Raw genomic sequence first — 71580 nt, 5'->3', positions numbered from 1 at the left:
TAAATCAATATTAAAATAGGTTGCATAGAATTAAACACTTTTGAAAGTGTGTGATTAAGTCCCTTCAGAAACTACTGTAATGTTGTATGATGCAGTATCCTGTTTTAAGGCTGTTCAAGCAATTCCCATGAGCTTTTCTTGAGATTTATATCAAGGATTTATCTTTTATTGAACTGAGGATTTTGATTAGGTACAGCACCATGTGACTGAGAGTGGCTGGAGGGCAAAAATAAATGAATGTTCACAGAAACTCAGAGCTCTCTCATTGTTTTTTTTTCTTCTAATAGTAACAGCCTGTGTGATTCAGGTCAAATATACAGTATGCCATTAGCAACTGTCATCATCATTCAAAATGCCCAATACAACAGTTTCTGGTACTTATTACACTGTTATTTATTTTAAGTACAATTAGAGTAAGAAAATTGTGCTTTTTATATAATTAATATTTATTTACATTCGACGCATCAATGCAGTTCACAAACCAAACATCAAAGACCGATCAATATAAAGCCACTGTGACAACAGAAAAAGTAATACACTTTTACAGCTATTAAATCCACCCATTGATTTAATACTATGTGTAAACGTCCTCTCCTTCCACCCCCACCTACCCCCCATGCATGCACCCACATAAAAACATAGCATACCCTAAAACAGACAAATAAAAAGGATATGACAAAGACAAACAGACACACACAGAACAAATAGGACAATTCGCAAATGCATCATTTGTACATGGATTTGTTTGTGTACATCATTTCTAGCTGCAAGTAAAGTCTCAAAATCTACTGATGTGGGAAGATGGTTTGAGAGGAGATTGCCAAGCGTGGTGGTATAATAAATTACAATGACATGCTAACCCTTTTCAGTTAGCCCACACAGCCATTCTGTACATATTATGACACGTCATGTTTATGACTGCATTAATCAAACCAAATATTTGGTTTCCATCAAACTGTAATCTCATTTTATCTCCAAATGTGAGGCAATAATTGAACAATGCTGGTACATTTTTATTTTAAATTATGTATTTACTGTACTGTAAAAAAAAAAAAGTGTCTACTGTAAAAAAGAAAAGAAAAAAAACCATATTGCTGTGACCTGAAAGGGTTCGGTTTCATGGTTACTTCGAACTGGGATAATGGTGTTAATCCAATGAGCAAATATATATGATAGCCCGCCCTAGGTCCTCGTTTGTGATTTGTTAACAATATTTGCAGTACCCAAGGTACTTTGGGCAGCGGGCGAGGCTGCTGGGGCTATTGAGTTACACCGTTATGGATGTCTGATATGAACACCGTCGCTGTTAATGGGAGGCTTGACCTTGTGTCCTGCCGTTTGTCCAAAACACAATCACCACGTCACATTTCTGATGCGATATCAAGGCTGCCGTACAGGAAATGACAAAAGAGATGGGATTAACGGAAGTGGGTCAGATTCGATTGCAATCTTCCCTCTCCCTGTGCCTTATTATTACTGCCTTAAGTTGCCTGTGACCATCAACGAAAAGCAAGCAGGTGGGCTAGGCCACTCCTTGCATTCCCATTGGCTGTTTGCTGTCATACTATACCGACCTTTCCTCTTGCAGGAATGCAGATGCAATATGTAAAATATGACTCCTTTTTATCTCTCTGCACACATCACACTTTTTCTCTTGTACCTGCTATTTGCGGTTTTAGGTCACCTGATGGTCACACTGGTGACAGGGATTCTCTTGCATGACTGCCCCCACAGGGGCAGTGCACACATTGCAGACGCAGCAGGAGATTGGGTGGAGCAGATGTCAATCACAGCTGGAGCCAAGGAGACGGTCACAGCTCACGACACAGCCATCTGACAAGGAATCCGTGGGTGAACAGTACGTCCAATAGCGTTCCAGGGATTTCAAAGAATGCAGGAAATGAAAGGACATCTCAGAAGGGAAAGGAACGGCGATTTACAAATGTGTTCAACTGTCACCTCTCCATCCCCCCCTGGTGGTCAGTGTTTTCTCTGCCACACGTGTGAAAAGTAAAATAAAAAAAAACCTATTTCCCCTGATTGCAGGTAGAAATGCATTATCATTTTATGGCACCATTCTTCCAGGGCAATGCTTAGACTTTTATGGAATCTCATGATGACATTAGTAGGCACTGATACGGATGAAATGAAGTGTAGTTGCGAAAGAGAATTTATGACATGGAGGATGGTGTAAATCCACACATCCGTTTCCCAGGAGGCACCGTAAGCTCCAGCTCCCACTGTTTCTGTGACCATCTGTCAATGTGGTCCCCTATACGGGCACCAAAGGAAGGGCTTTATCACACACTGTAACACAGACTGGCAAGAAACCAAGGAAGATGGAAGTCCTTTATTTTTCATATGAGCATAAAGCATGGATCATATTATTTCAGTGTACGTTGTCAAGAACTGACCAGGAAGCTAGAATATTAGATGCAATGTAAGATCAGTCTATTGGTGCACAATCTCAAGAACAATATATTATACTATGCTAAAACCTGCATTAGAAAGGGACATTCAATAAAAATAAACGAAATAATGTTTCTGAATACATTTTCACTGGAACATGTTTTGTCACCCAAAACACTTGAAAATGCCCAGTCCCTTATTGTTACAATTATACAAGCAATTATTGTTACTTCTGTGTAAAAGTGCCCACCAAAATTATTCACACCCATGATAAAGATATTAATAAACAACACAATAAATGTATATTTTTATTTCCAAACATTCAATTCTGATAACAATACAGTGGAAGCAACAAAAAAATGTGATTTTATTTCCCCAAAGAAATGCCACACACATTCACACCCTGTTTCAGTGCTTTGTGACACGTGGTGTTTCACAATAATATAAGGGGAAATCGCTGATTGTAAGGCACGTTCAGGTGCCATCAATTTTAAGTTAATTTGAGATTTATAGATCACAGGTGCATGAGTTACAAATGAGATTCATAGAACCTGCGTAAGCAATGTATTTTATGCTCAGTATCTTTTATGAGTCGAACATAAGCACACAGGCGGAAATGATCTTAAGACTAAGTTCAAGTATAAATCTAAGAACATTTTTATAAACGAGGCCCCTGTTTTCTGCTATCTTTTAGAATTTATGTCAGGATTCTGTTACTTTTAAGGCACAATGTGGGCTAGGCTGTCTATATCTTTTTTAAGTTAACTTCCACGGAATAACTGCTTAAACGTCTCAAGGATATCAAGCTTTTTATAGTTACAGCTTTTTAGTTATAGCTCCAAGACTCGAGAACAGTCGTTTTGAAGAAATCAGAGCAGCCATGCCCCCGTCTTCTTTGAACAACTCACCGTTCTCAACTTGCTTTTAATTAAGCGCAACATATTTTAAGTTATACCTATATCCTTTTATAGTCATTAAGTTGTATTCTTTATTAAAATAATTTTATTTTATTCATATTCTCATTTGGTCTCTGCTTTATTATTATTATAATTATTATTATTATTATTATTATTATTATTATTATTATTATTATTAGTAGTTGTTGTACAATGGTGGATGATGTACTGCATTTACAAAGAAGACCAATTGTCTAGGAGTGTACACAACATGTTCATTAGCTACTGCGGTGGCAGCAATGCATGGAATGAATTAAGATGAAGAAATAATACGGTTTAACTGGAAACGGTCAGATCAAAGGGGCCGTGGCCTCTTCGCCGTTCCTCGGTACTCACATTAATATTTTAGTTCGGTCACGCACAGCGGTCCACCTGTGATTATAAAAGCTTTCAGCGCACTTTAACTGGAGAGTGCACGTGTTTGTGCGGCTTACGGTGTGTTCTGGAAGCAAAATGCTCACCGATAAAAAGTTATTATTACTTACAAGAGAACTTCTGTTTTGTGTGCACAGATAAGGATCTGGGCTGCCAGAAATGAGAAAGTTTGACAACTTGAAAATACCATGTACTGCGATACTAAGCCCGGAGAAGCATAAATCCTGCTTCATCTCACTTCAGACATAATCCCTCCAAATGACTGACTTTGATCACTGGTTGTTGAATACTTAACCATCTCTGGGGAATTCTGCCAATTTGAAAAGCTATCCTAGTCTACAAATGGCCTAGCGTGTAAAAGCAAATACTACAGACGTCTTTGGACTGTGGGAGGAAAACGGAGTACCCAGAACAAACCCACACAGTACGGAGAGAACATGCAAACTCCACACAGAAAGGTCCCGGCTGGGATTTGAACCCAGGACTTTCTTGCTGTGAGGCAACAATTCTATTGATTTGTTGCTGTTGTTACAGCAGGCATACAGTACATAGACAAATGGAAACAGGCTTGTTATTTTGTCCTTGTCATATTGCCAAGATGTCTTTAAAACAACAACAGGCAGCTAACATATCTTACCATGGATGACCGATAAAAATTAAGTTCAAGAATGGGAATAATCGCTTCCATAATGAAAGACCACCTAAAACAATGATCTAAAATAAGAACATCCTCTCTGAATAATAAATGGCATGATGAATACTAATGTTATCTATAATGTGGATATTTATATTTAATAAGACTGTTCTCACTGAAAAAAATGCCCTCCACAAATGCACACACATACACACGCATACACACACACAAGCAGGCACACAGGACAATTTACTGCCTTTATACTTCCAAGCACTCTGCGAGTTTACTGGTTCAAAAACAACAATTGATGCTCCGTACAGCCCTTGCATTTCTTCCGTTGCCTCCCCCTGCTCTGAGGCATGAATCTTCTCAATCTTTCATTAGCTATCGACAGAATCGCCCGGTCGTCTGACTCTCCTCTAGAGGTTGTTTTCCCCCTTGCCAAAGCTATTACTTGAACTCCAGTATGGAAAACAGCCAATAAGACCTCATAGTCATCTTTCTCTCCAGAGAAAGAAGACTTAAGTTAATGAAATATGACTGGACTTCTCCACCCTTAACTTCACAGAATACATTGGAAGTAGATATATTACTGGGTAGAGAAAGATTTGGTTGCCGTGCCAATGGCCGTCCATGAGCCGCTCAGTTTAAAGGTCACATAGTTTATAGTTTATGGACACAATTATGCATTAATCCAGTAGAGTGTGCAGACTCAGCAGTTTATTACTGTATCTGTATTGTGGGCTCACATGAATAATTTGACAAACCGATCTCTCTTGTTCATAATATTTACATTATCACAAAATGTAACTCCTGACCATTATTTTATCTTTATTTATTTTTGGTTACATCTACAAAGTGTTAGAAATTATTTTGTTCCATTGGAATTTATTTGTTTGTTTATTTATTTATGGGGTATCTCCACCTGAATTACACCTACTGTAACTCATCCATCAGAATGTCATGGCAGAGGGCAAGCCAACAAGAATCACTCAAGCAATGAAAAATAGGTGAAGCAATACCAATTGTGCGCCACCTCAGCAGGGCTACCAGCCATAGTCGGCACACTGGCATGAGCTGGATTCACTCACTCATGGCATTTTTGCCACTTTATTATTTATAATAATAATAATAACGATAATAATAATAATAATAATAATAATAAGAAAAAGAATCCTCTGATACATGTTCTTTTTTCTTGCCTTTTGTTACAAAATACATACAGCGATTTTGTGAAAGTACAGATGAAAAAGTAGTTATTGTTTCTGCCAGAAGAGGGCAGAGTAATACACGTTTTGTGCAGGAGCCTCGTGAATCTGTAAAATTAAAATCACTCAAGGTCAGCGAGCCAAACACAACAATTTTGCATTTCAATATTGCGGTTCAATTACTTATGCTAATTGTATGACCGTGCTTATTCATACAGACATGGCTTTCCTACAGTCATTCAAACACATTTAATTAAAAATCAACGGGTGCCATAATTATTTATCCACAATGCACAGAGCAGAGTGGCTAATCAATTCTCAGCTGGCTGTGGCAAAGCCAAGGTCAACCAGTTTTCTGCATGAGCAATAGGATTCATTTGACTGGCTAACACAAAGACTTCATTATATCTATACCGTGATTTAGAGATTCACTATAATAAATAAAAAGATAAATCACATGGAAGTTGGCCAAGCTCCCAGTCACTGTAAGTGGTCGGGAAAACGAGCAGCACATCAGCAGTTGCAATCTTCTCTGACAGTGGCTCCTTAACATAAGCGATCTTATTGCATGCACACACGCAATAGGACACACACACACACACACACAGGTAAGCACATATACATCCATGCACACAAATACACACATGCATTGAAGCACATGCGCACACACACAAAAACAGGCATGCACGTGTACATACACGCATGCACACATAAAACACAAATTCATGTGTGAGGGTGTGTGTGTGTGTGTGTTTCTGCATTTGCAAGCTTTTCAATACAAAGTGATTCTTCACAGTGGCTTACTTAGTGAATCATGTCATACATGTACATCGGATGCTCCCTTTAACAGCAGGTCAATGGCCATTAATGGACAGTGATACCGCAATGATGGTTTGAAACTTTAGAATCACACCTTTCCCATAGGCACAGTATGATTATAGCACTCTGCGCATCACACTTTTTGCAACTTCAATAACAAGAGGGTCCCATGTTAGTTAGCTTCCAATGCTAAAGCCTTACAACAAATTCTATTTTCATACCAGTGAGGTTTAAACAAGCCGATGTATAGTATCAGCATATATGCTGAGTCTGTTTTTATATATAATTTAATACTAATGATGGCTTTGGGCAAAATCCATATTTGGCGTTCATAGGTGCTGAGACATGTCGTACATTTGTTCTTCCACCTCAGAGATGACTAGTTTGTGCATAAATTAGAATAATAGCACAATACGTTAGCATCGTTTAGCGCAAATATACGATAATTAGGTTGCGCTGAGAAGGGTTATGTGCTTTTTAATTAGAAAATTTTACCATTTGGCATTATCCTCAACGGAACATTAAGTTCAAGGTCAAGATTACAATTGCCACGGGATCGATTGTACGTACTGGTGTGAACACTCGCGATTTATCTGGTGCTACTCGACATTTTTACCTGTAGGCTGATTGCTGTTTGCAACCTACTCAACCTTTCAGCGTGTGTAAGCATCTTGAGAAAAAAAAAAATAAATAAAAAAAAAGACATGCATGTTCATTGTGTGGATGATGCTAATGGATAGAAGTTAATCAAATGTGATTCGTTGCCATGGACAGCAAGGCCAGGGACCGAGCACGGGCTCCCATTCAGAGCAAATTTACTTTCCCCAATATGGAAGGGTGACCATTTCCACCTCTCTTTATTTTATTTTTGAATAAAGAAGTCCTCTCTCACCTCCAAACACAAATTACTTTTGCTACCACTGCAGCTCCACAACAATTATCCAACTACTCAAACCCCCTCCCCCAAAAGCAACAAATAAAACACAAAGGCAACTACTAATTTCTGACTTTCCCATAAACCACAGTTGCCTCTACGATCGATTACATGATAAAAAATGTCAGTTAAACATCACTGTATACCCCCTTGCTGATGTCAAAACAGGTCACTTAGACAGTTATCAATACTGCAGTCTTGTTTCACATTCTAATGAGAATATACGATAATTGTCCGACATTCTCTCCTTGAATGAACCGTAACACCACAACATCACCTTTGTCTACTGCAGGGAATTTTATGTTTATCATGTACAAAGACCGGCTGCATTGATTGTTGAGGACACAGAAACAGAGAACCTGAACAGAAATCTCCTTTTAATAGTAAACGTTGCATTTCGCGAGCAGTTGTTAAAGAAATATATACAGTAAACATAGTGTAGGTCTGATGCTGTAAGTTGTAAGACTCATTCAATGAGATGCAAACTAATGCCCACATTTGGTGTTTTTATTTTTTTCTGTTAATGCACCCTGCACATTGTGACATGTCAAAACATATTGGCATTCTGCTCTTCGTATTCAGATTTCATATTTGACCTATTCTCTGGGGACATGCAAAATCACTGTGATGTGCCACATCACAGAACAGATTGACAACCTCCACATCGCTCACAACTGGATTTGATGTCAGCGTGCTGTCAGGGCCTGCCAAACATTGTGTTAGACAGGGACAATGTGTGCGGTTGGTTATTTGACCAGAGGGGTGGTTCAACTCATTGACAGAAAAGTCAATACGGGGTGTGTAAATTGTGACACGATGACATGATGTGGTTCTCAAACTTGTTCCTGGGGGACCCCTGTGTACGCAGGCTTTCGTTCCAGCCAATCTCTTGTCCGTTAAGGTCGTTGAATTCATGTCCTTAAGCACTTTGATAATTTTATCCTTAAACGTGTTAACACACGGGAAGTCTGACTCATTATAATTAGCTTTGTCTTAGAATGATTAATTATCCGCAAAATGGTTTGTATAAGTGGCCATGTTTCCACACTTTCACCAATTAAGAGCCTACTGAGTCACCTCAGTCTTTAATTTGATCAGTTAAAATGTTTTACCTCTCTTTATGTAATAGTTTGCAATATAGCACAATGTGAATATAAAACCTTTTCTACATGGCATGCACAGCTATTTTTACTTAATGGGCCCTAGGAGGGTAAATAAGCCCTCAAAATATTAAGGGTAATTATGAAAAATGTACACCTTATTAAAATGTTGGGCTTGCAGTTGTGGCCCGAACAAAAACCAGCATGCACATGGTTTGAAAACCACTGATGTAAATAATCAGTCAACAGACTGGTTGAAAGCAGTGGGCACAGGACAATGTATGGCTCAGTTTTTTAGTCCTGCTTTGTTCTCTCCCCACATTGTTGTGTTCTGTTTTTACCACAGAAGTTAATATTTTGACCCCCATTGGCAAGGTGATGGGACTACTCTGTTACGTTGTGGGCAGTTCCAAATTCCAACTGCCAAATTTCATCCACTCCACTTATATTTATTGTACACAATAAATGATTTGAACAAGCATTTAAATGGTATGAAATTGAATTGCCGTCACTTTCATCCTGATATGTGCAGACATATCTGGATGTATTTATAGTGCTTGGGATTGGTATTTAGATAGAGATTTCTGAAGCTGAATAATTGCTCAGGAACACAGAGCCCCTTTGATCTGCCACAGCTAAATGCATCTCACAGCAGGAAGTCTATCTCAGGGAAAAAAAATAAAAATAATGTAAGGCTCTCGTTTATGATAAATTATAACGCGTGACAGAGATCTAGTGGTGTTTAAGACCCCGAGCACACTCCAAACGCATTAATAAGTGAGAGGATGTGCCAGCGTTGCCCCCGGCCTGTTCCTGTCCCAGGAGAACTGTACTCAAAATGGCATCCACCTCGCAGGCTTACCTGCCATCCAGGCTGGCGACGCAACTGACAGCCTCGCCCGCTAACGAGAACGACAGAGCAGCTCGTGTCCGTTTCCAGTCCAGGGACCGCCGCTTCAGGGCTCGGGCGGAGCTATGGAGGGGGGCCGTGTCACGTTACAAAAAAACAAAGAGCAAAAGCGGTCCATGGACGAAGCAGAATAGCCGGGAGAGGCATGACAATCGCGCACAGAGACGCGTGAATATTCAGAAGCTACCTGCGGGTCTTAAAGGTGACGAACGCCGCGAGGGACGATATGAGCTGACACAGAGCATCTCGTGAGATCACGTCAAGCTGTCAATTAATGACTCGTGCACACTCATACTCATTCGTTTTGGTGAACCCCAACTGTGGCAGCACAATACCCTTCCAATGACTTGTTCGCATTTCCTTGTCTCTATTTTCCCAGTTCTTCTTCCCTCACTGGAACAGGTTAAGAAAATAAGTCGTATACAGAGCCTTGGAAAGAGAATTGAAACAGCTGAATATAAATATTCTGCACTGTTAAGCTGATGATATCTCATAAATGTGGACTGAATTTGTTTTGTATTTCCTAGTATGTAATTATGGATGTAAAAAATACATATACAAAGAGACACTCAAAAGGACTGACACAAACACAAACAGTACACTGGAGATTTTAAAAAATAAATCAATAAATAAATAAAAAATACAGTATTCATATGAAATTGTTCTACCAGTAACCTAGAGCACCAGTGCATGTTAACTATGCTAACCAAAGAAGAGCTCTAGGCTTCTGAAAGTACCAGAGCTATGTGTGAGCCATCTCTGAGCCACAGACTCCAAATTACATACACAGGAAACTTTTGCAAGCTTTCTTGTGCATGAATTAATGATGCAATTAGACATTTAAAAGGGATGTCATTCATGCCAGGATCATCCAATATAATTGTACATACCCTTAAATTAAAGTTGACAGTCTACACTTTATCATGATATTCAGTGTTTTATTTCACATCTAACGTGCTGGAACACAAAGTGAAAACAACACAAAATTGTCATTTAAAAAAATTCCATTTAACTGCATATATAAGAGGAGTTGTGGCTTATTTTGTGACAGGCCCAGAAGGCATGGATGATTTGCCTGCTTCAGGAGGTGCAGGATGCACTGCCTCAGCATTGCAACCACATTAACATGAAAAGGTTCTTGTAGACCTACTATATTCACAGATCCACAGGCTGGTGCACTGCTGAGTTGAAGGCCATGCTACAAAATGGATGTCCATGAATCTTTCATGGCTTTGCCTAAATCACATTCCCACAATCCTGAAGAATATGCAGGTCTTGAAGCAAGGACCATTAGTTATCTGATTAAATCTGTGGTATGACCTTTCGTGTGGCTGAGGTCGTAACTTTGTTCACTGATAATAGAACCCTAAACAAACCTTAACTCTAACAGAACTGTCCCCCAGAAGTACACAGGAGCTCCTATACAGTCTCTGCAGATTAGGATGGGCAGAGAGGTGTGGTTTTCTTTGAAGGTCAGTGTGACTGTTTCTTCCTGGCCTTTGTGTAGGAAGGGGAGGAGTCAGTCTCAGGGTTGACAGATACCTGACTCAACACTAATACAGTGTTTAGATGGCCATACTGAACTGCTGCTCTCTTTAATGGATTTATCAAAAATCTCAACCCACATGCCGATGACAAATTACAGTCCCTTTCAAGGTCGTATCCCAGCATATCACACCACGATCCAGTGGGACAGAACCAGGTTGCAGAGGAACGGAAATGTGATTCACAATATCTGTCCTAAAGCATGTTCAGCTCGGACTGCTGTCTTTGAACAATGTCATCAATTTCTGGCAATCATTTGAAATCCCATATGTAGTGTTGTTAAAAGTTTACATATTTATTTGTACAAAACTGCTGAATTTTGAGATAGAGAAAGCCACTGAGCTTATTTTTATTTTCACTGGCTTATCCAACATTTAATGTATCCACCTCACCTCTGGTTCAATTGAGGTCAGTTATGTGGAAGTGTATATATATTTTTGCATGTGTTCTGTGTGCATGTGTGTGTTTAAATGAAATCCTTAGTCATGTTACTAAGTTAATTGTTATTATGTTCTTGATGTGTCTTTTTTTACATTGAAAAAATTGAACTAAACAGAGAGTAATAATGACTAAAAAGAATGATATTCATACAGATTGAGAAAGCCCATATACCTTCCATTCTAAACAAGGTTGAAAGTCTCACTGACATCATCAGTAGTTTGCCTAACTTTTAGGAGCACTTCTGAAACTTCTGAAGAATATTACATTTTAGTAACCTGGGTGTTTTTAAATTAATTTCAGATAATAAAAACATTACATTTTGGGTGAATTTTGGGGAAAGGCAACACATTGCAGTGTCAGGGATATTTACTGTAAGCATGTAATCCAGTACTCTCATACTGTATATATAGTTCAAAAACCACCACAACTTAACCTGTACACACAGTTTATTATGCAGATGAAACAACAGTTCAGTTTGTCAGCGCCTGTATAAAATCAATGTACAATAAGTTTCACAATAAACATTTTCTACAAATTATGGAGATGCTACACAGTTTTTTTTTAACATTCAAATTTCCAGTTGGCAACACTACATTGTCACAGAGGACAGAGACTTGGTCCTCTCAAAATGGAGCTCCACACAGCCAAATGGAGACAGAATGTAATACATCTGCCAAATGATTTTCTTCTTAAAAACCAGGAAGGAAGTGATGCCAACTAATTATTCACATTCCTCTTCCATTAACATAATTTGTTTGGCACACATCATATAGACCTTGAAGCAATGCATGGATGGAGAAAGTGTTGTTCTTTTTTTGTGTGAATATAGGCAAAACAAAGGATGTTTTAAAGTCAAGCTGGCTCTAGTATAGGTACCTGAGTGTTAAGGTCCTGTAGACAAACAGCCTGATCAAAGTACTTTTTCCACAAACTCCAAATTGACAACATTCCAACAGCCATCAGAATTTTTCCAGTATTTCTTCCCAGGTTTGAAATGCCCAATCACAGCTTGCCGTATTATAATGGCATCTGTCAATTCAGGAGTGAGCACACAAGCATGAAATGTGTGCAGCCAGTTGACTTTTCTTATGTTGATGCCGGGCTATGAGGATTGACCAATGACGCAGCCAGCACAGGCAGGTTGTGGCTTGAACCAATCAGCTATGAGAGTTGACAATGAGCGATGAGGTGGGCAACACTCCCCTAGCATAGCCCCTCCCTCCCTCCCTACGAAACCCTATAGCAAGTGATGCGCTGTCTTATGGAACTTTAAGTCAGAGCGTAGGTCAGATAACTGCACAAAGAGTAAGTCCCTCAATGGGAATTTTCCACTCAGGAGGCCCCCAACATTAATTATTTGTGGAAAAAAAGGCCACATCAAGTTACCATGGGCCCCAGTCTGTTACAGTAGTGATTTTTTACCCACATATTCAGAACAATGCCTCGACATCAGCAACCATGATGAGAAGGATGCTCGAATTCAAGGTCTAGCAGGAACTGAAAATGCAATCAATACTTCAGCCTAAGACTCCTGCCTACACCACAATCTAAACAGCCCCTGTTAGTTACACAGTGAAACTTTCAGTGTTAAATCAACCCTTACAGAGTAAATATGGTCAGTGCACTCTGTTAGTGTCAATTTAACACTGGGAATTTTACTGTGTCCACACCACCAGCCTTACACACAGTTATCTTCTCAGTTAACGGTTATTCCTGAACAAATAAATACGTTAAAAATGCCTCAAAATGTCTCCTCAATTTACAAGTGGTAAAAAAAAATTGTGCACACCAAACTCCTGCAGCTAACAGTTCCTGCATTTATCTCCAAACGAACAATGATGAGGCAGCAAAAAAAGTCAAATAAAATAAAATACTAAATGCAATAATGCCAGCTCTAGTTTTAACCATGTTTTGTTGCTCCATCAGCACATTTGGATCAGTTCGGGGACTTCACAAACTGTATTACCTAATTAAAACAGCATTGATGTTTTGCCACCGCACAGCATCTGTGTATTTATTGTGGCCAATATGCTGTGGACAGCTTTGCACCGCATGACCTCCACCCCCCGTTCCACCTCTTACATAGAAGATTGACAGATGTACAGATGTTTTGCAATCCATCTTGGCACCCTCATAATGACTCCATGTACAACACTGTGGCCCAAGAGTATCCACACCTCATTTTCATGTAAATGTGGCGCTTGCTAACATTAATTGAGATGGCCCTCCGCCGACAATCTTGAGAGAAAAAGTCGCAATTCAGAGCTGTGCAGTTTTAGTTAGTGAGCCCCCTGCTGGCTGGGGTGCATATAGCACATACAAGCGCCCTGCCCTTCCCTGGCTCCCAGCCCACCCTGGAGCTGCTGTGCCTGGGGAGAGATACCTCACTCCTCACCTCTTCCAAGCTTTTACCTCAACATTGCCTTCCATCAGGCCCCTTTCTGTCATGTTCTTATTAAAGTCCATCTGAAGAAACAGCCTGCTCATTCTATGGGCTTCCTAATACAATTGTTTCCCTGTGTGGAGGACAGGAGCTAATAGATGGCTCTCTCTCTTTCACTCTGTTCTTCTGTTTTCTTCCATCCATCTTACTCTGTTCTGTCTCCAGTGAAAAACAAAAGGAAGTTTCTGGGGAATTTAAAGTATGTACTGTAGGCAAGCCCAGGCATACAAAAACAAAGCTCTGCTTCACTTTTTAGGTCACAGACATGTCCTGGAAGGAGAAAAAAAAAATAGTGACAATTGAAAAAACGATTCCAGTTCTGCCTCCAGTCTGGCTACTGTTATCCTGGCTGTGACCAAACTGGCTGTGGACAAAATGAATGGCAGGAAAATTGAATTACATTTAAGCAGAGATGGAAAATCCAGATTCAGAAAATAAAAGTCCTCCCCAGTATTTTGTTCCAATCACCTGGATTTTACTAATTAGCACAATTCTTCAGCCAGGGGGGAGAACTAACTAGTGAAATCAGCTGGCTGAGTTCATGGGTGGAAGAAAGTCATCGAAGGACGTTTACTTTCTGACCCCTAGTCTTTCCAGCTCTGCATTTATAATACTTTCAGGGGGAACGGTTTGACATTTAAACGTCATAGTTTCGACCCAGCTGGTTAAAGCAGTGAGGAGGGAGACACGGAAACTTTACAAGCGAACGACCCCCCATCCGCCATGCCAATGGAGACGAGAGGAAGGACTGAAGCAGGGCCTCCGCTCGGCTCAAACTCAAAATCAGTTCAACCAAACTCCACAGGAGCAAAGTCCTCATCGTTTGGGGAGTAGATGACAGGGCCTCGTGTCTGGAAAAAAAACTTCCGTCTTCCGTGTAGGTAAGTTTTTTGGAGAACGGCGGCGAAGTCACATTAAAGTAACCGTGGAGACGGCCCGCGGCGGGCTGTCACAGTTTAACCGCCACCACGCAGGCCCCCGCCCTCCCCAGACACAGGGGCGCTACCTGGAGGAGAACAAAGAACACCTCATATGAGTCCATGGAGTTCAAACTGCATGCAGAAGCTGCATAGAGCATCACTAAAATGAAGAGAAATTAGTACAAAAGGTACTCTCTTTGAAGGAAAAAGTATTGTTAAATAATAAAAAATAGGCAAGTCATTTCACATGCCCAGAAGTATTATTTGATGACATATTTATCAGCTGGTGAAAACCGCTAATGCTTAAATTATATTTCTCAAGAACCACAAATCCTTTGTGACATGAATATTTCAGCCTGAAAATATCGTAAGAAGTAAATTAAATTGATATTCATTTGCTGCAGGAATATTGACAAAAAGATGTTATTATTCTTTCACGTTAGCGACTTTATGCAATGGGATTTACAAAAAAGAACTTGAATAATGAGACTTAATTAACTTTTATAGTAATGTAATAATGAATCTATATCTTGTCCAATATAATATTAGCAGCTGTGTCACTGACAGCAATATGTTGATAACATTAACGCACATACATTACATGCTCTGTACTTTCACAATTTGCTATCTGTAACATAAATGGTGGAACCTGTCAAATGGCGTAGGTCCACACAGCACTCATATGCTTTGCATTGTTGTAAAGATCGGTCCACAGCGCTTCCTTGTAAGCTCCTGACAGACCGTCCGAGACAGATCCGTTCTTCACGTGCGACGGCACGCTTCCTCCCCGCGTTTTTCGCACATTTGCCTCGACACCCTGAGATTAGTTTACAATAACCGAGCCGAGAGTCAGGGGGGTGACACTACCAACGATGTTCCTCTTTCTCACACCCGAAGCGGTGGTGTAATGCGAAAGCCCTTAGGGGGTGTGGTACTTTTTTGTTTCCAATGCTCATTTCTCCTGATAAATGGTACAAAAGGCGGGAAATATGGAGCGTATGCGAGGGAAGAATTAATGTGAGGAAATACAATGGTACAATATGGAATAATTACTGAGGAACATAGACGGTACACTATGGAGGAATTACTATGAGGAACATAGAGGGTACACTATGAAGGAATTACTGTGAGGAACATAGAGGGTACACTATGGAGGAATTACTATGAGGAACATAGAGGGTACATTATGGAATAATTACTCTGAGGAACACAGACGGTACACTATGGAGGAATTAATGTGAGGAACATAGACGGTACACTATGGAGGAATTACTGTGAGGAACATAGAAGGTATACTATGGAGGAATTACTGTGAGGAACATAGAAGGTATACTATGGAGGAATTACTGTGAGGAACATAGAAGGTATACTATGGAGGAATTACTGTGAGGAACACAGAAGGTATCTTATATAAAAATTACTGTGAGGAAATACAAATGATACCATATGTGAGGAAACTGAGATGGTAGAGGTCTATGCGAGACTGTTTTCTTAACCCTTCCTCTGCATGGTTTCATAATGCTGCCACCTACAATTCTGCAGTGTTATAACAATAAGGATCTACTAGGAATAATCTGATGATCACTGGTAAACACAAGCTTTCTTTTTTCTTTTATTTTTTTACAAAAAAATGATATTGATTGTTTAAGTATAAGAAATAGGACTGCATAGAAATGCATTTTTCCGCGAACAAATAGCAGCCTACATTTCTCCTTACTGCATCATCAGTGAAATTGGCATCCAAATCGCTGTGTTGAGTGCTGTTGGGCATTTCATATTTAACATCTATAATTGGTCTGTCTGTGTTGCTGAAAATTATTTAAACGGCTTCTGCCATTATTCACTCCATATCCTTGCTATCTGATGAGAGAGACAGCAGCATTTTAGTAGAGCCATTCTCCATATTGACAGTATCCTGACTGGTTTTTATTTAAATGGCTGCAGAAAGAGAACCAAGACAGATTTAACCAAAAATGACAGCCTTTACCATTTAGCCTTTACCGTTTTATTGTTATTACTAATGCATCGCAGTTGTAAAATTAATACATTACTTTTGGTTTTCTGTTTGTTGTAATTTCAATAATTTTTTCCCATGACTTTCTTATCTGACCACCTGCTCCCATAAATTACATATAAAATTTTTAAAAATGCAGGGCCCTACAAAATGCTTGGTTCTTGCAGAATTCCCAGAGAGAGGCAGGAAGAATTACTTAGATAATACACAGTGCACTGCCGAAGAGCTATCTTTCTAAAGACCCTTGAGAAAATGCACAAACAATGAAACGAAGGAAAAAGCAGTCGTGAAAAAACCAAGAGGAAAGAAAAGCGAAAGCGAAAAGAAAAGAGGAGGACAAATCGCTACAGCGACGGAACGACACCGGAAAGGCGAGGCGAGAGAAGAGGAGGAGGAGGAAAGAAGAGGAGGAGTGCGGGGAGAGACGGCGAGAGAAAAAAAACGAGTCCCGCACCTGAGTCCACTCGTTGGTCTGGGGGTCGTAGGCTTCCACCGTGTTGAGGTAGATCTGCCCGTCGTAGCCCCCCACCGCGTAGAGACGGTCGCCCAGGAGACACACCCCCACGGCGTCCCGGCTGATGCTCATGGGGGCCACGGCAGTCCAGGTGTCTGTTTTGGGGTCGTACCTGTAGAGGACAAAAAAAACCGCAGGGAAACAGCACAGAAAATAATATTATGCATGGCTAAAAACTAAAACACCTGTAGATCTAACATGAATACTTTTAAGGTTTGGATGCACTGAGTTCATATTTCATTTCTCTCTCCACTAACCCAGGGCAGACTATATCCAGGTTGGTAGCATGCTAGGTCAATGTAAATATTTTAAACATTGTGGTACACAGTCACACGAACAGCAGTGAAATCTGCTCCAGTCATTAGGCCGAACAGAAAGGCACTCGACTGATTTTGCTCTCAGCCCTCACAGTTAGGATGATGTCATCACCTGACAGCTGGGTAAACCGACCAACAGATTGCAGATTACAAAGTACAGGACGGAAAGGGCGTTCATTTAATCTCAGTGTTTGTCCTGGGAGGGACTGCAATGGAGACGGACACCCCACCCTCCTCCCGCCCCCCTCACCTCTCCACGCAGTCCGACAGCCGCGAGGCGAGGCTGGAGGCGGGCGCGTCGTGGCCCCCGATGGCGTACAGGAAGCCGTTCCACGTGGCCACGCCCACTCCGCCGCGGCGGTTGGCCATCTGACCGCAGGTGCTCCACTTGTTGGTGTGCGGGTCGAAGCACTCCACCGACCTCAGGCAGGAGCTGCCGTCCCGCCCGCCCACCGCGTACAGCCTGGGACGCCGAAATAAACACCGATAGCCTTTTTAAAAAGCCGCTGTTTAAAGTGATTCTATAAATGCTTTCAGAGGCTTTGTCAACAGCTGCTCAAAATTTATCAGCGCTCACTGGCACTCCTTTCTATCTGTTTTAATGTTTTTAATTTACCTTAATTAAATTTCCATTTTTTAAAAATTGATTTAATTTTATTGCCTCTTATATTTCATTGTGCTTTTTTAATGCCCTTTTATGTTCTCAGTTTATCTGTTCTTATAATTCATTGTGAAGCACTTGCTGCTGCATTAAGGTGTATGAAATGTACTATGCAAATAAAGGATGATTGATTGATTTGGGATAAGCGTGTGATTTCCTCTGAAGCAGCTGACATCAGCCGTTATTTATTATCACACCGCAGTTCGTAAGCCGGGCTCGTTGGCCTTGTTGACCAGATGGGGGCGCCGGTGTGCGATGGGATGCTACCATCCTGGCTGACTGAAACCCTCCCATCCCTGGGCAATGCTACACCCAACTCTGTGTCATTCTGTAGGGGAGCCAGCCGCACAGACGGCACTGGTACGGTCCAGTTTCAATACCAGCCCAATGGGGTCCATCCATGCATTAGAACAGTGCCTTAACAGGATGAGGCACCCGGCAGCCCCACCATTCCCAGTTGTTCTTTTCTCTTAATTTGGAGAGTCCGGTTGTACATGGTGGTCTGTAATGCCATTGGAATGCTAATTCAGCAGACCTCTGCTTCTTTTCACTCAACAGTCCATCAGCTGTGCTGCACAGTTAGTTCACCATGATGCCATGTTACGAGGACAAACCTGCAAACTGAAACCCTTCCTAACTCAGCTGGTACTGTAATTCAAATCCTTCACAACCAATCAGCATACAGCATACTAATACTACCACCATTACTACTGCTACTACTACTACTAATAATAATAATAATAATAATAACAATAATCAAAAGAAAAAGCAAGAACATGGATAAATAAAAATGTACTGGTAAAGTTATCCATGGCCATATTATAGTTACAAAAATAATAATGAAATATACATCCACCAATGATAATAAAACAACTTCCACCTCCGATGGCACAGCAGAGCTCAGGGAAATAGATGTTTCTCGGGGAAGAGTCGTAGACCCCTCGCTGCCACTCATTTCACACCCTGTGCACTCACAGAGGGCAGTGGGGGGGCACACTGAGAATCCCATTTCAATTTCCACAAAGACGGAGGGGAGGGAGAAGAAGGGATGGTGGAGAGATTGGCTGCACGCGCGGGACCGAAGCAGGCAACGGAGGAGAGAGGCGCGAGGGGAGGGGAGGAGAGGGGGCCTGCGGCAAGCCCGTGCAGATTAAACTCACAGCAAAACAGAAACCCCCGAAAAAACACAACAGCGGGTGGAGCGGATTGTTGGAGATGCAATCTTGCTTGTCCGAGCAAGTGATCGTTTTAATCCAGGGGTGTCCAATCTTATCCTTATCTTATCAGCGTGGGTGCAGGTTTTTGTTTTAGCCCTAGACTAAGATGCTTGATCGTACTGCTCAAGAAACAGTGCCTTGGAGAAGTATTTGTCCTCTTCCTGATTTACTCTATTACTGCATATGTGCATGCACATTTTTAGCACAGCACTATGAGAATTCAAATACAAAATTTGAAATAACAGAGGAAAATCAGGAAGGGGGCAAATACTTTTTCAAGGCACTGTATTAACTGATTGTTGAATCAATTACCACAGTCCTGACCTAAAACAGAAATGTGCATCCACACCAGCCCTTTTGGGTAAGAGTGTACATGCCTGCTTTAATCAGTTGAAGAGGGACGATAAGTTGAAGTGGAGCGCTCCTGATCGACACTCAGCGCCACACTGTTTCATTGCCACACTCTCACTGGCACCAGCTGCTAGAGCCTGAATCGCTAATACCTCATCATCTTTTACTGCGAGGCCGCAATATAGAGAAATCTCACCAAATAAAAAGCAGTTTGCACTGTTTGCGCTGGCCTTCTCTGAATTCTCATTACTGCAGAAGTTCAGGAAATCGCACTTGTGTCTTTTCAGAACATGGGAGACCATAGGCGAAGCAGCCTTTCATAAAGCATTCATGAAGCATGTACAACGCTTCCATAAGCAATGACATAACACATGTCATGAAAGCAAATGCAATCATGATTGATGCAGAATGGTGTGATGCATGCTGGGTAAGTCATTAAAATCTGGGGTGAGGGTGATACACTGTGTCACTGTGCTATCAGAAAGCAGTAAATTTGCTTGTGCTGAATTTATAAAGTGGTTAGTGGCCGTTATGATGTCATAATGGACAGTGAAAGCAGGGAGACGGGGGGGGAGGGACCCACTTGTTGTTGAGCACGGCCACGCCCACGGTGCTGCGGGGCGTGGCCATGCTGGCCACGAAGCTCCACTGCCGCGCCTGAGGGTCCCAGCGCTCCACGGTGCTCAGGTAGCTCCACCCATCATGGCCCCCCACGGCGTACATGGGCCCTCCCAGCACCGCCACCCCTGCGCAACACACGCAGTGAGACGCAGAGTGTAAAATCAACTCTGACAGAGCACAGTCTACACTGAAAGAGCGCCTTTGACATCTGTCTGGGCTGTCAAAGAGGAATTAACACTGACGATTTTGACTATGAGTGCATACATTGAGTCAGCCAGCCCGCATGATTCATTAATAAACACACACACATGCGCACACATGCACACACGCACGCACGCACACACACACACACACACACACACATGCACACACATGCACACACGCACGCACACATACCCACACACATGCTCACACATGAACACACAGACATACACGCACACTACAGCCTGAATGGTACATCCACACGCTCTCAAGGTCAAAAAAGTGTCACGTGCTCCTAAGGCAAGGTCGCAGTAAGCCCAGCGTATTTACACACGCGCGCGATCACGCACGATCGCTTTCGCACTAAATCGCACACATCTGGGATTAATGGCCACGTTGGGCCCCTCACTGGGGAAAAGTCTCGCCGGCTGCAGCGTCAGTGCCACAGGGATTAACATACATCAGCGAGATAGCTGTCAGCGCACCTCGCCCTCGTCGATCTCTGAACCCGCGTAATCTCGGAAATTTATTGCGGCCGGCGTCCGCGTCCCCGTTTCCATACCGTCCCCATCTGCGCGGCTTCGCGTCTGATGAATTGCGCATCGCGAGATTCTGCCGCCCGACTCCACTGATCCCGCCCGCCTCTCATCCATCACGCGAGCTGCGTCTTTGCTTGTTTTCGTGTGCGCACGTGTGTGTGTGTGTGTGTATGTCTGTGTCTCCATGACGTGCGTGCGTGCGTGTGTGTGTGCTTGTGCACGACAAGCGTGTGTGTGTGTGTGTGTGTGTGTGTGTGTTTATGTGTGTGTATATATGTGCGTGTGGATGGTGTGTGTGTGTGTGTGTGTGTAGATGACGTGCGTCTGTGTGTCTATGTGTGTATGTGCATGTGGACAGTGTGTGTGTGTATCTGTTGATGAAAACCCTTTCTGTGTGCAGCTGACACTTCAGATGACAAGAGTGCACACACATTCTATTACTGCCTTGGTCTGGCCTTGCTTATGCCCAGAAAAAATGCATGGTAAAGGTGTCTCATTTCGTATAGTGGTGCTGATGAATTCACCCTGGCCATGTCCAGAGATGATGTGGGGGCTTGACTCTCACCAGGATGTGTCAGCGAAGGAGAGGGCGTGCCATTCACTCAGGCCGCGTCCGCTAGTGGACAAGGGGGTGTGTCACTCACCCAGGCCACGTCTGTGAGTGGATGCGGGGGCGTGTCACTCACCCAGGCAGTGACTGTGACTTGACATGGGGGGTAGGGGGGGCGTGTCACTCACCCAGGAGGCGTCTGCGATTGGACGCGGGAGGCGCGCCACTCACCCAGGCCGTGTCTGTGAGTGGACATGGCGGGCATGACGCTCCAGCTCTTGCTGCGGGGGTTGTAGCACTCCACCGTGTTGAGGGTCTTGAGTCCGTCCCGCCCCCCGACCACGTAGAGGCGGTCCTCCAGCACGGCCACGCCGAACTGCAGCCTCCGCCCGCTCATCACCGCCACCTGCCTCCACACGTTCCTGCGCAGGCAGTACTGCTCAATACTGGTGGCACCTAGGAAGAGACTCTGAATCACTGAACACTTCAGAACGAGTGAGAGAGAGAGAGAGAGAGAGGGGAGAGAGAGCAGTTCACCCATCACATCCATCTGTTCACTGGGGGTACTGATAGAGAGGATGAGTACCTGCCGTTAAGGATGATCTACAGCTACAAATCAATAGTGATTTCCCCCCAGTACCTCGTAAAGCACTGCTATGCTTGAAAAAGTTACTCAAACTACAAAAGTCTTGCAGGTCTTTTTGTGACCCGAAAGCTTAATTTACATGCAGACTTCTAGAGGAAGCTAGCCTGCTCAAATTATTGAGCATTGAGCAAACATATTTACCACAGACAAGAAAGTGGTTTAGTCGGTAAAGACTGCTAGCTGAATCAAACAGCCAACATGTCATAGGCTTGAGCCTGTGACATGGGAACACTTTTTCTTTCCACATCCTAAATGGCCAAAAGGAAAATACAGCTTTTAAGATGTATATCTCAGTGGAATGGGGATATGCAGGCAAATTTACCATCATTGGGCGTCGGCTGGGGCAAGCTAATTCATATCCAGTGCAACTCAGCATGGACCACAAATTAAGGAACTGCATACTTCAAGTGAATGTAGATGGGAGTGAACTAAAATAAATAAATAATTAAATAAAATTTATTAAGTCAGAATTGAGCCCCAAGTGCCTACACATTACCAGTTATTGTCAGTGAGAGATGTGCCTCTCCTTCAGTTTCCAGTGTCCTCTGATAGACTGTGCGATCAATCATTTCCTAGGATTGCGGCTATCAGACGTATATATCAATTCTAAACAGGCAAACGCTCAGCTGAATAATCAGCCAGTCTTCTTCTGGTGCACACGTCCCTTTAAAATGTCACTTCCAAAGGCTCATTAGTTATCTTTCTGTAAAAGCTAAAAGAGAAGATTTATATTTCTTATGAACATTTATACAAATAGTATTTCAACCAGAATGTCTTTCCCTCTCTTTATCTACAGAAAGGGAGCAGGCAGGAGGAAAAATGCGTGAAAGAGAGAGGAAGAAAGAGAGTGAGCGAGACCGAAAGAGAGATAAAGGGAGACATGCAGAGATATGGAGAGAGTGACAGAGAGTTAGAGAGGGCGAGAAAGAAAGTCAGAGAGAAGCTTGTCTTGCTTTCACAGTTAAAGCTCTTAACCAAATTGTTAAACAGATCACAGAGGGGAAACTCCTATATAACCCGAGAGAGAGAGAGAGAGAGAGAATAATGAAAGCCGTGTCAGAGAGGTAGAACATACGGGATTGTGACCTCTAGCAATGTATTGATTAGAAACACGCAGAGATAATCAAAGAGACTGATTAAGAGGGAGGGAGAGCGAAACAGAGAGACAATGAGAGCGAGATAGTGGGATATGATCACACAAGAGAGAAACAGACAGACAGTAAGAGTGAGACAGAGGGATATGAGTATGTGAGAAACAGACAGACAGTGAGAGTGAGATAGTGGGATATGATCACACAAGAGAGAAACAGACAGACAGTAAGAGTGAGACAGAGGGATATGAGTATGTGAGAAACAGACAGACAGTGAGAGTGAGAAGTGGTATGATCAAAGAGGAAAGACAGACAGTAAGTGAACAGAGATATAGTATGGAGAAACAGACAGACAGTGAGAGTGAGATAGTGGGATATGATCACACAAGAGAGAAACAGACAGACAGTAAGAGGGAGACAGAGGGATATGAGCATGTGAGAAACAGACAGACAGTAAGAGTGAGATACAGGGATATGAGTATGTGAGAAACAGACAGACAGTGAGAGCGAGATACAGGGATATGAGTATGTGAGAAACAGACAGACAGTGAGAGTGAGATAGTGGGATATGATCACACAAGAGAGAAACAGACAGGCAGTGAGAGTGAGATAGTGGGATATGATCACACAAGAGAGAAACAGACAGGCAGTAAGAGTGAGACAGTGGGATATGAGCATGTGCGAAACAGACAGACAATGAGAGCAAGACAGTGGGATATTAGCACGCGAGAGAGAAACAGACAGACAGTGAGAGTGAGATAGTGGGATATGAGTATGTGAGAAACAGACAGACAGTGAGAGCAAGACAGTGGGATATTAGCACGCGAGAGAGAAACAGACAGACAGTGAGAGTGAGATAGTGGGATATGATCACACAAGAGAGAAACAGACAGACAATGAGAGCGAGGTACAGGGATATGAGCATGAGAGAGAGAAAGTGAGACAGTGAGGTATGAGCACGAGAGAGAAACAGACAGACAGTGAGAGGGAGACAGAGGGATATGAGCATGTGAGAAACAGACAGACAGTGAGAGAGAAATGGTGGGATATGAGCACACGAGAGAAACAGACAGACAGTGAGAGTGAGATACAGGCATATGAGCATGCTGATGACTATCAGAGAGCCCACCTTTGGTGGCATCCATGCCACCCACGGCGAACAACGCGCCAACGGTGGCCTTGCGGGGCCGGGTGCGAGGGCTCTGCAGCTGCGGGCGGCGCTCGGGCAGAAGGTGGTACCTCATGGCCTCCATCACCAGGCGCTGGCACTCCACGCTCTCCTGGAGCAGCGGGTTCGACTCCATGTCCACTAGAAACTGGGTGGAGAGGGAGAGGGTCATCATTGGCATTAGCAGACCAGGAGAACTTTTCTGTTGTTTTAACAGGAGTGCTGCTGAAATCTGCCCTTTCCAGTCTCTTCACTACCTGTGCAAACCTGTACAGAGGAACTGAAAGGGCCCCTAGAGAAATTTCCTGTATGTATAGAAGATTCTCTTAAAGTTAAGAATTTAGAATATCTAATATGAAGCTTAAAAATGTTGAGAAGCCAATAAGCATCTGAAGCCGAGTTAAAATAATTGCCCAAACAAGGCCAATTGGTAAATTCTTGGTATGTCCAACCAAATGCATTCCCTGGATTTTGAACCACCGAATGTTTTTTACATGACATGAATGTCATAAGTAGGCCTACAGTCCGATATCGCCTACACGTCTTGGTGAAAGGTGGTAATCGTTAAGATGCAAATCACAGCACTGAATGGTTTCATCTGTTGAAGCTGTCGGTTTTACAGCTGAGAGACGACACAGAACTGCAGAAGATAAAAACCAAAGTCAGTCCCGGCTCCGCATATTCCTCAATCAAAATAGAAATCATCGTCTTGATTAGCTGTGCGTAAACTGACACCGTTTTCCAGACAGAAACGGGGCGAAAAGTCCTCGCGGAAAACATACAGTGACTAGCGAAACTGGGCTGCCTCAGAGGCGATTACACGCGCTGTTCATTACGAACTGCCTCAGCTTTCCTATTTCATCTTTTCTCCTACTTCGCGGTTCGGTGCTTCCCTTTGCACCCTCAGTCAAGGCCGTTTTTAATTAGAGCGGCAGAGTAACGTAAAAAAACACTCACTGCTTGCCGCAGTTGTGCTTTAATTAATTCTGGTTCCGTAAACAGATTTTTTTGCTGCTCATTTTCCTGCAGGTTCCCTCCCTGTGTTTGAGCAACCCCTCCTCACCTCTCACACACACGCACGCATACATGTTTTTATATACTTGTGAGGCATTCTATTCGCATTCTATTCATTCCGTTATAAAAAGCTTGACGCATCTGACAGATGCACAGTTCAACAGCTACAAACAATGTCTAAATGTATATTCCCATCTGTCGTCAATTTGTAATTGACGAGGTGTAATTATGGACCTATTCTACAGAATGTGCTGCTGAGGTAGTAGGCTACCTGTCCCAGCCACTTGTTGACCTGGTCTCTAATAATTCTGCTATTCTCATGCTCTGCACAAGCCAGCCGCCTGTGATCTTCTCGACACGCTCGTGCTGAGTGTAGTCACAGCCTTATTCCCTCACTGGAAGATCCACCTTTGATCTCGCCAAGCCCACCCCGACAGTAATAAATTACCCATATCTGACACTTGGATCTATCCATCAGGAACCCCATTTTTCTTGAAAAACAAAGGGATCGCCATTTTATATTCTACCAGAAAGTTCATTTGCATTCCTATGTGGATACCAGCCACACGTACAACGCTCCCGTGAGCCTTACAAGCATGGGAATACACGTATCGAATTTTCGATGCAACGTGCTTTATTAGCATGGAGGACATGCAGTAAATATTGCATTATGTTTGCTGGGTAGTTACTTGCTGTCCCTTAGGTTGAGTCAGTTTGATACATGTCATCATCCCTTGAAAGGGTGGCATACAAAGGTTTGAATATGTGAATGGGTGAGTTGTACCATGAGCACACAAGCATTTACATTTAAAGCAGAAAAATCCTTTTTTCCCCAAGATGTTGAAACATAATTATTTTCCCAGAAATATAAAAGCCTGGCTACTTCCCCTTATTTCTGGGACTTATTGACAGAGTTCCAAATTACTGAGGTGCGTGTCTTTTAGGATTTTATTTTCATGGGAAAAAAGAAAACCAAAAAGATAAAATAATAAATCTAGTCTGTCAATTTTCCCAATATTGTGTGACTGCTAAAAGGGGTGAAAGATAAGTATTACAAGGCACCTGAAAACCAGATTTCGATTTCTGAGACACACAGGTGAAAAACTAGCAATTGGTCTGGTTTTACAATGATTAAACATTGGTACCCTAAGTATGTGTTGCAGTTTCTACTCTGAACTAAATGATCCAAAACGCAACCACACTGTCTAGACAGTGTTTAACATGTCATTGTTCAGTTATTAGTGCACATGCAATCTACTCTCGATGAGTCATTTAGGAGTTAATTATTTTGCTGAACAAGGGTTTGAATTATTTGCTAAAAAAAAGACAAACAAATAAAATAAAAAAAGTAAAAATAAAGTGCAGCTCCAATCATGCCTGAGCCAGAAGGGCAAATTATAACCTGGCTCTACCCATGTCAGTTGGGAACTGCAGGCTAATTTTTAAAATTGTGTTCAAATACAAATGTGATATATATATATATATATATTTTTTTTCTTCTTTTTTTTTCTTTTAATGAATCAGTAAAAAACATAAAATATCCACTGTATATCGGCAAAATAACTCCTGGCACAAGACTGCGTCCATCCATTCATTTTCTAAACTTATTCCTGGCCAGGGTCCCAGGGGAGGTTGGAACCAGCATGCAGTGGGCGAGAGGCAGGAATACACCCTGGACAGGTCACCAATCCATCGCAGGGCACACACACCATTCACTCACACACTCATACCTATGGGCAATTTAGAGTCTCCAATTAGCCTACTGGATGTGGGAGGACACCAGAGTGCCTGGAGGAATCCCACTCGAACATGTGGAGAACATGCAAACTCCACACAGAAAGGCCTTCGTTCAGGATTCAAACTCGGTACTTTCTTGCTAGTGAGGCGACAGTGCTAGTCACTCTCAGCTCCAAGAAGATGCAATCTCCTACTCCATCTCTCCCCCCCACCCCCCCCAAAAAACAAAAAAAAACCTGAATAAATCACTCACTGCAGAGCTCCTTAATGGCTAATTCTCCAAAGTAATCTTTTGCAAGTTTGCAAAGCGTGTCTGAGACGCGGCCTCTCCTCGGCAGGGCAACCTTGCGCCGCTCTTTCCCTCCGTCCATAAATCCGACTCCTCCCCGCTATTTACGACCGCTGTCCTCTCTAAAGAGCCTCAAATGGCCGGAGCTCCGCGCCGCGGCATTCATCAGGCAAATGCATTTCTTTCTAATGAACGGGACTCTCGCAGAAGCATCCGTCCTGCAGAGCCACGGGTTTTTTTTTTAATTTTATTTTATATTTTCTCTTTGAACTTCAAGTCTTAACGGCTTCAGGAAGGCTGGGAGATGTATCACCTGCTCGTGTCCAGATTGTGTTTTCTCCTAATGGGCCACATGAAACACTCCTCGGAATCCGGCAAGAGGCTGTCCGAACGCTCTCTATGGTTTCCTTTTCCTAATGGGCTGTTAGACCCACCAACGGCAAATTAATGCGCCAATAAAGGAAAGCTGAAAATTTCAGGGATTTCATTCACGTACTGTGAACCCCGTGGCACGTCCCTGACTGAGAGTTCACACAGAGGCACATAGAAATATCTCGCCAACACAGACCCAGTTACATTCTCCCCGACGACCACTGTCACAATACCACTGTCGCCAAGACCAAATACCCAGTTTTGTTTTCCAAACTGAAAAAGCATTAGTTATCCTCTAGAAGGGAAGTCATAAATATCTGCGAGCACCAAAATGTAATCACTCAGATATGATATTCAGATTTGTGGACACGAGCTGAATTTTTAAAAACGGGAGTCTGTTGTCTTAGCTATTCCTTCAGACCATTTCTTCTGTGTTGCTGTCATCACCCATAGTCGACAGGATAACTTGACTGCCTGACATTTATGTTGTAATGGGGCCACAGAAGATCTGTTGGTTTAGCTACAATGTGGGGATCAATTGCTTAGTTGGAGCCAATGATTGGATGGGAATTCCAGTACTTATTGTACTTTGTATTATCATCCTGATGTTGTGGCTTGTACTGCCCCTAGTTTGACTTAGCATAGGTTAGGTCAGAATAATGTTCACTGTGTGAATGGGACTTTGTGTTCTTGGCTACGAATAACTGTACAAAATGAGTATTGTACCTTATCAAACCAGAGTTTTGTAGTTGTTCCAATAACCTTGATATGCACGTTTGTATGTTGCTTCGGATAAAAGTGTCTGCTAAATAAATGCAATGTAATGTAATGTAATGAATTAAAATCTTAATTTGGGCCATTCAGTGACTAGTTGAGAGGCCTCCAAAAATAACCTTCAGGCCTGTGGATCTCCAAGACCAGCAGTGGACTCCATTGTCCTTCTCAGGCTTCCCTCTCCCCTGTTTAACCAGGCTTTGCCCCTCCCCGCTCACCTGCGGGGCCAGCAGGGGGAGGCGGATGTGCGCCAGGAGCTCGGGCAGGTGCTGCCGCCGCTGCGCCACGTCGTGCTGCACCCAGGCCAGCAGGGCGCCCACGACCGTCTCCTCGTCCGGCACGTTCATGTCGTCCGAGGAGAGCAGCTTCTCCATCTCCGCCGGGGGCAGCAGCAGGAACTCCTGGTTCCTCACCACCTCCAGGAAGTGCTCCTGCGGAACAGAGGGGCCGCCCTGTATTTGAAGGGTTACAGCGGAGTGACGTGTTCAGACCTGCCTCCGAGCCGCTCATGTTTTATACATGGGAGAGCACGGGTGTGGAACAACAGCACAAAGACTACCGTCATTCCAATAAAGACCTTTCAAAAACACATATCTGTGAGACAGAGAGAAAGAGAGATAGAGAGAGAGAGTGTGTGTGTGAGAGAGATAGAGAGAGAGAGAGAGTGTGTGAGAGAGAGAGAGAAAAAGAAAGAGAGAAAATGATAATCAGGAAGACAGAGACAGAGAGAGAGGCTTAGCCATAACTGCTAGCCTTAACTGCTAATGAACACAAAGTGCCTAACTGCACTACACAAATGAGAAAAGAGAAAGAGAGTGAATGAGAGAGAGAAAAAAAAGTGGCAGGAAAAGAAAGGGTGAAGGGTGCTTCAACGAACACATCCACATAGCAATTTATTAACCAATTCATTCAGTAATTGTCTCATAGGCAGCCACGTTGTATCTTTTTTTCCGGTCAATTAAGAGAGGCAAGTTAGAGGTCTGCGCTCCAGTCAGGCATGAACTGAGGCAGCCTGGCTGTACATCCCCGAGGACCCATGGTGCACAGTCATGAATTTAATCTGGGGGAGGGGTACACACAGCGAGCTCTGGCACCCTACAATACTCCCACCCATCCCTGGCAAGATGTTGGCTTTCCAAGCCTATTTATTTGCTTGCAATTTCCACTGGTGGTTGCTACTTCAACATTCAGCTAATGAAAGAGCCGAGCCTGAGATAGGAAATAGATAAACCGATAATGAGGAACAGATTTGTGAGCAGGAAATTGTACATCAGTGCTTTGGCAAAGAAACCGACCTATTTTGCAATCTCTGTTTCTCTTAGGAATTCCGGAAAAGCCCACAGAAACAGTGTGCATGCAGGAGTAGTACGTGCCCAGAAAGTATGCCGCACCAGAAGAGTCATTCTGAGACAATGCCACCTGCTCATCAACTGAAAATACTTTTCGAGTTGTTCAGTTGGCACTTTTGGATTACTGCTGAAAGACTGGAACTGGAACTGAATGATATGCACCAAACATATGCTCACTCCTTCTTACTGGCACAACGCCCAAGGTAAACTTGCACACAAACAAAGACAAAGACCAGCTCTTTTCTCCACTGGTTTGCACTATTGTTTGTTTCTGGAATAATAGGTAGCCCGGAAAGAACGACAGAGGAATATTCAGAAAGAATAGAAGCCTTCAGAAAAGAAGAATAGAAGATTTTTTTGACAAACAACATTGAGGCTGCTCTTTATGCTCCATTAAGCGTGGGTTGGCAAAAGGCAGAATTGAGTTCCAGCAGAACATTAAAACTATCTATTGAAAAATCCAACTCTTTAATGGGAAATAAGCGCTGCGATGCATGTTTGCTCCCAACATTTATCAAACTGAAGGATATTGCCTCGTCCACAACTTTTGTTTTTCGCCCTTTGTGAAGGAACCCAGACCGTTCGGAGTTCGGAAGGGAAATGAAGGCGTTCGGCGGAGCCGGGAACAGGGAGCCGGGGTCGGTCGAACCGCGGCTGATCGATTCCGCGGCCGCGACGTCCCCTTAATTGGACCCCCCCACAGCACCGCGGCGGGCGAGGAGACCGGAACGTTCTCGGCAGGCCCCCGCTCGGACATTGTAATGCAACGGGGGGGCCTCCCGCCCCTCTCCTCCCCCCCCCCCCCCAATCCAATCCACCCCCCGGTCGGGCGCATCCATAAATTACCGAGCGCCCGCGCTCGTCCCGCGAAGCCCCCGCCGCTGCCGCCGTCATTATCAAAGGGCATTCGATTTAATTTCCTGTTGCCGGCAGAAGAAAAGAGGGAGCGACAGAGAAGGATAACCTTGCAACGCTGGAGCCCATCGGGGGGGGGCTGTGGGTGGCGTGGGGGGGTGCTGCTTTTTGTCTGATGGAATCCGGCTCTGCTTTCAAAGAGCAATCGAGGAGATGGAACAGCCTTTTCTGCACTTCTCGAATTACATAATCCGCACATTACATTTTTTACATTACAGGCATTTAGCAGACGCTCTTATCCAGAGCGACTTACACAACTCTTGCATAGCATTTTACATCGTATCCATTTATACAGCTGGATATATACTGAAGCAATTTCGGTTAAGTACCTTGCTCAAGGTTTACAACGGCAGTGTCCTACCCGGGAATCGAACCTGCGACCTTTCGGTTACAAGCCCAGTTCCTTACCCACTGTGCTACACTCCGTCCTCCGGCACAGGATGTAGTACACACAGACAGGCCTCGCAGCCTCCCTCGGCATCAGCTAGCCGCTGTTATCTCGACCCGAGAGAGGAGTGGAGCCGGTAGAGGCGTGCATCTGTCTTACCCTATTGCTGGCATGCAAGAGTTCAGTGGCTGGAATCACTCTACAGCCAGTCAGCTCCTCAGGCTCTCTCTAATGGAGTTTGTGGTGAGACGTGCAGGCCATTACAGCAAGCCTGATTGCTGAGATTAGTCACATAGGACTGTATAATTGAGGGGGTAAAATGCATGGCTGAGAGGAACGTCCTCTTTCCACACCGCCATTGGAAAGGTGTCTGCATTTTATCCTCTTTGAAGGGTGGAGGAGAGGCTTTCGGGAGTGGTTCAACCACAGAAACGCACAAATACACGGGTACACACACACATGCACACACACACACAAACATGCAAACACAAAAACACAAAGACATTCCCCTAACCCACGCACCGGTACCAAATGATCTACAATAGCCTTCCACTCACAAAAAAAATATGTGCATACAACTGGTTCGTTGGCAAAATAGAATCTGGCCTATTCTAATCTTAGTTAATACAACTTCTCTTACACCTATAAACATATTTTTATATACAAGCAACATAGGGATAAGGCCAGATAAGGATACTAAGAAAAGCAAATAGTGTAGTGTTGCACTGTTCTACTGGAACAGCAATCTAAAGAGATCACAACTACACATTTCTAAAGGTTTAAAGCCTGAAAAAGACCTTAAATCCTTCAAAAAGGAAAACCGTTGTGCAAATTCAGCTAAGCACTCAATAGCTACATTCAAAGAAACCTGAAAGCTATTACAGCCCGTTACAGCCTCCTAAGCAAGCTAATTATTTCAGGATTACGGTTTATTAATAATCCCGCTGGAAGAGGAGAAAGACAGAGTGGCTTTTTTACGAGAGGTTTCTATAGCAACCGCCAGTGACAAGCACAGTACAGGGCTAGAAGGTAGCGAGGCCGTCCATTATCGACGTAGCTCCGCCTCTTTCCGGAGCCAAACACAACGTCAAACCCGGGCGTCGCGAGCTGTGACCGAGCGCCTGGTCACGTTGCGTGACAAATTCATTTGCGGTGCAAGGACGAGGAAGCGGGTCGGCCATAACAATCACTGCAGCGCCTGGACTGAAACGGGAGAAACGGTCGCAAAAACGGGCCCCAGACGCACAAGCAAGCCGCACCCCGAGCGGCGCGCTGCAGCGTCGGCAGGAACGCAGGCCGCCTCGCGGTTTAGCGGGAGAACCCGCGTAAAGCCGCTTACGACAACGTGGCAACTCGTCCACGTCGGCCAAAATGTACAGCAGCCATGCACTTCTGTCCGTTGTCTTTCATAGTGTTTCTGCCAAGCTGGCTAATTTTATCCAGCTGTGTTTGTAACGTGAATTAATGTGAACTTCTGATTAGCAAAGGTATTTGTACTATAGTCTGAAGTTATTCTTACTTAAACTGAGACAGTGAAGAAACACGCAATATGTATGACGATATTATGTATTGTAAACCTTAGAAATAGCTGTTGTGCGGCAACGTGCAGTGTTGCAATGTACTGTATTGTTAAAACAATAAATATACAGTACTTACTATCAATTCTTCTTTCCTTCTCATCAAATATTTCCCCACAGTACCAAAATTATTAATGAGAAGTCAAAGATATTAAATACATGTATTAATTTACTCCACTCTGTGTTTGGAGACGTACAAAGACATGTGACTGTTGTATGGATAAATAAATTCCTCACACGTACATAGTGTGTGATGCCTAGAGACCTGGTTATCTAGTCAATCTACGAATAACCAGCCAGGGAAGATCACATCAAATTAGTTTATTTAAAACTGTGTTGTCTGATAGCCCCTGTTCCTCCCTAAGGATACCATATCTATGGCATGGTTATTAAATGCAACTTAATGCATTCTTTTATTTTCCCAGGCAAATTTCCATTTCAAAAGATAGATTTTCATCCTGCAGCCGCTGTCTGAAAATGCATGAGCTTCACAACAACTTTGTAAAATGACTGAATTAATGTTTCTGGATGTGCCTGCAAAAATGTTGTCTTTGATGTTAGGTGACTTAATGAATCCAAGCGAGACCATTTCGGAGAATATTTCGCATAAAATTCATCATCATTGTGAAAATCAGGTCATCCTTCCACTCTCATTGAGGAAGAAATCCAGGCTTTGAGGTCCAGTATGAAGGTTAGCTGACCGCTCACGAAGGAGTTTGTTGATCAAAAATAACCTATAGCTAGCATAGCAACAGTCGTACTGGAACTTCCTGTTAGCAACTGCAACTTCCTCCCATAAAGAAGGCCAGAGGATGGAAGTAATTCAGGATCTCACAATCTGGCTTTGATAAAGCGTAGAACGAAAAGTTCCTGGACATACCTTCCTAAGGTGCAGTGAATTGTGGGTAGGGAGGTGGGATTGCTCACCATGGTGTAGTCGTGCGCCAGCCCGTGCAGGTCCACGCAGCCCTGGGCGTCAGCGAATGAGCGGATGCCCAGGCAGTTGGAAGGGTGGAGCTGCTTGGCCAGGAAGGAGCAGCAGGCCTGGACCACGGCGGGCAGCTGTAGCAGGCAGGAGGCCGACAGCAGGCTCTCGATAGTCTCCTCCCGAAGCTCCAGGCGCCCTGGGGACACCAGTGGGAGAGCAGAGGCACCCAGATCTGTTACACACGTCCAGTCAAGTGATTAAGCTTGAGTCATACTATATTTTAAGGGTACAGATATCTAGGTAAGACAGTTAACAAATCAATACACTTACTATGTGTTATTGAGAGTTTACTAACTATGTTAATATCAGTTAGTAAACTCTCAATAAAGTAAAATAATAAACAAGTAAAAATATTTCATTTTGAGCGCAAAGGACACACTTGAGATACAGTCACAAGCACATTTAAAACCTTGAAAGAACTTTTATAAATAATTCAAAGCTATTACGCCAGTAGTTTAATGTTACCTAAATGAATATCCTTTTTTTTCATTTTTTTTATAAATAAGCCAAATTGAATCAGTAAGAATGTCCAAAGAATTTTGAATAATTGTTTCCGGTCCGATGGGATATAATGATCTACACTGCATGACATAATTATCACCAGACTACTGGATGAGGGAGCAATGACAAAATCTACATACTATTATCAACTACCCAACTACAGTATAGTGTGAAAAAACATGGGGAAAAAAATCTGCATACTGGCTTTAACAAATTCATTGGAGTAAGGAGAATGTGTAACTCTGGGTTTAATTAATTAGTACTTTCCAGAAAAACACAAGCATAAGGCAGTACAAAGGCTGGCACGCACACAAAAGCAGACATTGTGTTTTCCACAGGCAGAGACTGGGCAAAATGATGAATTTAATGAATGTTTAAGGAAAACAAGACTCTCCTTTTTTCAGATTTAAAGGTACAGGCAGAACACTGACACTGTATGAGAGAAGGAGGGCATCCATTAAAAAGCACTCCCTAGGGCGACCTTCATTTTCCTGATTGTCGAAGTGAGCGGACACATTTTGAGAGCGCACTAAATTTCAGGTGATGCATCTTAGCCTGGTGCGTGATGGTCTTGCACTGCAAAATAGCATTCTGTATAGCTGAGAGTGGCAAGGCACTGAGACCCCCATGAGGAACATTTCCAGTAATGGCCCACAAGACAAATGACAAAAACGTTTTTGTCAGTGTATTACTCCTTACCGTAACACTGGCTAGTGTTATAAGCCAATGAGGAGCCAGAATTTCTAAATCCCCAAGACATGCTGGGATTTAACATCAAATAATTGATACTCAGTACAGACACAGACAGTCATTAGAATTGCTGATATAAATCAACTAGGTCAAATAAAAGCTTTCCCATTAAAGATACATAAGACTTGCATAAAAATCTAAGAAGAATAAAGATTTAAAGTAAGGGTCAGATTCATGTACATAAAACTCACAGGGCAAATTACTGTAGGCCGGTCGAGGGTATGCTGGTGCGTTCGCAGTCTGCCTGAACTTAACATCTTATTTGCTAAGGCTATAGCTGTTACGTGCCAGGTTTTTGTTTTCTCCCGGTTTCATTATCCCGCCAAGTCTGCTACAGGTCACTCCGCAACTGGTGAGGCAGAGGAAGAGTGCGTTGTTTCCCCCCCAATCCTCTTCTGCGGTCCTGCCTGGCTGCCAATGAGGAACCGACCCACACCTATATATAGCTAATATTGTCAGTTACCCGGGAGTGACTTGGATTTGAATTTTAGTCCACTTCTGTATTGACTTTGTGCTATTTTGACTTTGTGCTATTTTCGACTTCTGTGTATGGGGATGAGTCTGCCTACAGGTGGGAGATTGACCATCTGGTGTCCTGGTGCAGCCAAAAGCTCAATGCTCTAAAGACAGTGGAGATGGTTGTGGACTTCAGAAAGTACCCAGCCCCACCCGCCCCCATAACCTGTGTGACCCCCCAGTCGACACTGTGGACTCCTTCCACTTCCTGGGCACCATCATCACCCAGGACCTCAAGTGGGAGCTGAACATCAGCTCCCTCACCAAGAAGGCACAGCAGAGGATGTACTTCCTATGTTTATTGTTTGCACTATGTCTATGTTTATTGCACTATGTTTATTTTATTTTATTTATGTTTATTGTTATGCATTATCAGACCAAAGCAAATTCCTTGTACGTGAGAACCTACTTGGCAATAAACCTGTTTCTGATTCTGATTCTGATTCTGATTCTGACATACTTTATATGAGTCCACTCTGCCCATAGTGAATTCCTATAAACCCCGTAAGATTTGATTTAACACTGAACATTGTACTATGTATCGTCACTGGATGTGGGAAATTGGTACTTCTGGTACCATATAAGAGCGTATCCAGCACTACAGACAGCACAGGACAAAATGCGTACTGTGATATTCCATCTGTGGCGACAATGGCCGATTGAATTAATCCAGATGTGACAGTGTAATGTTGCAAGCAGCTTGACTATTGCCGGGATGGAACGTGTGGGAGGTTCTAGGTCATCTTTCATTTCTCCCACAAGAGTAATTATTTCTATGGCTAGGTGTTTGTCACAGAAGTCGCAGGTGTCACAGATGACATTATTTTTGTCTATTTTATGACAGCCTCCTGAATTTCACTGTTCTGAGTGCTCTTCCCATAGCTATGGTAAAGCTGTCAGTGACAACTGGTGCTCAAAGACTCAAACCTCAAAACATGTACCACATATAACTTTGAAGAAATAAAAGCAGCAATTGCTTGGCAGCAATATTCAATCAATGAAAATTAATATTTTTTTAAAAATCACCTGTTTGATGATCCCTTGGTCGGAAAGTTGAAATACAGTGATTCCTCTTGCAAAGATCTCTCAGTGCATCTTTGAAGGCTATACCTGTGCCTCAATCTTGCTTGTGCCTTGATTTACGCCTGGTCTTTGTCTTTAGGGGCGGAGAAATTCCACGCAAAAATCGACCCTCGTTAATTTTGCGTAAATTCTATTGACTACATAATCAGCCACACTTGCAATATCTCTGCCAGTTTTTTGCATGACCCTCCCTTAAACGCATATGCGTTAAGGAGAGAAGTGAGCCTTGCGATGACTCACGTGGCTGGCATGCATACTGCACTTACAGCCTCCTGCACCTCTTAGATACATAAGAGGGGGCGGAATGCGTCATATCCACATCTGAAAATAGTCGCAAAAGGCTTCGTAAACCTGGCCCTGAGCATCAGTCAGAATGATATTTTGGCCTCATTTCACAGGAGAAATTAGAATTAATTGGATCACATTTTGCTCTTTCTAATTTCTTTCTTTCTTGCACTGGAGGAAATTATTAATTCATGTCTCTGGTTCCTTTGGACATCTGATCGTAATTTATATTCATGGAAAACACTGTTATACTGTTCAAACTGCGATATAATCTCAACTAGCCCAGCAGCAAGCAACACGCTTCTGCTGAAAACAGGAACTCACAAGTGCTGCCGTGACATTCTCTTGCTAAAGAGGAAGCAGGAACGTGACATTACCGTGACTGTATTTCAGAGATGTAAATGCAGAAAATAGGGAAGAAGAAGTTGTTTACAGTTATAGCTATCTTGTAATTTTGAAATGCATAATTCATGCTAATAACTAAGTTTACTCTGAAGCAGCATTCTTTAAGACAGGTTCAATGATCTGAGGAGGAAACAGATGGATAGCAGGGCTCTATACCTTAGTTTTGTAGGAGTAACAGCTAGATAAAAATAAAAAAAGGACTGCTATCCAGGACACATCTTCATTATGAGAGATAAAACTCAAAATGCTTCCTCACTGGTTCAATCCATTGTGAGTTTAGATTCCTGCTTTCTCCCACAAGGGTACAGAACTTTTCTGCAGTACCTGTAAAATTCTCCTGAGCAGCTCAATCCAAGAGTTCAGCAGAGCAACACATAACTGGCTTCAGTCCAGGAAGTAACTGCATTCAGAACTTCCCAACTCGAGGCTAGTGTGCCTTCTCCTGAGGATGAATGCTGCTGTTTACATGCAACATCTTTACAATTGTGACTGGACGTTCACCGCCAAGAAAAAAAATTCTTCTGTTTTCTTATGATTAAGGCAAAGGTGGCCAATACAATGTTGTATTTTAATAATAAAGCAAACACTTTTTTTTACAAGCAAGTGTCACGCCTTTCATTTTAAATGAAGTTATCAATGAAAGAATAAATAAACAATAAATACATGAGTATAGAACACATACATCCTGGGGTTTCATATCATCTGACCAACAGTGTTTTTTGTTGATTATACCTTAAGCATATACAGCTGCACTAGCATACATCAGCTACAACCATGTATTCAACCTTCATGAGAAAATTAAGCCTGGGGAACGTGTTTGGTTTAACGTTCCAAGCACGTATCAATCAGCCTTCTAAGCCATTGATTGGTGTGTGCTTAGCATGCTCATGTAAAGCCTTCCCACTGGGTGTTCTTTATCGATAACGTGTCGACTCCTTCCAGAAGCCCTAGACATTTATTTTTACTTTTTATCTATTTAAATTCCAATCGGTTGTACGGGTTAGATTACACTTTCAAAGTAAACTTTATGGGGCAGGGGACCAGGAAACAAGCTGTCGCGCTGCACTTTATCACCTGCTTTGCAAGAATTTTTCATATGCAATGTGGTCATGCCACTGTAAACACAGTCACCATGTTCCAAGGTAGGGAGAGCTCAGATAGTTCAGTGGGCCTGGTGAATTCAGGTCACATCTTTGCCACTCCATTTCTCCCAACTGATCTCAGATCAGCCATCGGCATGAGAGCACCACAAGGTACACACAAAGTGCAGAGCAGACATCAGGAGACTACAGATACTGTGTCTGCAGAATGAATAAATAAAATAGGGACAGCAGTAGCAATAACAGCAAAGATGATTACAGGAACTGTTTGGAAGCAGACATTTATAAGTCAAATTGCAGAAGGTAACACAGGTCAGCACCCTGTAGAACCCGAAAGGTGTTTCAGCGCTTGTTTAGCATACCTGAATAGGCGTACTGCACCAGTGCCCACAATGCATCTGGGTCCACGCTCTCCATCTTCACCTCCTCCTGCTTGGCCTCCCTGACGTCACTGGTGAACATGGCGGCAAAGTAATCCGACACCGAGGACAGGACCAGTCTGGGCGAGGGAGCGATGGACAGGGTGAGAACGGATAAAGAACAAAGAAAAAAGATGAAACGACAGAGACTTAACCCTTTTAAGAGAAGGTTATTTGGAATGTTTTTTCAACATTTTAAGTCAGTGTTCTAGAAGAATTGTTACATCAGCATTAGAATCTTCAGTTAAGGACATTCTAATCACAACTTTGCTCTTATTTCTGGACAAAAGAAATGTTTTCATCTTGGCCATCTCGCTCACAGGTTTGATTTGATACTCAACTAACGGAGGCTAAAACGCACATTTCTATAATGAATCAATTCCAGCTGAATAAAAAGCACTGAACATCTTCTTGCCAGATGACACATTCAGAGGCACAGGCTATACAGAAACTCAATTAAAGTGCTCTCCGAGAATCGGTTAAACTTCTCATTTATGGCACTAAAAGTAAAATGTTGCCGTGGAGACACACTTACATAGAAATTCAGCGGATGACTAATTAGACCATTGAAAAGGGTTTTAAATAAATGAGTCCCTTTTCGCATATTTCAGGGATTCAGGCATCTGTTAGCATTTTGTGAAATGGGGAAATGACCCATGGTATAGGGTCACAGTGATTAATCAGGACGGACAACTGTAGTTACACACCAAAAGGAATGCTTAGAGTCTTCCGGAAGGTGCTCACGATTTTGCTAGAGGGACGTTACATTTTCCACAACAGATACCGCCGTCTGTCGCATTTGAACAATTATTCTTTGGCAACTAAATCAGCTGGATAAGGGCCTCAGCCAAAGGAATGAAGGACAATAAAATAGCATTACTTTCATTTCCTGTCGTCAAATCCCTGAAATTCACACTGTCGATCCCCATGTTTCCTTTCAGCCTCCCAGAGCGGCATCTTCGGTGAGTGCAATTTATAAAACACTTCACACCAATTCACTGAAGTGTGCAGGGGAATGAATTCAAAGGAGTTCGCAGATGACATCTCCCCTAGCCCTCCCCTAAATCTCCCCCTAGCCCTCTTCTTACTGCCGGGCTGTCATCCAATGAATCACTGAGAATAATACTGCAGTTTAAATATTGACACAGATAGTACGTCGCCTATCTGGAACCCCCTTTAGTTCCTCCTGATGTCTTCGCTTCATGCGCTCCAAAGCAACAGTCAGAGCTCCTCAGGGAGCTCACCTTTGTTCTCTCAGGGCTTTTAAGCGCAAGTAGCGAAAGGAAATCATTCTGCAATGCACACGACCTGTGGTTTGGTCTGAGTGTCTGAGCGTGTGAGTGCGTGTGTATTCGTGTGTCAGTGGTAGTGGTGGTGCTGGTGGTGTGTGTGTGTGTGTGTGTCTGAGTGTGTGTACATCGGCAGTAGTGGCGGTTTGTGTGTCTGTGTGTGTGTCGGTAGTGGTGGTGGTGAGTGAGTGTGTGTTTGTGTGTATGTGTGTGTGTTGTGAGTGTCTGTGTTTATGTCAGTGTGTGTGTCGGTGGTTGTGATGTGTGTGTGTGTGTGTGTGTGTATGTGTGCGTGTGCATGTGTGTGAACGCACTGGAGGTGATGGTTGCACACACACATGCACACACACAGACACACACACACCCACACACACACACACACATCCCCAACCTCTTCATCGCACTGGAATTTAATTAATGTAACCTAGTCACATTGTCATAATTAAATGTATTTCATTAGAGCTGTACAAAGGTAATACTACCACATTAAATACAATTAATTAAGAAGCAATGAGGTTCCGAGGGGCAATTCATCATAATGTCAGCTCTTTTGGTTTCAGGCTCTGGTTCCTTATCTTATAAATACTTGGTTCTCTCTGCCTGTGTTTGCATCTCACTTTCTCACACACACCCATCAATACAACAAATGGCACGGAAGCAGTATCTACTTTCACATGCACGCACGTACAGATAAACTCAGCCCATGAAGCAATGCCTGTGAGAATGCCTCATTATTTCCAAACGAGGTTCATCCCCCCCGTCACTTAATTAATTGGGTTACTAATGAGGCTCTGGGATTTTCTGGAACTTTTGACTGTTGATTCTGTCTGTCTATATATCTGCCCTGCGCAGGAAACGAGAGCTCTTTTAATCTGATTTGTTAAATACGAGACGGTCCAGGGACACAGGAGGCATGCCACCCACACAGACCTGGGTCAAATGCGTATTTGTTTTGGATTCTGGATTTTTCTGCTCTCTACTAATCTTGCCTGGTGTAACTGAGCCTGCCAATATGAACAGAAGGCGGGGTTTGCACTTTTTTGAGAGTATTTCATTGGTTCCAATGCACCGGACAAGATCAGTAAAGCGTAGAAAAGTATTCGAATCCAAAACAAATACGTATTTGGTCTGCAGCCAAACGGATCTCGGATCATTTCAGGCGCTCGATCTGTCTGTCGTGCTGACATCTTGTCAGGTTTAACGAGCGGTTGTGTCCTTGTGTAATCTAGGTATGAGCTGCGAGTGAAGGATTATTCTGTACTAAAGATAAACTTGATGGAGTGACTGTGGCTGTTCAGCCTGACTGTACTGATCTTTCTCTATTTTTTTTCTCTATTCTGTTCACGGTTGTGGCTTTTGTTGTGAAATATATTCATATAGAAAAAAGAGCTACAGCAAAAGCCATTCCTGGAAGAAGTGGAGCCTTGCTAGAACTGGGTTGGAAGGCCACATGTGTCTGCCTTATAACATCCATAGACTAATGAGATGAGTCCTTTTGATTGACATCTCCAGAGCTGGCTCACATTGACATCTCAGATGTAATGCCTTGGATTTTTCAAGTTGCTCTTGGCTGTCCTTGAAATCTTTATTAGAATATGTGTACATAATTATAATATGAATTACCAGTAATTTTACATTTGATTTAAATAAATAAATACATTTAGCAGGTGCAGTAATACATTTAGCAGTATTAGCATTGCTACTACTACTACTGCTAATAATAATAATAATAATAATAATAATAATAATAATAATTAAAGCCGCTTGCACCCCCTATGGAGCGATTTTTAACCCTCCTACTATGTTCAAATTAACTAACAACTTTTATGTTTGGGGCCAATTTGACCCCAGCAATGTAAACCTGCAGAAAATAACTGTAACTGAAAGTGTTACTGAAGTTTCTCTCTCAGCTACTTTAGGCCTTTCTATTGACCATCTTAATAGCCCAGTAAATAAAACATGACTCCCCCCATCCTCCCCTTATACATCAAGTATTGATTTTATATGACTATTGCGAAATATGCAATGACTGTACAATCTCATTCATTGACCTAAAATGGAAAACAAGGTATGTTTTGGTGTTTGCAGGGCTTTATGTTGGTATTCAGTGCTCATTGAAAAAGAAAAATAACATTTGGAAAGAAACACACCTTTTATTATCAAGCGTAGTAACATTTTATGTTCAGGGTCAATTTGACCCCAGGAGAAAATATTAAAAATGTCAAACATTTCAAATGTTTAGGTTCAGAAAACACTTCAGAACATCAATAAGTAACATATGACAGTTATTCAATAATGATGAAACACCAATAAAAAGTAAATTAATCACCAGAATTGTGTTTTGATAAAAAATGAACATAACAGCTCAACTAGGTACCCGTGGTTATCAATTCTTCATTCAGACGAGATAGGTGCAAGTTTGTCACGCTCCTGTCGACTCTGCCTTGTTTCCCTGTCATCAAAGCGTATAATGTGGGAGAAAACATGAAATGTCTCCAGAGACATTGTGGCTGGAAAAATTGCCCTACCAGTGTCAGCATTCTAAAGGCTTGCTGTTGCTTCACCTGTTGACTTGTACACTCCTGCCAAAATAAGCAACCCATTATAGGATTGCTAGTGTCACATCTAGCTCTTTCCAATTGTCACCATACACACGCCTCCCCTCTTAGTTTGTCATCTCAAGAATATTCTTTTGCATTGATGGCGTTATGAAAAGTTCAAATGCAGACTTTATGTCTTGTACATGACTGCTAGCATATCTGGTGGGACCTGGAACCATTTTGATGACATTAGCAGCACTAAGCCTACCCTGTCTTTCAACTGGGGATCCGAACCATAGTAGTTCTCCATTTTTGGAAGTGAACATGACAGTTCGTGGTGGTTGAGAGATGACAGGGGTGTTTCTTGGGGGTTGAGAGATGGCAGGAGGGTTTCTTGGTGGTTGAGAGATGACAGGATGGTTTATTGGTGGTTGAGAAACAAAAGGAGTGCGAGAATGTGGTATCTCAAAGGTTTCATTCTCATCATCAGAGGAGGATGCCACATAGTCAGGGTCCTCCTCAACATTATCCTCAGTCTCAGACATATCCTCATCTAAATCACTTTCACCCTCGAGATCTGTGACAGAACCTCAGTAGCAGAAAATATACACCTCTGTCTGGTGGTCATTGTCAAAATCTTTAGTTGAGGCACAAATGCAAAGAGAAATGGTTTAGAGGGCTGTGTGTGCAGCCCTTATTATAAGTTTGCCCCGCCCCCATGTTGCGAGAATGATTAGAGATCTCGTGGGAACCATGTTTTCTTCTCACACACACGCATGCTCTCTCTCTCTCTCTCTCTCTCTCTCTCTCGCTTCCTCTCTCTCACACACACACACACACACAAATTAATGTGAAAGTGCCCTCAGCCAACATAACAAAAACAAGATCAAAATGATGGTTTTATATAACAATAGAGTTTGGGGTCAAAATGACCCCAACAACACCGATGCGTACAACATGTGTACAGGACATTGAAAATAATTTTTTCAGTTAATTTCATGTTTTCCATGTTTTCCCCATAAAGTTAAGAAAAGTCATGAAATATCTAGCTGAAAAAAGTATGGTAACCATATTTTTAGAGACAGTAAACATTGAATGGGGTCAATTTGACCCCAAAACATAATAGGAGGGTTAAATGGTTTTGTCCTCATGATCATATACCTTCACCCAACATATCTACTGCATCGCCATGGATGTCTCCTAGCCGCTAGGCGTAAAGGCCTTTACTATGTCGTAACACTAAAGGCTGTTTTACACTTCTGCATAGTACACGTAAAAATGGGTCTGTGTAGTGGTTGTGCGCAATGTGCGGCATGTGCAACTGTTGCAGACCATGGCCGCGTTGAAGACGCAGACCTCCTCAAGAAATTAAAAGTGCGTAGTTAGTAATCAGTGCCGGTATACGCCATAAAGAAGATGATTGGTTGACAGGTTATAACAGTTGTTTCACAAAACCGATAGGCAACGTTAAATATGCGACTAGAAGCGCTTTTGTCAGGTGAATGTCTTCGTTGCAACAAGTTACATCTAGCTGAGCATTTTTGAGGTCATTGGTGCAGTATTTAGTAGGTTTGGAAATATGAATGAAGGTGTTGTCTTTTGAACTATAACGGTCAGTAACAAAATCTAATTACGTGGCCTGCGCAACCTGTGCAATATGCCACACATGTATAAATGATCTGGCCCTTCGCGAGTGCCGCACACAACGGAAACTATGCAGACTACGCAAAACAGCATTTAGATGGTCCGGCGTGTATGTAGAGCTGCAGCGCTTCCATGCCGCAACAGAAATAGGCATCAGACACCTATTCCAATCCATTGCTCAGCTTAGCAGAGAATGCACATTTCAGAGCGCCTCAGCGACAGATAGAATAATAACACATAAATACACATTTCAAATAATAAATATAGCATTGAGAAAAAACAAAACAAAAGACGAAATATCAACTCGCGACCTGCGTGCTGCGCGCAGAACAGCCTACCGTATTATTTATTTAGACATTGGCAGATAAGAAAATTTTGGTTACGCTGACCTATGAAACGTTATTCCAAAAGCAAAATCAGACATGTAATACATCGTTAGAAAGCTTATACTCTCACCTACTGAATAAATGAATTGTCAATCAAGCCAAATTGCACTAAAAAGGGCGACAATGCAGAAAGCAACAGGTGTGGTATTACGCACAGCTATTTTTGAAGGTAGCCTACCCAGGCATCACAAATGCGTGTATATTTCAAACGGATTGTCCAAGACAATATATGACCACTCAGTCTCAAAAGCGACATCTCTATGCGTAAAACCAGTGGTAAGATTGTATATTTATTCAATGTTTAGTCCCAGATATTGACTGTAGAATGACATGGTATAACTTTTAAAAACTTTGTCTCATTTATTTCGTTATTCAGTGAGCAGCGTTTTCACTGCTGTATTGGCATATTTTAGGGCTAATGTCGGGTTTATCTTGTAGCTATGAAATACGATTTCTCTCAGCATAAAACACTATCAATAAATTGGTTTAGCTATTTCTCAGCATAATGACAGATTCAAAGCCTAAACGAGCTCACCCGATATTGTCTTCAAATGGATCCATGCCAAAGAAAAGTAATGATTCATCCTCTTAAAAAGCTTTTACTAACAAACTTTTAGTAGCAAAAAACGAAATATCAACTCGCCATCCCTGCTACCTGCGTAGCTATTGCGCTCAGAGTACCGTATTATTTATTTAGACATTGGCAGGCTACAGCATAAATTGTGTCTTTTGTTTATATTCAATATTAGTAATTGCAGCGAGAAACTGCAGCTGTAGACACAAGATGGTTTGTTATGTTATGGTAGCAACGGAACAAAGCGGACTGTATGTGTATGACCGTCATTGTTTTATTATACCAGCGTTTTTTCGCACGTTTGCACAGAAACTAAAATACTATCAATAAAATGGTTTAGCTATTTCTCAGCATAATGACAGATTCAAAGACTAAACAAACTCACCCGATACTGTCTTCAAATGGATCTATGCCAAAGAAAAGTAATTATTCATCCTCTCAAAAAGCTTTTACTAACAAACTTTTAGTAGCCTGGCATGCACTCTCGCTGGCACTGTCTTCCATTGCTTCCCCGACGTTCAGACCCCCCCCTCATTGATAAAAACTAGACCCTACGTTATCGGATTACTTGCATCGCCATGGATGTCTTCTAGCCGCTTGCCGTGAAGAAGTTTACTAGATATCGTAACACTTTAGATGTGGAGCTACAGCTGTTCCGCACCCCAACTAATAAAAAAGTCCAAATGGCGGACATAGGTGGTCCCAATTGCAATGTTGTAGAGCACATTCAGATGCATCGGTCGATGAAGTTTTGTGTTGATCTGACTTATGGTGTGGGAGTTATGACCTTTTAAACATGACCCTTTGTTATAGCGCCACCTTCTGGCCGACATAGGTGATTTCTAGTGTCTGAGTAGTGGTGGGCCATAGGAACCCACCTACCAAATTTGGTTGCTCTAGGACTTATGGTTGCCGAGCCTCAGACACTTTTAGTGGAGAAAAATAATAAGAATAATAATAATCCTAACAGATACAATAGGGTTCCACCGGCTTTGCTGCTTGGACCCCTAATAAAGAGAGTGTTAAAATGGCAGACAGGGAGACTCACTGTTGTCAAAGACTCTTTTGAATGATTACAGATGTACATTTATCCATTTATCTGCTGTAAGGAGTCAGTGCACTGCTGTTGGCTGCTTAAAGAGCAATAGCCATAATACAGTCCAATGTGTCATTTTGTTTTAAGCGGCCCTTCCACAGATTTTTCCGTTTCCTGGAAGACGCACGCATGGCGAGGGTGGGCGCGCATCGCACAGGGGAAAGTGGGTCACGGCGGCCCCTCCTCCTCCTCCTCCTCGGCGTACCGGCGCTGGCCCGGTCCCCCGCTCCAACGCCAGCGCGTCTTCCGGCTCTTTTCGAGCCGGCTCGGCGGCCCCACGCTCCCAGGTCGATCTGGCGACGGGCTTCTAAAAGGTCAGCGGGGCGGGGCTTCGCACAAAGAGCCTCCGCGTCTCAGGCGGACCGCCGATCGGCTCGCGACATCAAAAGGAAATCCATAAAACCCCCCAAGCGAGCCTTTATAAAGTCCTTCAGAGGGCCGGCTCTGCCCAGGGTCTTACCGCTGACCCCGCTCGGGCTGCTCAGCGTCTTTATGCCCGGCCTTCGTTTTCCCATTGTTAATCCGGTCCTTCCGTTCGCCCCTTATCTTTATTTTCACGCCGCCAGTCGCGAGCGGTTCGCCGCACGCCGCTGAAGATCTTTGAATGCATCTCCGGCTCCCCTCCGAGGGTGGGTTGCTGGAAAATGCGATTTCGGAACAGACTCACCGAAGCTCGCGCTGAATTTCAAGTAAAAAAAAAAAAAACTTTTCGAATCTCTATTTATTAAATATGACTTTTTGTGGAAGTTGTGTTGCTGATAAGTTTTCTGCTTTCTCTCACAGAAATGTTTTTGGATATAGATTTTTACTTAGTTATTCGACATTCGGGCAAACTCAGAAATACAGCTCCCTCATTAGAATGTCTAGATGTTGTTTCCTTTGTATAATGTCACAGAGAGCCGAGTCAGTGACACAAAGGGATTTCGTTTTTCCAATAATTATAGAAACGAGTGCACAGTGAGTTAGACCAATAGGGGCAAACAAACAACATAGAACACAAAGAGGTGTTTGGTATTATCGAGGGATGGCTCTTGCCTGTCAAAGACTGTCATCTCAATCTAGATCCTTTCTTTGTCTTTTCCTTGCACTTTGTTTCTTTGGTCTCCTCTCATGTGTAATGACGGTGCCCACCCTATTGTTATTCCTAACAAAAGTCTAGAATTATTTTTGGTGCCTCCAGTATTTTAAAAGCCAGCACAGTATCTGATTGAAACAACAGTGAAAATAAAGACAAGGGACTGTCTCCTTCATGTTTCTCTCTCTCTCTCTCTCTCTCTCTCTCTTATCCATTCCTTTTTGCCTATCATACAATTCGGAACAGCTGCAGCATGTGAAAATCTATAAATGTGAGTTCCGTTTACTAACAAATCTCTCTCTCTCGCTTCCTCTTTTTCTCTCCCTCTGCCTCACTCTCACTCTCCATCTCCACCCATTTCGCTTTGTCTATCGTACAAGGTCCAGGACCTTCAAGTGAACTGGCGAGGGTGAGCGCATCTGTCGGGTCAGAGCATCTCTCTCTGAGTCCTCGTGCCAACGCTGTTGCTCTGGAACCCCCCCCCCCCCCGGGGTGGGAGATCATTACATTACATTACAGGCATTTAGCAGACGCTCTTATCCAGAGCAACTATTTTACATTGTATCCATTTATACAGCTGGGTATATACTGAAGCAATGCAGGTTAAGTACCTTGCTGAAGGGTACAACGGTAGTGTCCTTACCCGGGAATCGAACCTACGACCTTTCGGTTACAAGTCTAGTTCCTTACCCACTGTGCTACACTCCGTCTCCACTCGCTCCAGATCATGCACCGAGGTGTCCTCCTAACCCATCACTCAAAAACAGGAGCGCTTACTCCTCAGTCCTCTGATTTATTCATTTACCGCGACACACAGGGTCAGAACCGCGGTGCTTACAACTGAGGTGCTTACCGCAAGGTGATCTCGAGGCCGCCGCCGGCTAGCCAAAGCAGAACTGTGCGTCCTGTTTGAGACACCACATCCAGATAAAAGCACCAAAGTATCTGCTAAATGACTAAATACAAAACAATACTAGATGTATGCGAGATAAGTCCGTTGAGCCAGGCAGCAGGTAGTTTGGGGTTTCAAAAGATGTGAAATATTACAAACCACTGTGAAACCACTTCTCAAGGTGTGTCATGGATCAATTTTGCTCCTGTCTTTAATAGAATTGTTTACTTGTAGTTCAAGCTTCTTTAAATATCACTCAGAACCACAGACTGAATTGTTATTGATAAGCCTCTGACACCAGCATAGACAATAGACTGATAATTCTGTATAGGCTTAGAATTGATCTTCTTTATGAGCCTAATAATTCACAAGAATGACATTTTGGGCCAGTGACAGAGGAACATAAATAATGCACGAGTGTTGATCGGCTTGCTCAAACAAGCTCAAAGCATTTTCTGCAAAACGAACCGAGGAAGATTTCCGCACAGGTTCTCCTAAGGACGAAGCCGTTCGCTAGCACAAAAGGTATTTCACGAGCAGCTCGAACGCGCGGCGCGAATACGGGAACAAGCAGCGGCGGACATGCGGCCGCTCGATTGCACGCAATCGCGTCGCATTTCTCTCAAGCTGTCTTGTCCCCATCCAGCCGACAGCAGTTGCAGAACGGCAGTGAACACAGCTTGGTGCAGCTCTGTTGGGCCGAGGGGGCAGGGGGAAACGTTATCATAGCAACACGTGTAAATCAAAGCGGCTCAGCGGGGTGGGGGGGGGGGGGGGGGGGTTGGGGGGGGGGCGTGGGAGGGAAGGGGGAGGCGGGTCGCTTCGGCTTTTCAGAAAGCGGAGGCGGCGATGATTGATGCAGACTGGGCGGGTGCGTGGGTAAGCTACGGTTCTTTTTTTTAACCCTGTAATTGTGACATCATAAATATGTGATTAGAATGTTCTTAACTGGACATTCTAATGCTGATGTAACAATTGCTACTGGTGACTGGAAGCAAGAGAGTCTCTTTGGCTCACTTTGACCAGCCGGTCATACAAGGTATTGAGTGTGTAAGGAACTACACTGGCATAGTCCCCTGAAACACCACAGAAGAAACACAAACATGCTCTGTCTTGTCTGTCTGTACAGTGCTGACATCATCTAAATCCAAAGATAATTATAAAAGGCTTACCACGTATCTCTCTATTATAATATGTCAAAAGAGCTTAACATACTTTCTCACACTTGCTCATTGCTATCTCTCCCTCCCACTCTAGCCCACTCATCCGGTGTCTATCTCCCTCTCCTTCCCTGCCTCGCTTATTTTCTCTCCCTCTATCTCTCACTCGCCCTGTCCCCTTTTCTTTTCCTCACTCTCTGTTCGATTACACTTCCAGCTGAGCTGAAAATAGGCCCTGTCACTTTGCATCAGACGCCTCAGACTTGCCCCCTATGAGGATGTATGGGGGGGAGCCCCGCTCAAGTCCAATTCCTGCAGCAGATGCTGCTTTCAGGAGAGCCTGTGCGACGCGGTGCGCACTCTCAACCTAGCGTTCTTTCGGCGTGGGACCAAAGAGCCAGAGTTGGAGAGCGGGGTGGGCGTGGCAAGGAGACAGACAGCCTCCTTTCCGTCTCTGCCTGAGGGTTGTGGGCGGGGTCCACGCAGGGGTCACACGGGGGCGAGTCCTCGTCTGGTTTACAAGAGGCCACGGCGTAGCCGCTGGTTTAACATATGCCACCCTCTACAGTCCTGAGTGCGCTGCGGATAGTGGGCGTGGGCTGCATCCGTAATTTAGGGGACAGAGTCTTCCTCTGTTTACCACCACCCTTCTCCCTCCACCCCCCCACCCACGGAGCCAGACACAGGGCTTAATTACGGAAGTGCAGGTGGTGGGTTGATTTGTAACCAGAGTACACAGCTCTGGCGCTGAAGAGGGTCTCGGGGTATTGGCCAGAAAGCTCACGGCTGCTCCTTCATCCTCAGATCTTTATCGCAAACAGCAGGAGGCAAGTAAGGAGACCGCTTCAGCGCAGAGATACAGGGCACAGTACACAGACTCACGCCCGAAAGCAAACAGACGTGTGTGCGCGCGTGTGTGTGTGTGCTTTATGCGTCTGTGTATGTTTATGTGTGTGTGTCGGTGCATGTGTGTGTGTGTGTGCATGTGTGTGTGTGCATATGTTGTGCGTGTATGCTTGTGTGTGCGTATGTGTGTATGTGCCTGTGTGTACTGTATGTATGTTTGTATGTATGTGTGTTTGTGCGTGTGTCCGTGCATGTGCATGTGTATGTTTGTGTATGTATGTATGTGTCCATGTGTGTGTACTTGTGTGTACTGTATGTGTGCAGGTATGTATGTGTTTGGGTATGTGTGTATGCATGTATGTATGTGTATGTTTGTGCGTGCTTCTCACCTGTGTGCGGGGATCCTGCGCTCCCCAGCCAGCAGCACCACGTCGCACAGCTGCTTGTGTCTCAGGTAGCTCTCCATCTTGTGGAAGGTGTGCTCAGCGTGGCTCAGGGCCTGGAAGAGCTCCTCGGGCCCGCAGGGCTCCATGGTGTGGCATGAGGATATGGTCTGAGTGCTGTTCGAGGTCCTACAGGCGGAGATAACAAACACACTTAAGACAAACCCAACCTGCAGTATTCACTTTCTGGAAAACAGTACAGTACATTCATACAGTGTACCGTTCATTCATTAACGAATAATATTATCACTCTCGCTTTTATTTCTTAAAATCTCATCTCATCAAAATCGCATCAGTGTAGGGAGATTAGTTTTATTACTCTTGCAATACTAGATATTACACAGTGTTAATTCAACATTCATAGATAACATTTGGTCCCACATTCCAGAGTGGGATCAAACGTTATCTATAAAGAGTTGAATTAACACTGTTGGAGTTGAATTGACACTGGACATTTCACTGTGTATCTACTCCAAAGAGCTGGAAAGAAGGGGGATCAAAACAGAAAATTAAAGGCACTGGTGGCTTCCTCCAAAATTATTCTAAACTGTTAATGGTAATTCATTAATTGCCACCCTGTGATTGGATGAAATCCTTGATCCACATCAGAGGTAGTCAACTCCAATATTTTAAAGAATTCATTAAAAAAAAAAATCATGTTAAAATATTTTAAGCAACCAAAAATACTATGTTTCATAATAACATCCGGAAGCATATCAACAATAAATTACAATAAAAAAAGACCACAAGTTGTTTAACAAAGCAAAAAATAACAGCAAACCCGGGCATCTTTAAGATTCCACAGCGTGAGACACCCAATCACATCTCAGACCTAGACAAGCATGACTCACCTTTAAACATGATGATGATGACAAAGCCTATGATTAAAGCCATGCATTTAATGGGCTATTGACTAAACTATGTATTTAATGTGCTATTGATTAAACAATGTATGCAATGGGCAATTGCATGACTCGTGACAAGGAGTCACAATAGGCGTGTGGGCAACTGCATCGAAGGAATTTGCATGCTTCAGCTGCTCTGTCCTCTGTGGGGGGGTGCGGACGATGTTAGAGACGGTGAACGTGAACACTGGGTGGCAGAGTAGTACGATGGTTAGGGAACTGGTCTCGTGAGCAAAAGGTCACAGGTTCGATTCCCGGGTAAGCAATACTACCGTTGTTCCTTTGAGCACGCGACTTAACCTGCGTCGCTTCAGTATATATCTAGCCGTATAAATGTAAATGCTACGTTCAAAGCAGTTGTCTAAGTCGCACTGGATAACAGCGCCTGCTAAACGCCTGCAAAGTGAAGACGGCGCGTTTGTTTGCGTGTCTGTCAGGCGCTCGGGGGCACAGTTTGATTTCAAACGCTCAATTTCAATCCGGCGAAGTGCGACCCCTCCAGCTACGCCGACCGACGCCCCGTTCTCAGTTCGTCTGAACTCTCAGAGTGTCGCCTCTCTCCCCTCCTGGCGATCGCGTCCCGTCCCCGGGACTCCGTTTCGTTCAGGAGCGGCGGCGCGTCGGATGCCGGCAGAGAGCTCGGGGCTCGGGGTCCCGGCTGACGAACCCGGACGAGGAACCTGTTTCAAGAGCGTCGGCGTTTCCCGTGAGAGCGTCTGGAATGGCTCCGTTTACTTGGCTGAGGTTTCACCCAGGAGCCAGGGAGTCCGCTGCAATCTGCCTCCAGCGCAGTAAGAACTGCAGAGCGAAAAGAAGCAGCAGCTGGCTGCATCCATTTTAGAAGATGCACATGCATGCATGCATGCATACGGCCTCCTGAATACATGAGAACGTAGTCCCTCGATTAAGGAAGGAATTCCATTCGCTAAAGCAATAGCCTGTGGTGCAATCACTGCAATAGTGCAGAATCGATCGCTAACCATGACACTTGCTGTTGGGACTCCATTGGGAAAAGAAGGCGCAACTGGTAGCAGTGGCACCCAGGGAGGGACACATTCAGTCGGCAGGGTTTACCCTGCCTCACTACAACAGAGATCGCCTTGAGGTGACCTACCAGCTGCAGTCTTCAGTGCAATAACTGAGTGACTCAGCACAACTGCAGAATCAAAAAGAATAGTGGGTGGTAGCTTTGCACTTTGAAGCATGAGCATGTGCCGGTCTTCGCCCTGCCGAATCAACAACAGATGCTGCAGCAATGGGATGAGCCTGCAGATCACGCTGAGCAGTCCATATTTAGAGGGGAGAAAAAATAGAAACCTAAAATTTGTTCAGAATGTGAAGAAAAGCACTGGAGCTTCTGTGTGCTTCTGACACACTTGAAACGCAATGTAAAAGAAATTAGCATAAATTTTGTCTGCGGACAAGATGCAACTACCGCGGATGAAGCATTTAAAGGTTTAGCGAGGCCACAACACATTTTTCTCAGTTTCAGAGGACCTGGTGATAAGCTGCTTGGGAGAAGAGCTTTATTCCCTTCCATGCTAATGATCTACCACCCACAGATGTGCTAATTCGCCTGCATATGTGTAGCCCGCCACTGTAATACAAGGATTTGGGCGGTCCGTGATGCTACAATGAAGGTCCCATGGAGCTCTGCCTGTGGCACGACAGTACAGGTAAGATGGATGCTGTCAGTGCTCAGGTGACACTAGCAGTGCTGTCCAAGGTCCTGAAATATAAACGTGAGCGCTCGCTGTCCGTGGTCCTGCAGAGTCTCCAGTTTTTACAGCTTTGGCTGGGGAACCGCATCACGGGCACTGACCTACCCTGCACCGCGTAGGTTCATTTACCGCCGATGCATTATTCATCATCCACATACTGGTCTATTTCACCCTTCAGAGGACATGATAGGCATTCAATATGAAGTGCCGCTCCGAAAATAAATATACAACGAAAGCGTGCGTTTCCGTCGATAGGTCGGTGTCAATAAGCACACGGCGGCTTGTTTGAGCAACCGAAGGAATGCGCAATAACTCGTGTGGAATTAAACCCCTGCGAGATTAAAACCGGTAATTTTCAGACACTGTGCGGTTTGAGTCGCGCGCTGCTGCTGTTAATGAATTGTACCCAAAAGTTACAGCTCACACCTTTGGGCTGGATTCTCAGCGCACTTCACACGTAACAGATTGCAACATTAAAACCGCTGACGTGTTGTTATGACGCGATATCAAACACATCAATCAGAAATGTCGGGTGTAGCAATTGGCAGTGGTTCTATAGCCCCTCTCACAAAACCTGGACTTAAGTTCTTAAGTTTCCCTCGCTTCCCGGAATGCAGATCCTTCTCCTTAAATCCCGTTCCTCGCTTCAGGAGGCCTCTTATATCCCTTATTAACTTGTCATCTCGCTGGCTCGCTGCCTTAAACGCAATCTTTTTTCTCCCCCCCGATGCTGCGCATGTTCCATCTCTTAACAAGCATCACAAGCAGATCTACCGCCTGTGAATGCGAATGTCTTTTTTTTTTCTTCCGCGCAAACCAGGGAGACGAGCCCTTCTCCAATTCGGCATCGCCATTTCTCGGCCAACACGAAACATTCTCGCAGCGTTGCTGCGACGTAGCGTAACATTGCCAAAACCTTCCAGTAACAATGTGAGAACATTTTGTGTTGGCTGGGTTTTGGCCAGGCGATGCTTTTCCCAAAGAGTTGTTTTTCCTCTTACTGAACCAAGCTTTTTCTTATTTATTTGTTTATTTTATTCCTGGTCTCAAATGGTCAGAATTAGGAGGCTCCTGTACAGCTCTTTCTGCTTCCAAGACATGTTCAACCTCATCTTCCAAGCAATTATTTACAAGCCTCGGGGTGTTTAACTCCTTTTTTTATGTTTTCACACACCCCCTGCAGATAGCATGTCTACATGGCCGGCGTCAGTTTATCTCGAGTCTCTCTCTCCTCCTCTCTCTGTTATGAAAAGCGGTTGCGTTGCGCCGTGTGCTTCGAGAAGGGGGGGCGAGCACACGGGCCGGCGAAACACAACAGGAGGAGCCTCTCTTTGAAGTGTGCGCCACGTGCCCGTCCTGGTTAATTGGAGCCGCCGGCAGCTCCGGGGAGGGGGGGGGACAGCGGGCGGACTTTCAGGCCCCTGCTTGTTATCTGCGCGTGGGTGCCGGGACGTTACCGCCAATCCCGCGGCAAAAAAACGCAGCGCCTGCGTTCGCTTCTCACTTTCGCTCGGCCAAATTTTTAAATCGGGCGGAATTCAGCAAGTGCGAGCTAACCGCACGCGCCGTGAAACGTTCGGCGGTAAATAAACTCTCCCGACTGGACTCATATGAACTCTTGTTAGTGTTGAATTGACACTGGAGATTTTTTGCTGGGCGGGAGGTGGCGCTAGGAGAGAGGGGCGATTCGGTCAGGGCACGCGCGGGCACAGACGCAAGCGCGCGCAGAGTACAGCCGGCTCACCGATGCACGCGCGCGCTGGCGTTTTCTCTAGCGCGTGAGAATCCGTTCCTCCCGATCCCGCGACTCGACTTCAAACGAGAGCCGGAGCAGGGAGACGGGCTCGCTCGCAGCTCGCTCGAGCGCAGCTTCGGCTGTGTGGCTATCAAAGGCTGTAAGCAGCGCAGGCTTCTCGTGGAAAAGGGCAGCAGTACACGCACGTGTACACACACACGCACGCACTCAAACACACACACACATGCGCACACACAGACACACACACACACATACACGCACACACACATACACGCACACACACACATATATATATGTATACTGCAATAATAATATATTAATAAAATACATACACACAGTATCAGATCTTTCTAGTGTCATTAGTCAACTTTGGCAGTAACAAAAAATATCTGTACACATCGCATTATCTGTGCATTTCCAAGTAGGGTATTCAGGTCCGGATATAGCCTATCCCTAACATGTGATAAGGGCATTGTAAAAGTTTGCCTAAACATTTTGCTAATAATATGCCCCACCCAAACATGTTACTAAGGTGTTTTTTGGCAGATAGATAGGCATGAGTCTGATTGGCATTGGCCTTCCTTAGGTGCACAAGCGTTGGTTTTCTTCACCGCAAAACGTTTGTTTGCGATTCAACTGAAGAGGTGTCGAGGCACAGCTGAATTATTGAAACTTACCCCAGAAAATGAACTCAACACATGCCAGATATCCCCAGTTGCTCACTGCTGATATGTAAACAGTCTGTGCTATCTATCTGGGAAAGAGTGCGCTTTTGAGAGGACTTTCTTGCAATGCTATTTTAAGCAGGATAAATACACACCTACTTCCACTTGGCTCCTCTGGGCTTGGAGCCAACCCATCAGCGCTGTTCCAAGAATAAAAGCAACATTCCAAAAATATTATTCTGTATAAAATATTCTGTCTTAAATAATGACTGTAACGTTGTTCATGTTCATGAAATAAACATGTACATAATCTCAGCAACCAAAAGATGCGGAATAGAAAATCCTTCCGGAAAACGGTGTAGTGTATAATGGACTGTGTAATGTATAAAACAAAAGCCTTGTCTGTCTGAAAATGAGGGCATTTATTATGAAAAAAAAATAATGTGTCATGACTGGCAGAGAGAAGATTCTGTAGTCATTAGTTATAGATGATCTCTGATAGAACACTCAGCTGGGAAAGTTCTGCAGTTAACTTCCACTGTTTCCACTGAAGTTCTAGCGCCGGGCCAATGGAACTGCAGGAAAGATGTAGATGACTGGAGCACTGTGGAAGCACAGCACTGTGCTTGCTGCTGAGCCTTCATTCAGGGGTCCTTTCATTCACACTAACTGCCCTGAGAGGCAGTTATATGGGGAACAGGTTTCGGTCACATTCCACACGGAGGCTAATGACGTCCCCTCTGGGAACGTGCTTCAATCCACTGCTTTTCCTTCAGCCGGCTGCGTTGTGGGACCCGTGGCCGGGATTGGCCTGGGACCCGTCCTGTCTGGACCGCCACCAAAACTAAAGACAGACCGCCCCACATTATAGCGGCGAACCGAGACTGCGGTAATAGATCTCTGAATGAAAAGAGCACTCCAATCATTGCGGTGCCTTGTGAACAGGCGCAATAGAACTACAGTATAGTGTGAGATCAGGGTATTCTGATTGAACAACGCAATGTACGCTAACAAAAAAACCGGGGCTACAATCAATTGCCATGTGCACTGCAGAATATCAGGAGACCCTATTGCCCTCTGCAGTTGTACTAATGTATTTTTTTAAAAACCTACTACAGATTATCAAATATATATTGATTGTGTTTATGATTGGGCATTGCAGATACTGTGTGAACGGGTGCACAGTGAAGGATCTCAAACACTGATCCTCTGTAATTCCACACCCATGTATGAAAACAGCCTGTGCCTCAGCCCGGTTCGGTTAGCACTAGCAGCAACAGCGCTGTGGCACCATTACTGCAATATACTGACACCCATATGGCAGTAGAGGCGGTGTTTAGAGCGGATAGCCACATTAGAAGGAATGTAGCTCCTGTTAAGTTCAAGGAAGATAAATGAGCCTTATAGAGATATACCAGAGCTTTGGCCTTGTTTGGACCGCACAGATTACAGTTCGATGGGCAGAAGGGATGCGATGAATGATGACTGTTGTTTTTCAGTGAAGACAATTTCAGTGATGATATATTATTCATTTGCCGGCAACACTACAGCACGCATAACAGAGGAGAGCAAAAGGAAGCCAAATCTTGCGTGATGACTGACCGTTCAGATCACCATTTCAGCTAAAAATTACTATAGCTGGCAATACACGAGCGAGACACTCACTGCCAATGAGTCTACAAGAGTGGAGTTCAATATGAAACGATGGAATTACTCACTGAAGATTCCCCATAGACGTCCAATGAAACACATTTCGTGCATGCCACTATTCACTACAACAATTTCCTTGTTTCTATTAAGGTGCATGATGGGTACTGTTCAGGGAACTAATTTATTTCTGTGCCATTATAGTAACTGAATATGAATTTTCCACCCTGTGATAACTACTGCGAATAACTGCACTGCAAATCTGCCGGTTCTAGCACAATGTAAACTGAACACGAACAGACTACTGAATTCCCAGCCAGGCAAGTGCTATTGTGCATTAAAAGATACCAATTTGGTGACAATATAAGCATAGGTGCTCACGCCTTTGTGCAGCTAGCTTGGGCAGACCTGTAAGTCACAGCAGTGGTGCAAAGAACTGGTCAGAGTGCCCAGCGAATGCCAAGCCATCACACAACGGGCAGAGCAGGTGGAAAACTACAGTTCCATATGGCAGAGTACCAGGGGATTCAGCTCTGAATTCTGTTAGAACCCTGTTGCCTGGAGGACAGTGTATAGCCAAAAATGTTCTTGGGGAAAATCCTACTGTACAGACTGAAGACGTGTATCCTAAAAGCTCAACTCCGTACACCTTCATGGATATGGGCGTACGCTAAGCATTTTGCTAACAGTGATGACTGCAGAGGGGAAAGGGCAACTAAGAAGGCACCGGGTCCCATTACAGATCTCATTTAAGCACTGGATCATATTTGACACAAATACATTATTAGGGTCTATGAGGACCTTCTTTCTTTTTTTTTTTTGAACGACAGCGTCCATACTCTACTCCATCATGTTTTATTTCATATGGATTTGTCATTTTGTGTATCAGTCATTTATATCAATAATAATAATAATAATAATAATAATAATAATAAGAAGAAGAAGAAGAAGAATATTGTTGTTGCTGTTATCGTTGTTATTGTTACTATTAAAACTGTCTACGCCAGCACCTGGCTGAAATGACCCAATTTTCCTCAGGACAAAAGACCTATTGAATGCACACGACCGCTCTTGTTAGCGTGAAATTCCTTCACTACAAACAGAAATATTAATGGAGTGGAAAACACAGGACGGTTGCCAGTGTAGCACGATTTTATGGAGAAGTCCTTAGTGCTCCTACAGCACCGCTGCTCGTCTTCCCACCCCTCTCACGAACCTGGCGACATGCTGTATTCAGGATACGATAGGTCAGGATACAATATCATATGCCTACTCCAGTTAAATTGTAACCGTATCGAATTTACGATAGCGATTTTATCACGCAAGCTTAGAAGAAAAAATACATGAATGAGGAAGGGGAATTCATGAGCACGCCCAAGTGCATGCATTTTCGAAACCGCATGGTGCTTCTGGTGAATTTACATGTAAATGTTCGTCATCTCAACGTTATCACAGCGCGTACAGGGATAAGAAACTCTAAGAAATTATCTCCAGGATGAACCAGACATATATTTAAAGAAAGCAGAGCTGTAATGAAACAAGCATAGTTATCAGAAGAAAAAAACGTTAACCTTATGCGAACAGTCTGTAGTGCTCAGTTGGCCACATATGGATGATTCTAATGCGTAACAATAGGACGGCTGCAACTGTGCTTGCTGGATTCTCAACAGCTGGATACAGACCCTAACCGACAGAAATACCAACCAATAATGTCCCACGTAAAATGCGGGGCGAAAACGCATGCAAAATAGCCTTGTGTTGTAGGGTCTTTAAATTTAAATGTTTGTAACTTTTGAATTCCGGATATTATTCACCAAGACATAAATTGATACAACGCCGACCTCCAACTGCATTGACACGAGGAATAAATTTAATTTAAATATGCTTTAGAGGGCTTTAAACGGCCAGTCTCGTCAGTCATCGAGGCGTGTTGCGTCAAATTTCCCGTGATCATTTTTAAGAGTAAAGCAAGTAGCCTATATTACGCCAACTGTCGAAGCATATTTACGGTAGCAAAGTATTTGCGGGCAGTGCAGCTGAACAATAATGAATCTCACCAACCGTGACTCCAGTGGGCTAGTAGTATCTGAGTTCTTACGCACATCTGGCAGGACTTTGTATTTCCAGCGTATCGCTTTTTGTGGTATAGGCTACTACCAGTACTACTGCTCCGACACAGACTGTGAAGGAGTACGAACCAATGACACTTTAGGCACGCTAAAAGGCCATCAACGGAACCCCAGTGCTGCTCACTGAACTAAACCTAGCTAAACAATTATACGCTTATGGAAGAACACTACAGTGAGTGTTCCCGTAATTCAACGCCACAACCAAAGTTGTAATAACAAAGTGTTTAGCAATTTCCTGTATAATGTAAATGAGCAAGCAATCCTTCATTCCCAAAAAAGTTTCAAGACAACACCGCGATACCCAAGCTCCGTCTTTTCTTCTATATCGCGTCTGGAAAAATAAATCTAGGCTATACCCTGACGTACCAAAGACTTTAAAAATATATTCTATTGAATACCTGCAGGAGCTGGAATCTGAATCAATATTGTTGTTGTCCTCTTCACTTCCACCGGTTTCCTCTGCTTCTGCCTCCGGAGGATGCTGCTGGGACTCCGGGCAACCTTCGTTTGCTAACTCCTGGACGGGAACCTCCGGGGGTGGGGAGGCGACCCAGGGCAGGGGTGGTGGGCTCCGACAGTCCTGATGGCTAAAAGAGCGGCGGCAACCAGAAGCACTGGCGGCTAAAGCCACCGAATTACTTGACGAGTCCAAAAACTTTCTATTATCACTGCTGTTGCTGCAGGAACCGCCACTATTATTACTACTGCTACCGCTACCGCTACTGCTAAGGTTGTTGGAGCTGCTGGCACCCCCGCTCATGGAGGAGTTTTCCGCTGAATTTCCCGTACTCCTCCCGCTAAAGAAGTCGCCCAGTGGCTGGCTGTGGGGCGGTGGAGACGTCGGGTGACCGAACCACCTCCATCGAATTCGTAAAATCTGCTTCACGTCAAACTCCTTCCTGGAACCAGACATTCCCCTTCTCCACTCCAGCAAAGAAAGCAAAGAGGCCCGTGATCGCCTTGGCAACGACACACCAACTGCACTCGGCACCACGCTCGCAGAGGTAGCGAATGAGAGAGTATAGAAGAGAGGAGGCTCCTTTCTACAGCCTCCTGAACGCAGCACGCAGTCACTGCTCGCTCTCCTCCGACTCGCTCTGATGAAGTGCGCTTCACCCAATTCGCACAGACACCCCGGCACACACACACATTAACGGCGCCCTGCACATTCCCAGATAGTATCAACTTAAATAATTATTTACAAACATCCACCCACCAGCTTGCTGTTATACATAAGCTTCAAGAAAAAAAAATCATCTATTTGACGGATGTTTCATAATAGTGAGGAAATTAGCGTTGAACAGTTGACAGCTTTCTAAGATACTTTTGGTTTTATATAAAATCGCGCTCATAACAACCACCGTATAGAAGTAAAGTGTGCAGAAGATGGAGGTAGGCTACTGGCACGTAATGCGTGATTGACGGGTGCAGCATCCCTGAGCGACCGCGCCATTTAACCCTTTAATTACAATTAGATGTCTCGTTTTAGAGCCACACAAGATTTCATGGTTCATAGGTTGAATACCGCTAACTGACAGATGCGATCCATGGACAGTTATCGGTGTAGGTTCAGGTTCTATGATGTACAGTAACAACAAACAATAGAAATAGAAACAAAATAAAAATGATTAAAGTAAACGAATCTTGGAATACATTATTGCCACTAACGGAGCACGATGTTCAAGCACGTGAGTAGTAAAGATGCTAGTCGCGAATAAGTCGGTTGAGTGAGACAGATATGTCAGTCCCCTTTAAATAATCACACCTTGATAAGATAAATTAAATAACAACGGGCATGAACTATTTCAAATGGGTAATATGTTATATGATGTAACCTCAATGTCAGGAGATGGTTAGGAATGAATAAATAAAAAAACTAAAGAAACCACTTTCCATTTTTGCTACGGGTCAATAATTAAGGCACTTAAAACCACTGAAACAGTGATAAACCTTTCAAATGGGAATAGATACAGTGAGTCAAAATGTCATGGGATGGTTAGAAGAAAAATAAAGAGCAAAAGTCTACATGACCACATATCCCCCTCTTGCCAGTGGTTCTGAATTGGCTTACCGAGGAACCAGCAAAATAGGCACTGTAGTAGCTGAGCACATTTGGAATTTCAATTCAAATCAGGGGTTGTAGTCAGATGAGACAAAAATTGAGCTTTTTGGAAACACACACTAGCAGAGGGATTAGCAGAGGAAGAAGGATGCTTATGTTGAAATACATACCAACCAACTGTGAGATGTGTGACTGTGTGAGGTTATGTAGTATTTTGCAACTACTGGTCCTGGGGACCTCCAAAACAGTGGAAGCAAATCAATCCTAACCCTCGTTATGTATTTTCTCTCTGGTTCTCCAGTGGTGGAAGAGCTGTGATGTGTGACCGCAGAGCTGCATAATTTCTTATCAAAGCAACCATAGCCCACCGGTTTATCGGTTACCTTAGTAACCTGGACATGTCCTATTCCTAGTTCACTGTATAAAATTACTGAGGGAAATCTAATTACAGCACACTGATTTTAGTGTGGGTGTTTTCATAATGTGTTTGACAAAATGATGACTCTTTTTGATAACGTTTAAGAATTATAATGTTTCATTCTGCTAAACCATAATAACTCTTCCATACCCATACTTCAATGGTATACATGAATTTGCGTTCCACAATAACCTTTTGCATATCTCTGTCTACCAAAGAAATATGTGATAATTTATACTCTGTTACAGAAAATATGATTTCTCATCCCTCTCCCCCTTTTGTGGCACATGTTTCCTGTCAAATGACCGTGGCCATTTGTTTTTCAATATCTTCCTTGAGGACCCACTCTCCTGTTTGAACACAATGTGCCCAGCTGCTCCGCAACATTATGGCATCAAATCTCATCCTTGAAAAACCCACGGCCATGAGCAGCTGCACATTGGAGAAACAGCAGTATATATGAAGATGGGGGAGAAGCTTATTAATACACCTGAGTAGTAACGTATTAATTAAAGAGGCCTAATAAATAATCTGTAAGTTTCAACTTGTCTGTTATGATGAGATTTTGACATTAATTCCCGTAAGCGAAATGTGGGGTATATACTGTAGTTGTAAATGGCAGATCACGGTGTGTTTTCAAAAATGTACTGTATTAAATCAACTCTGAGTAGACACACACAGAGCTGCTAGCCCTTTGCTAAAAATATCCATGTTGGAACTGTGAAACACACACATCACACTCACACACAAACACGCACACACACGTACACACACACACAGTGGTGGACGAGGCACAGCCACAAACAGGCACTGGCATTCTCAGTGTTCAACAATCAGATTTTCACTTAGATATCAACTGAGAATTGAAACAGTAAGGAGAGATATAAAGAGAGGGAGAGTGAGAGAAGGAAAGAGAGAGAGGAGGTAGAGAGCGCTAGAGAAGTGAAAGGGAGAAGGTAGTTATCAGAACCAATAACAGTCTCTGGTAATTATGCAGTTGTGTAGAGCGGTAATAATGGCCAAAGCCTTATGGTGCTGTTGCCAGTCGGTTGAGTGTGTTTCCTCAGAGTCATCACTGCAGCAGGATGATGAATGTTTACCACAGGTGACTAGGCACCTCAAAACAAGGAGGACAAGACTATGAGGGTTGGGAACAGGCACATTCTCCATCTGCTACTTTCAACATTCACCCTTCAAAAAGTCTGTGCAGGGCCCTGGTCAGGTATTCCCGCCTTTACTTTGCTTGAATTCACCTTGGGATCTTTTCTGTGCCAAGATTCCCATAGCCAAACAGGTCTATAGGTGTTTGATGTTCATTCACCAGAGAACAGTGCTGCCATTGTTTCTACTCCAGTCTAATACCAGTGAGTCACTCTGTCCCTCAACAGGGGTGTTTTCATTAGGATAGCTCCAGGGTGAAACGATTAAGCAAAGCACCTACGCTGATTAGTTTTCATTGGCTTTTTGTTTTCTTACCCACCAATCCTAGGTGCCTCGTGAAGTGTTGTTTTGAATAGGCATCCACACATCGCAAAGGTTCAGAGGCGCCCCAGATACAAATAAAGCAGAGAGCTTTAATATCTGCGGGGGCTGCCATAAAGGCTTTATGAACAGGGCTCTAAAAGACATTAACTTTTCAGTAAACACGATCGTGCAGCACTTTTAATTTATCGCCGCATATTATTTTACAAGCGAAGCAGGTTTTTTTTCCAGGGCAACCCCAAAAACATTTTCTCACGCCCCCCCCCGCCTTTCGCCGAGACCCCTGGGAAACGCGTCCCGGGTCGTGGGTCCCGGGCAGCCGGGGGGACGATTTCCACGCTCCCTGTGAACGGGGAATCTGGCGTAACGGCGAGGAAGCGGGTCCGGGCTCATTTTTCATTTCCTGAAGTAAAAGTAATGCACTGATCCAGGGTGTCCCCCCAGGGAAACAGGATATATAAACTGCATGCTTTTCTTTAAAGAAAAAAAAAAAGGAAATCGGACACTCCACCCTCCTTATGTATTCTTTTTTAACTTTATTCAAGCATGGAGAGAGCAGAATCGGTCAGAGACAGAGATGGGATTACAGTGCCATGACGAGGAAGCAAACCCTTAGTCTCACAGGAAATTTTGTTTATGGATTGAAAGTCTGTTGCCCTACACCAAAGGGTCTCCCCTTTTTTCACCTTTTAACTTTTCTTGTGTTAATATCTCCTGTCATTAGTATGACTGGGGCTTGACAGACAAATAGTGCACTAAGTAACCAACTGCATGACTCTATCATTCATTTGATAGAGTTCATATCATATCTTTCATTTGATTGCAAATTCATAACATGTGAAGCTCACAACAAACGCTAGTAGATAGACTTTACTGTGTTAACCCATAATCTGAAAATGACTTGGGACACACCTTTTGGGCACCTCCACACAATGCACGATTCTCACTGAGTCTGCAGGAAATCCCACAATTCCCTTGTGCACACCTTCTCATCAACAATGGGTCACCAGCAGAAAACGGAACGCTTATCCAATTCTTTCTTTTTAATGTCAAAATGCGACACGACACCTCTTTGGATATAAAACCCTGAATTGCATCTTCCTCAAGGACAGTTTGGAGTCCTCCCCTTAGCTGCGGCCGGGGGGGGTGGGGGGGGATTGGCGCTGATTTCCAGCGGCGCTGCATTACCGCGCCCCGCAGGGCTCCGGCGGACACCGTCGGCGAAGCGCCGTAATGCGATGGGAGAGGCCCAGGGGCTGGCCCTGCATCTCAATGAGCCGGAGAGACGCGCGAGCCCGGGCGACGCCCCAACCCCCAACAAACGCGCTCTCTTTCAGCGCCCTCTGTCCAGCTGTTTGCCTGGTGAGGAGGAGCCAGGGGGGGGGAGCACAGAGGGAGGAGCAGAGAGGAGCGAAGAGGAGCACGGAGAGAAGAGTGCAGAGTGTAGAGACCAATCAATCAATCAATCAATCAAACAAAATGTATTTATATAGCGCATTTCACAACAACTGTCTCAATACGCTTCCCGGACGACCCTGGCCTAAAGCGAAGATTGAACTGAGAGACGAGAGTAAAGAGTGAGCAGGCAAAATTTTGGCAAAGAAACGTGAAACCGTGAGTGCAAAAACTGCCTTTCAAAATGAGAAGGTACAGAAATGAGTTCTATTTTGGCTAATGGGCCACCCTACACGTGGACATCAGGAAATAACACTACAGGAAGAGCCGCAGCACCACTTCCTGTCTGATGGTGGCTTCCGCCATCTGTCTGTCAGAAATAGCAGAACATAATTGCTACCACAGAAGTTTACTGGGTAGGATTCCAATGAATCAAAGCACAGGCGTGTCAGTCATATCCACTTCAGCCTTCAGCCCTCTCTTATTTATGCCGAGTCCTTCACCTGATATTCACACCACGATTAACTCTGCTCGCCGAAAGCCAACTCCGGCTTGACGGACAGACATAGGATTTGACTAGCCAAGCAAATAATTGCTTCTCTGATTTCCTTTTTCTCCCCCCCCCCTCTTCTTTTCTTTATTCCCCAGAAACGCGTAAAGGGCAGCGATAATTGAACGATCTGGCGGTACAATATTTGGAGTCCGGAATTAATTTCCAAAGCGCCGGGGCTGAAAAGGGCTCGGGCGAGCAGGGACCGTCACGCGCCGGAGCGGACACGCTCCGACGACTCAGCGGAGCGCACGCTAATTTCGATTGGCTGAAAATTGTCTTTCGATGAAAAACCGTCGCATTTTCCTGCTCTCTCGATATCCACAACGTACAACCGTTCGGACATTGTTTAAATAAATAACCGACAAGGTTTATGGTTTTGCAAGGTTTAGATGAAGTGTAAAACACGGACCCAGGTTAATGGGTCATCTGTTTTTATTCTTCTGTTTTGGTCTGCCCTTCGCATAGACGCATTGGATTATCGTACACACAGACGCAGACAATGGGGGTTAATGGGTGGCGCGTCCAGCAATAGCTCTCGTTCTCAGAGCAGTTATCTGACTCATTGGATTCCAAACCTCAGCCGTGGTCAGGGAGGTACAGTGTCTTCCAGAGAAGAATGAACGGCTCCTCAGGCTCCTGCCGTTCCCCTGCACCAGCCGTGAAAGGATTGAATAAAAAACCCGTGGGCGGCTGTACCAACAAGGATATGCACCTTGAGAACAAATAGAAGCGCATTGCAGTGATGTTGACACCATGTCCTTACACGCCATTCCGCTTCAAGATTTGTAGAAAAAGAAAAACGAGGGACTCGCTGAATATACTGTGTGTGTGTGTGCGTGTGTGAGTGTGTGTGCGTGCATGTATGTGTGTGTGTGTGTGTGGGGTGTGTGTGTGTGTGTGTGTATGTGCATATGTGTGTGTGTGTGCGTGTGTGTGTGTGTGTGCGTGCATGTGTGTGTGTGTGTGTGTATGCATATGTGTGTGTGTGTGTGTGTGTGCGCGTGTGTGTGTGCGTGCATGTGTGTGTGTGTTTGCGGGTGTGTGTGTGTATGTAATGCTAAAAGTTTTAAAGCCATGGAAATAAATACACACACACATATGCACATACACACACACACGTGCATACACTTCATTTATTTCTCATTTTACTATTTCATTAAAACCTAGTTTTGGTGAGCCAAATAATCCCCATGTGAAATTAAAAAGAAGAAAGCTTTTTTGCTCTTTTGATCACAAAGCCATCACATACTTTCTGTCCCACTTTTCCCAGTCTGAAAGGCGCCATAACAAGACAGTTATGATTGTTACCCTTTTCATATTTCTTTCATGTGCCGGAGTGCTTTGAAATGTAAACAGATGGGATGGAATTCTCAAGTTCAGGATAATTCTTTATTGTCTTAGATGAATAAATAAAAGTGAAATGCCTTTCATTTTAAAATGAAAAAAATTGGCATTGCAACATAATTTCTTGCAACAGCAGTTCAAATAAAAGCAAGGCATTTGCCAGGTTTAACTGCGGCGGTTGGTGACTTGGCTAAGGTACAGAATGTTATTATTGAGACATTAAGTATGCATTTCAATGTTTTTCATCAATATCAACACTGTATTTTGTGACATATCTACTACACTCTTACTTTTTTGCAGGAAGCAATATGGAGTGGTCATAGTAGCTTGCATTTACAATGCATTACTTGGAACAGTCTTCAACCCTGAGCAAATCCAGAGTAATTGCAAAGCCTTTATGAAAATCATTTCACAATTCACAAACTAATGTGATTCATATGATTCTTATAATGTCACTCCCCATCAAATTATCCACTCCAGGCATAAAAATGTGCAATTGTGTGCAGAAACTATGCCCTTGCTTATATGTATTGAACCTATTGAGTACATTTTGTGATTGTTATTGGCTCTTTATATTATAAAATCTCATTATTGTTATAGCATTAACACTGCCAGAGAGAGAGAGAGAGAAAATGAGAGACTATACATATTAATGTTGCATTACACTGTGATTCCCTTGCAGCTGTTTGATATGGAAATACAAAATAATTCCTCACAATGCTGCACTGTCATAAACTGTTACTCCACACAAAACTGTGAGAGGGTATTAATGGGGGGTTTGCACAGGAGGTATAAGTGTTAATGAAGAGTGTGTGCAGAGATTAATCAGAATCTACTGTACAAATGCTACGGTGTATGGGAGTAAGATCCACAAAAGACCACATTTTAACACCGAGGGTAATTCTGTGTGCCATTTCACCCAATTTGGGATGATCTAAAATTCATTTGAATGCATTTTAGCTGTTGGCATAATCCCAATAGTGCATTTGAACCTTTCGATTAATATCTAAGTCGCTGAAGCATGTTTTCGTTAACCATTTCCTGATAATAATATCCTTGCATTTATATAACACCTTTCCAAATGCTCAAAGTGCTTTACAGTGAAGGGGAACTCACCTCATCCACCACCAATGTGTAGCACCCACCTGGGTGATGCACGGCAGCCATTTTGCGCCAGAAAGCTCACCACACATTAGCAAAGGTGGAGAGGGAGGGAACATATTAAAATAACATAAAAGTACTCCTTCATCATTGGGCAACCAGAAGACGGTTTTTTAAAAAAGAATGCCTTCCTTTAAAATGTTAAATTAATGATATGCTAATTTAAAATACGATAGCAGGATTATAGAACAGTGCACACATTCTGATCTCAGCGTGATTCAGCCAGTAAAAGCAGATCAGCCGACTATTCCCCGCTCCTATTTGCGGTCCACAGCGCGGAAACTGTCTTTCCAGGCCTACCCACTCCCGAGACTACAAACGCACACACTCAGGACTTTTTAATTAACCGAGCGCCGAGATAATACCCCAAAGGTCAACATAACGTTCTGCGCTTCAGTAACAGAACATCGCGGAAATCTGGCGAAGCAGACACATCACACGGGCCGGCCCATGTGATGTGTCTGCAACTTCTTGAACAGGAAAAAAAAAACCACATCACACATCGCGGCATGTTGCGAAATATGAAATCGAAAGAAAGCTTTTTTTTTATTTTTTCATCAACACAAACAGTGATGTCACAATAAGCTGTGGTATATTGTAGATATGGTTAGGGAAAGATTTTACAAGCCATTGATGAATTGCAATGATACGCAGCAATAACAATAATATCAATGCAGGTAACTGAAAAACTAAACATGATTGTAGTTAACCAACCAAACTGGGTTGCTACATCGTTACTGTGCGCCGCGTATGTAATTAATTCAATGAACGGCCCACCAGCCCAAACATGCATGTCATTTCCTGTTTTCAAGCAGGGGAATGTTGCCAACTCCAGCTCATTAAAGCTTCTAGTGTAAGGGATTAGACTCTGAGACAGGACAGAGATGGCAGGGAAACTCCAGAAATAAATCACATGTAGAGACAAACATGCACATCCACACATTCACACACAGACAGAGACATGTTCATTAACGAGACACATGCAAAATACACAGCCAAACAGGGTCTGCAGACAAACTAGCAGGACACATAAACAAAGATATTCTTATTAACATGAACACTAGACATGCAGGTACACTGCGCACACACACACACACACACACACATACATGCACACGAGCACACACACAAACACACACACACACACACATGCACGCGTGCACACACATCAACACACACACGCACATGTGCGCACATGCACATACCCACACACACACACACACCGCCCAAGTACATCTGATTTCTCTTCCAAACTCCAACAGTGGTGGTATTGTTCAATTTAACCCTATACTCTAATACCCCTTTCACATCCTAACAGTGACTGTACGTCTTAGCGTCACAGTCCAGTCACTCATTAGACCTTTATTAAGCCTTTGCTTAATCACTCAGAATATAAAGGGTTATTATTATTATTATTATTATTGTTATTATTATTTTCATTATTATTATTATTATTATTGTGACAATGTGTTCGGCAACGGGAGTAAAATGTTTCTGCTGTAGCTTTCCTGAAGATTTAGAAGCCTGGTTATTCTCAGGAGTGTAGATGCTGTCAGCCCCAGTGATGAACAAGCATCCCCCCACACAATGGAGGCCACAATATTTATTTCCAGTCCCCGCTGTCATCTATTTTTCGGTCTTTCCTCTTAGCAGCATGCTTCCCCAGCCTCTTATACCTTAATGATGAACGATTAAAAGTCAAGGAGTGTTGACTACAGCACAGTCATATTTTATCCAGATTAATATTTTCTCATTTTTTTGTTGCTTTATCATTTGTTCCACAAGCAAAGTGAGGTGCTTTAATGTGTGAGGAATCTAGTAATGGGGGGCATATAAAGGTGACTACCAAACCAACATTTCTTTTCCAGAACATTCCCAGAATGTTAGTAAAGTTAGGGTAAATGTTCTCAGCCTGTACATTGGTGCAGTTTCCTGGGTGTCCCTTGAACATTTTCTATAAGTCAAAATTAACGTTGCAGAGATGATGTTACACAGTCCTACGTGATCATTGTTGCACATTTTAATAGGAATGTTAGAAATGCTAAATCTTCAGTTTCACTATTTTAATTTGAATCATTATGAAAATGTATCTGACATGTATGTGCTTTTCAGAACTACATAGCCATCAGGGAATTTTGCCTGTAAATGTGTATACAGCATTCCTCAAATGCCTTACTGTGACTTCGATAGAACCTTTTTTTTTCAAAAAATGAATTCTTAAACTGATTGGGGTAGGTTTTCATCACAGCCTTATCTTACAACCAAACTATGAACCATAAAGCTTCCCAATGAAGTCTTCCCAATCTTACACTAGCTGGGTACCAACAAATCAGCTTTCCAAACAAATGTGAGAAAGCATTTATCAGGATAAAACATGACTGTGTTCGCCATACTCAACACCCCTAGACTTTTCCCCCCTGAAGAGAATCATTTGCACATGGGACAGCCCCAGGGATGATATCCTGCAATAAAGTCATAAGCACTAGCAACACATTAACTTTGTCCATCAGGACAGTGATCTTGAGAGCGCTGTTCACTTTTCTTCTAAGAATATCGATTGCCTTTTCACGCATTCTTGAAGGTCCGTTCTGTAATCCCAGCACCGCCCGACCCATTTCCCAATACGCCCAGCTCATATCATCACTCCAGGCCCGGGCCAGTCCCTCACCCTCGGCCCATATTAACCTCCCTGGCCCGGCGAGTTCCGCAACACCTCTTCATCGATTTCCTATCGCGTCATATCCATCACCATGGCAGCTTGCGTAGGGGAGCAGTGTGCTTGTGCCATCAAGCACAGCGAGGGCCTGTGGCATAGATCTCACCACTCAACTCCATATACCCTGGCCCTTACACACACACACACACACAGAAATGTGCACAGATGCGCACACACAGGCGCATGCACACAAAGACACATGCACACACACACACACACACATCAGCATACATGCACACACATATACACACAAACACGCACACACAGACTTGTGCACACTGCACAGATGCGCACACACACACACACACACACACACACACACACACACACACACACACACACACACACACACACACATACACACAAACACGCACACACAGACTTGTGCACACTGCACAGATGCGCACACACACACATACACACACACACACACACACACACAGCAGCGGCAGCAGCAGCAGCATTAAAGCCAGCCAAGTGTGAGTCGTATTGTCGAACCCTTCGTGATGTATTCCCTCATTGCTCATATAGGAAAAAGTGCTTAAGCTTTCCCTCTTTATGGCAATGTATAGCTTTTTCCTCCCTGTACAGTTCAGGCTAAGGAAATGCCAATTTCAGTGCAGATGGTTCCCCTC

The 71580-nt window shown here is 43.6% G+C and overlaps 1 protein-coding gene across 4 annotated transcripts; it reads right to left on the bottom strand.

Annotated features, from left to right (window-relative positions):
- Positions 1 to 11759: 11759 nt before the first annotated feature.
- On the bottom strand, positions 11760 to 61024 carry LOC135259717 (kelch-like protein 5). Of its 4 annotated transcripts, none has more exons than XM_064344365.1 (11): positions 60213 to 61024; positions 50938 to 51120; positions 38990 to 39126; positions 33927 to 34123; positions 28989 to 29222; positions 24546 to 24732; positions 21911 to 22135; positions 20352 to 20514; positions 17790 to 18002; positions 17163 to 17334; positions 11760 to 14780 (listed from the first exon to the last, which is right to left on the bottom strand). In XM_064344365.1, the coding sequence occupies exons 1-11, from the start codon at positions 60725 to 60727 to the stop codon at positions 14724 to 14726; spliced, it is 2283 nt and encodes a 760-aa protein (XP_064200435.1). In that variant the 5' UTR covers positions 60728 to 61024; the 3' UTR covers positions 11760 to 14723. The 4 variants fall into 4 exon arrangements, with proteins under 4 accessions (XP_064200435.1, XP_064200437.1, XP_064200438.1 ...); XM_064344367.1 differs by having other exon boundaries at positions 28989 to 29201; positions 60213 to 61021; XM_064344368.1 differs by lacking the exon at positions 60213 to 61024 and adding an exon at positions 59743 to 60176.
- Positions 61025 to 71580: the final 10556 nt, after the last annotated feature.

The sequence above is a fragment of the Anguilla rostrata genome, chromosome 7 (genome assembly GCF_018555375.3).
Source record: "Anguilla rostrata isolate EN2019 chromosome 7, ASM1855537v3, whole genome shotgun sequence".
Taxonomy (NCBI): Eukaryota; Metazoa; Chordata; class Actinopteri; order Anguilliformes; family Anguillidae; genus Anguilla; species Anguilla rostrata.
The sequence above is the reverse complement of the archived record's forward strand: the minus strand, read 5'-3'. Positions and strand labels throughout refer to the sequence as shown.

Coding starts and splice junctions, on each gene's coding strand:
- LOC135259717 (XM_064344365.1), bottom strand. CDS start 60,727: ATGTCTGGTTCCAGGAAGGAGTTTGACGTGAAGCAGATTTTACGAATT. Junction 18,003..20,351: donor GTGGCCGTGCTCAACAACAA/GTGGGTCCCTCC, acceptor TCGGCGTCCCAG/GCTGTACGCGGTGGGCGGGC. Junction 17,335..17,789: donor CTGTCGGACTGCGTGGAGAG/GTGAGGGGGGCG, acceptor TGTCCTCTACAG/GTACGACCCCAAAACAGACA.